This window comes from Peromyscus maniculatus, chromosome 12 (genome assembly GCF_049852395.1).
Source record: "Peromyscus maniculatus bairdii isolate BWxNUB_F1_BW_parent chromosome 12, HU_Pman_BW_mat_3.1, whole genome shotgun sequence".
Classification (NCBI taxonomy): domain Eukaryota; kingdom Metazoa; phylum Chordata; class Mammalia; order Rodentia; family Cricetidae; genus Peromyscus; species Peromyscus maniculatus.
This window is the reverse complement of record NC_134863.1, coordinates 1557747-1629835: the sequence shown is the minus strand read 5'-3', so window position 1 is coordinate 1629835 and position 72089 is coordinate 1557747. Positions and strand designations below refer to the sequence as shown.

The 72089-nt window shown below is 39.7% G+C and overlaps 1 long non-coding RNA gene across 1 annotated transcript; it reads right to left on the bottom strand.

The window, feature by feature from the left end:
• Window positions 1-24591: 24591 nt before the first annotated feature.
• On the bottom strand, window positions 24592-61295 carry LOC121821549 (uncharacterized). The gene is made up of 3 exons (XR_013043621.1): window positions 61004-61295; window positions 55282-55347; window positions 24592-24632 (listed from the first exon to the last, which is right to left on the bottom strand). It is a non-coding gene; the product is annotated as an uncharacterized LOC121821549 (long non-coding RNA).
• Between the last annotated feature and the right edge of the window lie 10794 nt (window positions 61296-72089).

Here is a 72089-nt window from a genome sequence, read left to right as displayed (position 1 = left end):
CTCTTGCAATCGGTTGGTTATGCTTGTTTCTGTAGTTCCTGTTCGTTTTGTCAGGATTTCTATTTCCAGCATTCCCTCAGCATGTGTTTTCTTTATTGTCTCAAATTCATTTTTCAGATCTTGGAATGTTTCTTTCATCTGTTTAATTGCTTTTTCTTGGCTTTCTTTAATTTCTTCCCATTTTTTGTTCGTTTTTTCTTCCATTTCTTTAAGGGAGTTTTTTATTTCCTCTTTAATGGAGTTTTTCATTTCCTCTTTAAGGGAAGTTTTTATTTCCTCTTTAAGGGAGTTTTTTATTTCCTCTTTAAGGAAAGTTTTTATTTCCTCTTTAAGGTAGTTTTTCATTTCCTCTTTAAGGAAAGTTTTTATTTCCTCATTGAGGGTATGTTTTATTTCTTCTTTAAGGGCCTCTATCATCTTCTTAATGTCATTTTTAGGGTTGATTTCTTCTGTTTCTTCTGTCATGGTATGTTTAGGTCTTGCAGGTGTAGAATCACTAGGTTCTGATGTTGCCATATAGGTCTTTATGTTGTTGCCTGTATTTTTGCACTGGCGCCTACTCATCTCTTCCTCTGTGAGGTGCAGGTGGTGTCTGTGTCTGAGAGTGCCTCTCTTGTTCTAATTTTTAGTCTTGGTTTAGTAGGGGTTCTTGGTTAAATTGGTGCTTTTGGGCTATTTCTTCAGGGGCAGCTGATTTCGATCGGTGAATTATATACTTATGATTCTGGTGATCTGGTTTGGTGTCTGGGTAGCGCCTTCTTCTGTGTTCTCAGGTCATTTTTTGTTCATTTGTCAACTCCTCAGCTGATCTTGTTTCTTCAGACTTTAAACTGTAGGCATCTGAATCCTCTCCCAGATGGGTTTCAGCTGAGCAGGGTAGTCTCACCAACACCTCCAAGTTGTTGGGTTTCACAGGATCAGCAGCTGGGCCCTGGGTTGTCCTCAGACGGAGTGTTCAGATTCGTTCTGGTTCTGACCCACGGAGATAGCTTCTTCCCCAGATGTTGGGGTTAGGGGCGTCCCTGTTCCAAGCTGTGTCTGCTTGTCTCCGTCCCTGGGCCTGTTTACCTCTGCGGTCCGCCGCCGGGCCTGTATGTCCCTGTCAGCTGCCGCTGGGTCTGTCTGCCTCTGGGGGCCACCACCGGGCCTGAATGTCCCTGTCGCCGCTGCACGTCTACCTCAGCGGGCTGCCGCTGGGCCCGTCTTCCTCCACAGGCCGCCACCACAGGCCTACCTGCGTCTGCTTGTCTTTGCCGCCGGGCCTGTCTACCTCTGTGGACCGCCGATGGGCCTGAATGTCTCTGCCGGCTGCCGCCGGGCCTGAATATCTCTGTCGGCTGCCGCCGCTGGGCCCGTCTACCTCAGCGGGCTGCTGCTGGGCCCCCTTTTCCTTCCTCCTGCTGTCCCAGCTTCGCGAAAAGAGGTCTTTTCGGCGTCTTCACATGCTGCTGGTCATGGCGGCGGCTGCAGTGTCTCTCTCTAGGCTCATTTCTAACCACAAGTCTATGAGTTTGATTAAGGGTCCATTTCTGGAAGCGTTTTGCTTATCATGATCAGCGGATAAGAAATAATTTCAAATTTTAACTTAAAAATTTTTCATCCAATATACTTTAGTCATATTCTTTCCCCTCCTGCAAATTCCTCCCAGGTGCCCCTGCCATCAACTTCATTTTATTTTTCAACAGAACAAAGCAAAGCAAAACAAAACCGAGCAAACAATAAAAACACACTCAAAAACAAAACAAAAGAAAAAAAAACATGTGGTCTACTTTGTGTGAACCAGTTATCTTTATTTTTGCTGCCTCCCCTAGAGTATGGTTGATAAACCCAGTGTCACTCCATTGAAGAAAACTAATTTTCCATTCCTCACAACTTCATAGTTAAGAGTGGGAATTTGCATACATTTCCCCTTCTCCATGCTGGGGTTTTGTGTGCCTTGAACTTGTTTAGGTCTTGTGCATGATTTGAGCCTGCACAATTCTCTGTGAGTTCAGCCTTCTAGTTTGTGGAGTCAACCACCACTTCTAGTTTTTACAATCTTTCTGCTTCCTTGTCCGCATAGATCCTTTAGTCTTGAGGAAAGTGATGGTATACAGACATCCCATTTAGGGTTGAGTGTTCCAAAGACTCACTCTCTGCACCTAGTACTGTTGTGGGTCTGTGTTAATTACTATCTACTGCAAGAAGAAGCTTCCCCAAAGAGGTTTCAGTGATGCACTGACTTAAGGGTATAGCAGTATATTGCTAAGAGTTGTTTTATTGCTATGTTCATTTATCAGAATAGCAGTCATAGGTCTTTCTATATAGTCCAGTCCCAATCTAGTCTCAAGTTCTTTGCCTCATCAACATTGTCAGGTGTGGGTTCATCTCATAGAGTGGGCTTTAAATATAAACAAAGAGTTGGTCACTCCCCTCACATTCATACCACTATTTCACCAGTGGCAAGCTTATAGTGTTATAAGATTCTATACATGCTACCAGAGGAGAAAAATAATTATGAGTCTCACCCAGATATGAACCTTGTGATCTATATTAATAACCTGCCTACAAGATATGACACTCACCACCATGTATGTGTTTAATATAACCTTCTTAATGATAATCTGCTTTTTTAGAAGGTGACTTCATATCTTCACTCATATTAAGTTATTAATGAGTTTTATCATTCCACCTTAAGAAGATAAAGACACAGTTGGGCAGTGGTGGTGGTGCACACCTTTAATCCCAGTGATAGGGAGGCAGAGGTAGGCAGATCTCAACCTGGGTTTTAGAGTGAGTTCCAGAAAAGGCACAAAGCTACACAGAGAAACCCTGTGGATAGCATTAACGAATCCCTGAAAAACCAAAGGAAAAAAAAAGATAAAGACACAAAAATTATCTAACTTTGTTTTCAGGGTGTGTTTTGAAGTCTTTCTTTCCTTCAGGACAGGACTACAAAGGAGTAAGCCTTCTGTGTATAGTGTTTTGCTTTGCTCTGATGATGATGATGCAACAGAGTGTAGCATGCCACCATATGGTTCAGTATAGGACCACAAGTGCAGTGTGGTCAGTGCACCGTGTCACTGTGCAATTCTCCAATTCATTTCAACAAAGAATAGTACAGTTATTACAGTGTATTCTTATACAGATAGTAAGGTGTAGTTACTATACCACAGCATGGTACATTTGATGGAATGCAGCATAGTACAATATTCTGGCATAAATTCCACTCAGCATAATGTGGTGTAGTACAAACATATATGGTTGTTGTAATTTTGAGCAAAGAGTGGCAAGTAACATTTGGTTCCTTTTCATTTTAGATTTACTTATTTTTATTTTATATGTTTGGGTGTTTTGCCTGTATATATATATCATGTCAATGCTGTCCACAGAAGCTAGAAAGGGATATCAGATTCTCTGAAGGTGGAGTTATAGATGGTTGTGAGCCACCATGTGGGTGCTAAGAATCAAAACTAGGTCCCCTGGAAGAGCAACCAGTTCTCTTAACCACTAGGCCATATCTCCAGTTCCTCTTTTGTTGTTTCAAAATTTACTTATCTTTTAATGCTTTACATTTAAAAATTAACTCTTTGAAGTAGAGAGATGACTTAGTCGTTAAGAGGACTTGCTACTTTTGCAGAGGATCTAGGTTTTGTTCCCAGCAGACAGGTCAGGTGGTTCACAGCCATCTGTAATTTCAGTTCCAGAGGACCAGATCCCTATTTCTGTGCAGTGTTGGCACTGCACGCTTGTGGTGTGCTTATAGGCAGGCATGGCATATCCATACAGTTTTTAGAAATCAGTACATTTTTAAAAAGAGCTCTACTAGTAAATAATTGAACTACCACAAAGTAGAACAGTATAGTTGTCACCATAGTGAATTTTAGAATGTCTTCAGTGCACCAATGGGAAACTCTGTACCTCTAAAGCAGTCATAACCTTTCCATTTTTCTATCTGTCCTTTGTAAAAAACAAATCTATTTGTTACTTCTTGGGATTCACCTATATTTGTCATTTCATGTAACTGGAGCATGTAATATGTGACCTTTGGTGCCCGGCTTCTTTCGCTTCCATACATTTTCAGGCCCTTCTGTTGGCAATCAGGACCTCATTGTTTTTATTCCTGAATTGTAGCAGTGCATGCACACACTACATTTTGCTTACCTACTAACCTTCAGTGGATGGCCATTTGTGTTGTTTCTTCTTGTTTGCTTTTAGGAACAGTGTTGCAGTGTCTGTTACTTGCAAGTTTTTCTGTACACATGTGCTTTCATTTTTCTGGGGTATATGCCTAGAGAAGCATTTCTAGATCTGATGACAACTCTAAGAGAATGGCCAGGCTGTTTTCTAAAGTGGATTCACCAATTTTAATTCTTACTACAAGTGGATAAGGGTTCCAATTTCTCTACATTCCTGCTTACCACCATTATGACCCATCTATTATGATTCATAGCCAATCTAGAGGGATTTTCCTGTTTCTATATGATATATTTTCTGTAATTATACACACAATTTTAAATCTAATAGTAAAAATCAGTATGAAAATAATGAATAAGCCTCCAGATTTTTTTAAGTGTGTGAGGCATGAGCATGTATTTGCTTGAATGTGCACATAAATGCATGTGCACATATGTGTATGTGCTTGTGGAGGCTAGACATAGATTTTTTTCCCTAGTCACTTTCTACCTTTGTTAATTTATATTTGAGACGGGGTCTCACTATATAGTACTGGCTGGTCTGGAACTCACTGCATAGGCAAGGCTCGTGTCAGACTCACATACTCACCTGCTTTTATCTCCTACGTGCTGAGATTAAAGGTGTACAACACAATGCCTGGTCCCCCTTCTTGTATTTTGAGACAAAGTCTCTCACTGAACCCTGAGCACACTGATTTGGCCAGATGTGCTGGCCAGTACACTCTGACAAACCACCTATCTCTTATCTCCATTCAGTACCACCATGCTCACTTTTATGTGTGTGCTGAGAATAGAAACTCAGGTCCTCAGACAGCAAGCATTTTACCAACTGAGTGATTTTCCTAACTCTCAAGCCTCCAGATTTTAGCTTTGTGGTTCCTAGTATTTCTCCCTCAAGATCACTTGACAATTGCTTGAGAAATTCTGGAAATATCTTAATATAAGCAAGTACAAATGTTCTTAAAGAACACAGATGGAGGATATTTTCCCATTTAACCTCCTGTTTGTTTCATATAAGACAGGTGGAAACTATCAGTACATAACTCATGTCACACACTATTTCACAGTTGTGTGGTCTGTTGCAGTTTGGATGTATCACTGGCTTACAAATTCTTTATATATGAATGTGTAGGTAGTTTTTGAACTTTTGTACATATAAACAACACTGTTGTGTACATCATTGTACATCTGTACCATTGCGTCTTTGCGTGTTAATTTCCTTACCATTCCTTCTGTGAATGAGAATTAGGTCCTTAGGTCAGAAGGCCTGCTGTAAGTGCCCTGTGATGGAATACAGTTGTCAGAATCCATTCAGCCACTTGGGCTTCAGATGGCAGACTTCTGCAGATGCCTTGGGGCTGAGGCTTGCTCTTTGGACTACAGAGTGTGGGGCAGAATCTTTGCCTGGCCTTCTAGTAGATGTAGCATGGTACACAATGCAGCCCAGATCTGTGGGATCAGCAACTCTTCATCAATCTGCTGAGACCAAAGCCAACTCTCCAAACAAAAATTTCCTGCATGAACATTGTGTTTGTTATATTTCCCTCATTTGTTTATGATGACTGTGTCAGCCACACTGATTTACATAAACACTGCCAGTTTCGGGATGTTACACTCTCAACAAAAGTAGCTGAGTACAAACAGCATTCCTCAGTTTTAATTCATATTGTCTAAACACAGCAGATGTTGATAGAGTGAGCCAATAAGAAAGTACAACAAAGGCAGCCATTTCAGGGGTGGGTGGCCTGTGATTAAAATGCATTCCAGATTGACACAATGATACAACATTAATGGAATGGATTGTTTAAATGTTATATTTGGCTCCTATAGAATCATAAAGCAAGCTTGAGCCCCACTTCGGCAGTTTCCAGACCGTAACTGTAGAGGATGGTTATGTTTCTGCAGTTGAGCCAGTTTTGTCTTTGCCCCTCATCTCTACTTTGGTGAAACACATTTGCACATACGCTGCAGCTTCAATCTTGGGTGTGTCAGAATGCATAATCCCCTCAGTGTGTGGTTTCTGCTCTTCCCATGGACCATGTTTTCTATAGATAGTGGGGCCTAACATGGGACAGTACTTGTCCTACTGGCCTAAGTGTCTAATTTGGTGCAACTTCTTCCCAATCATGTACAGAAACATAAAGTCCCCTTTTAAAGGAAACAGATGCAGCCAGGCCTTGTTTCATTATTCCTATAATTTGTTCACATACTTAAAGAAACTATCAGCATGGCTCTGGGAATTGGATCACATTGCAAATAAGGATTATCAGAGCTATTTTTGCATGGTGAGAAGACAGCGTTTTATTTCACTGAGTATTCCTGTGAGTTTATGAAAAATGTAGAATATTTTAAACCTGTTTTATTTTAAATCAGTTGTAGAAGTAATTCATCCCTCTGTAGGTCAAGTGTCCTATGGCATAAATCACAAATAATTCCACAACAGGATAGATTAAACCTTTGCTATAGTTTTAGTAGGAACTCAAGTTGGTTCTTGTTCTTCAATAGTATCACATCACCCATATAGATTACCTAATTGACTTTTTCTCCATCTAGAGTTCTGCAACTATTATTGTATTAAAAGAATAAGCTTTAAAATAACTGGAGTACTTCATCAATGAAAATTCAGAACACACAAAGCGTCATATTGGTAGTTGTGTATGTGTGTGTGTAAAACTAGCAGTTGGCAGGTAGAGTACGGAGAATCAAGAGTTCAAGGCCAGTCTCTGCATAGTGAGTTAGAGCCAGCCTAGGAGCATAATATCTTATATCAAATGAACAAACAAACAAACAAACAAAACTGAGAGAGAGAAAGCAAAAAATATCAGTATAGTTCTGAGATATAATATTTAAATATAGTCGAGTATCATAGTTCAAGGCCTTAATGTCTTATAGCAGATTACATTGGTAGTCAGCCTTTCAAACTGAACTTTTTCCAAATTTAATCAAATTTTGGATGAAATTTACATACATTTTTCTAATTTTCAATTGTATATTCCTTTTTACATACATTTTGCCTCGTGTCGAAAATGAACTGTTTTCTCACACAATATATCCTGATTATGGTTCCCCTCCCTCTGCTCCTCCCAGTTTCTCCTCACCTCCCATCCCATCCAGATCTATTCCTTTTCTGTATCTCAGAACAGAATAGGCTTCTAGGAGATAGTAATAAAATATAACAAAACAAAATAAGAAAATAAAATTATCACATCAAAGTTGGACAGGATGAACAAATAGAAGGAAAAGAACCCAGGAGAAGTCACAAGAATCAGAGACCCACTTGTTTGCACACTCAGGAACCCCATAAAATGACTAAATTGGAACATATAATATATACACATAGGACCTGATGTCTACCTATGTAGGCCCTTTGCATGCTGATTCAGTCTCTGTGAGTTCATATGAGCTTCAATCATCTTGTTTTCTTGGTGTCCTCTATCCCCTCAGGCTCCTACACTCTTTCTAGCTCTTTTAGCTTTGAGGAGAGAGATTTTATGAGACAAGCCATTTAATGCTGAGTGTTGCAAGGTCTCTCATTCTCTGCATAATATCTGACTCTGGGTCTCTGTGTTTATTCCCATCTTCTTCAGGAGGAAGTTTCTCTGATGATGACTGAACAAGGCACTGATTGGTAAGCATAGCATAATATCATTAGGAGTCATTTTATTGCCAGTAGTATTTGGTTTTACACTAATAGTGCTGGGTATGGGTTCAATCTCAGGGAGTGGGCCTGAAGTCAAATCAGATATCAGTTGGTTACTCCCACCAGCTTTGTGTCACCATTGCCCTAGTATACCCTTTATGCAGGAAACCATTGTAGATATATTTAGATATGTAGGTTTGTGGCTGGCTTGGTGTTTACATTTCTCTTTTGATAGGATGGAGAGTACCTTCTTGAATCTAAGACACTAGAAAGTAGGGGTGAAGGCTCCTGTATGCACCAGCCTGACATCTCCATGTTTAGTGGGTCATGTATGCGGCTTTGCTATCAGTTTGTGGACAGCAACCTAATGTCTTAGAAACAGCCTTGGTTTTGGGGGATTCCCGTTGGATCCCTTTGGCCAACAACTCAATTAAACGTAACCCAATCCTGGTACTAGAATTATTTGGTGACTAGAGATGGTCATTTGGGACTCTGTCTCCCCCATTATTTGGTGAATTTTTTTTATTTAGATCCCCTTCATATATGTATATATTTTAGGAAGCTTCTACATTAGGTTTCCATGCTGCCCCTCAAATGCTCCCTAATTTCTTTTTTAAAAATTTTAAAATTCATTTTACATACCAACCACAGATCCCCCTCTTATTCCTCCTTCTGCTCCCCCACACCTTTTCCCCAACCCACCCTATCCCCTCCTCTAAAAGGGTAAGTCCTCCCTTAAGCAAAGCCTGCTACATTCATTTGAGGCAGGACTAAACCCCTCCTCTATGCATCAATGGTGAGCAAGGTGTCTGACCACAGGTAATGAGATCCAGAAAGCCAGCTCATGCACCAGGGATAGATCCTGATCACACTGCCAGGGTCCCTTAAACAGACCCAGCTACACAACTGTCTCCCATATGCAGAGGGTCTAGTCTGGTCCCAGGCAGGTTCCACAGCTGTTGGTCTAAAGTTCATGAGTTCCTATGAATTTGGTTCAGTTGTCTCTGTAGATTTCCCCATCATGATCTTGATGCCCCTTGCTCATATAATCCCTCTTCCCCCTCTTTGACTGGACTCCTGAGCTCGGCCTGGTGCTTAGTTGTGGATCTCTACATATGCTTCCATCAGTTACTGGATGAAGGCTCTATGATGACAGTTAGGGTATTCACCAATCTGATTACCGGGGTAGGCCAGTTCAGGTACCCTCACCACTATTGCTAGTAATCTAATCTGGGGTCATCCTTGTGTTCCTGGGAATTTCCCTAGCACTGGGTTCCTCCCTTACCCCATAATGTCTCCCTCTATCAAGACATCTCTTTCATTGCTCTCCCACTATGTCCTTCCCCAGCTCAACCACCCCATTCCCTCATGTTCTCATCCACTATCTCCTCCCCTTTATTGCCCCCCCCACCCCCAGTTTACTCTTGGAGATCTCCTGTGTTTACCCTTCTCAAGGTAATTCATGTATTACTCTTGGGGTCCTCCTTGTCTCCTAGCTTCTCTGGAGTTGTGGGTTTTAGTCTGATTATCCTTTGCTTTATATCTAGTATCCACTTATGAGTGAGTACATACTATGTTTGTCCTTCTGAGTCTGGGTTACCTTACTCAGGATGATATTTTCTAGTTCCATCCATTTCCCTGAAAATTTTATGATGTCATTTTTTAACGGCTGAATAATACTTTGTTGTGTAAATGTACCACATTTTCTTTATCCATTCTTCAGTTGAGGGGCATCTAGGATGCTTTCAGGTTCTGGCTATTATGAATAATGCTGCTATGAACATAGTTGAGCAAATGTCCTTGTGGTATGATTGAGCATCCATTGGGCATATGCTCAAGAGTGGTATCCTTGGGTCTTGAGGTAGATTGACCCCCAATTTTTTAAGAAGTCACCATACTGATTTCCAAAGTGGCTGTACAAGTTTACACTTCCACCAACAGTGGAGGAGTATTCCCCTTGCTCTACATCATCTCCAATATAAGCTGTCATCAGTGTTTTTGATCTTAACTATTTTGACAGGATTAAGATGGTATCTCATAGTTGTTTTGATTTACATTTCCCTGATGACTTATGATGTTGAGCAATTCCTTAAATGACTTTCAGACATTTGAGATTCTTCTGTTGAGAATTCTGTTTAACTCTGTAGTCCACTTTTTAATTGAATTGTTTGGTATTTTACTTACTAGTTTCTTGAGTTCTTTATGTGTTTTGAAGATCAGCCCTCTGTCAGATGTGGTGTTGGTGAAGATCTTTTACCATTCTGTAGGCTGTCATTTTGTTTTATTTACTGTGTCCTTTGACTTACAGAGCTTCTCAGTTTCAGAAGGTCCCATATATTAATTGTTGTTCTCAATGTTTGTGCTACTGGTGTTGTATTTAGGAGGTGGTCTCCTGTGCCAATGCATTCTAAGCTACTTCATACTTTCTCCTCTATCAGGTTCAGTATAGCTAGATTTATGTTGAAGTCTTTGATAGACTCTGATTTGAGTTTTGTGCATGGTAATAGATATAGATGTATTTGCAATTTTTTTTACATGTTGACATCCAGTTATGCCAGCCCCATTTGTTAAAGAAATGTTCTTTTTCCTATTGTACAGTTTTGGCTTCTTTGTCAAAAATTGAATGTTTATAGGTGTGCGGATTAATGTCAGGATCTTCAATTCCATTGGTCAAATGCTCCTTAATTTTATTTGTCTCTCCTCTATTCCCTTCCTCAACCCTGTTTCCCCTCTCTCTCCCAACTGGATCCTCCCATTTTAGACCCCAGCCATCCATAATTATCTATTCTCTTTTCCTTTCCTAATGAGAGCTATCTGTTCCATCTAGTCACTTATTCTATATCTACTCTTTGTAGTTCTATGGATTGTAGCTTATCACTGACTTAACAGCAAATATCCACATACAAGTGAACACATACCGTATTTATCTTTCTGGGTCTGTTACCTCACTCAGGATGAATTTTTTCTCTAGTTCCACACATTTCCCTGAGAATTTTATCATGTCATTTTTTTAACGTCTGAATAATACTTTGTGTGTAAATGTACCACATGTTTTTAACCATTCTTCAGTTGAGGGACATCTAGGTTGCTTCCATTTCTGGCTATTATGAATAGAACAGTAAAGAATATAAGTGAGCAAGTGTCTTTGTGGGAGGACAAAGTGTCCTGGTATATACTCAAGAGTTGTATAGCTGAATCTTGAGATAGATAGATTCCTATCTTTCTGAGGAACCACCACACTGATTTTCATAGTGGGTGAATGAGTGTCCACTTCCACAAGCAATGGATGAGTGTTCCTCTTATTCTCCATCCTCACCCGCATGAGCTGTTGTTTGTTTTGTTGTTCTTAGCCATTCTAATTGGCATAAAATGAAACCTCAAAGCAGTTTTGATTTGCATTTCCTTGATGGCTAAGGATGTTGAATATTTGCTTAAGTGTTTCTCAGCCATTTGAGTTTCCTCTATTGAGAACTCTGTTTAGATCAGTGCACTATTTTTATTAAATAATTTTCTCTTGATATCTAGTTGTTTTGAGTTCTTTATATATTTGGATATTAACCCTCTATCAGATGTGTAGTTGACAAATATGTTTTCCCACTTTGAAGGCTGCCATTTTGTCCAAATTATGGTGTATTTTTCTGTGCAGACACTTCTCGGTTTATTAATTGTTGCACTTAGCGCTTGTGCTAACAGAAAATATCTTCCTTTGCCAATTAATTCAAGGCTACTCTTCAATTTCTCTTCTATCAGGTTTAGTGTGTTTGGTTTTCTGTTGAGGTCCTTGATCCATTTAGAGCTATGTTTTGTTCAGGGTGCTAAGTATGTATCTATTTGCATCCTTCTACATGCAGATATCCAGTTTGACCAGCATCATTTGTTATAGATGATATCTTGTCTTCCAGTGTGCATTTTTTGGCTTTTTTTTTTTAACCAGAAATCACCTATGTGGATTTATGTCTGGGTCTTCAGTTTGATTCCATTGTTCAATGTGTCTTTTTGTGCTAATACCATGCTGTTTTTACTACTGTAGTTTTATAGTAGAACTTGAAATCAGGGATGGTGATACTTCCATCAGTTCTTTTATTATTCAGAATTTTTTTAAACTGTCTTGGGTTTTGTTTTGTTTTGTTTTGTTTTTATTAGAAGCTAAAAGTTGTCCTTTCAAGACCTGTGAAGAATTTCGTTGGAATTTTCATGGGGATTGTATTGAATCTACAGACTCTTTTTGGTAGGCAGGTCATTTTCACTATGCTAATTCTACTGATCCATGAGCCCCAGAGATTTTTCCATCTTTTGATATTTTCTTCAATTTCTTTCTTTGGTGACCTGAAGTTTTTATCATACAGGCTTTTACTTGCTTACTTAGAATCACTCAAAGATAATTTAAATTATTTGAGGCAGTTCTGAAAGGTATTATTTCCCTTATTTCTTGCTCAGTCTATTTGCCATTTGTGTATAGGAGGGCTACTGATTTTTTGGTGTTAATTTTGTAAATCCTGCTACTTTGCTGAAAGTATTTATCAGCTGTAGGAGTTTGTTGTTAAAAATCTTCAGGTCACTAATGTATACTGTTCCATCATCTGCAAATAAATATACTTTGACTTTTTCCAATTTGTACCCCTTTGATCTTTTTCAGTTGTGTTATTACTCTAGCTAAGATTTCAAGTACTATATTGAATAGGTATGGAGAGAGTGGACAGCCTTGACTTGTTTCTGAGTTTAGTAAAATTGCTTTGAGTTTCTCTCCATTTAAATTGATGTTGGCTATGGGCTTCCTATAACTCACCTTTATTACATTTAGGTATGTACCTTTTATCTCTAATCTCTCCAGGACTTTTATCATGAAGTGGTACTGGATTTTGTCAAAGGCCTTTTCTGAACCTAATGAGATGATTATGTAATTTTTGTCTTTCAGTTTGTTTATATGGTGGATTATATTTATTAATTTACATATGCTGAATCATCCCTTAATTTTCTTGGATGAAGCCTACTTGACATATTAGATGATCTTTTTATGTATTCTGGGATTCAGTTTGTACATATTTTACTGAGAATTTTCGTAGCTGTGTTCATAAAGGTAATTGGTCTGTGATTCTCTTTCTTTGTTGGGTTTTTGTGTAGTTTGAGTTTCAGGGTAATTGTGGTCTCTCATAATTGAGCAATATTTCTTCTCTTTCTATTGTGGGGAATAATTTGAGGAGGATTGGCCTTAACCTTTCTTTGAAAGGATGGTAGAAATCTGTGCTAAAACCATCTGGCCCTGGCCTATTTTTGGTTGGGACTTTTAATGACTGCTTCTATTTCACTAGGGGGCTATAGGTCTGTTTCAGTTGCTTATCAGATCTTAATTTAACTTTGCTAAGTGGTGTATGGAAAACATTATCCATTGCTTTTATATTTTTCAATTTGGTGGAATATAGGTTTTTACAGTATATCCTTTTGATCTCTGGATTTCAGTGGTATTTGTTGGAGAATTCAGGGGAACAAGAAGGCAGAGTGAAGGGAGACACCACCAGACGCTGCCATGAGAAGATGTTAAGATACTGGTAAGCCACGAGCCACGTGGCAACTCAAAGACTAATAGATATGGGTTAATTTAAGATATAAAACTAGGTAACAAGAAGCCTGCTGCGGCCATACAGTTTGTAAATAGTATAAATGTCTGTGTGTTTATTTTATAAGTGGGTTGTCGGACTGCCGGGGCTTGGAGGGACTGGAGAGGAAACTACACTGTTGTTATGTTCCCCCTTTTTATTTCTTATTTTTTAATTCAGATATTTTCTGTATGCTTTTAGGTAATTTGAATAAATGTTTGTCAATCTTATTAATTTCCTCATAGAACCAACTCTTTGTTTCATTGATTCTTTTAATTATTTTTGTGTGTGTCTATTTTATTGATTTCAGCCCTGAGTTTGATTATTTCTTGCTGTCTACTCCATTTTGGGTATTATTTCTTCTTTTTTTTGCTAGAGTTTTCAGCTATGATGGTAAGAACTCTCTCTATTTCTTTTACATAGGTTCTTAGTCTTATGAACTTGTATCTTGGAACTGCCTTCACTGTGTCCCATAAGTGTGTATTCATTTTCCAATCAGTTTTATAAATGTTTTAATTTCTTTCATAGTTTATGTCTTAACTCATTTTTCATTTAGTTTGGAGTTATTAAGTTTCCATGTGTGCATGGAATATGGGAATATGTGCAGGAGTTGGAGGCTGGGATAGAGCAAGGATTTGGGGGATGGAAGTTGAGAAAAGAAAAGTTTGTTGTTTCTATTGTTGTTGAAATCCAGCTTTAACCAATGGTGGTCTGACAGGATGCAGGGGGTTATTTCAGTTTTTTTTCTATACCTGTTAAGACTTGCTTTGTGACTGAGCATGTATTCAATTTTAGAGAAAGTTCCACAAAGTGCTGAAAAGAAGGTATATTCTTTTATATTTGGGTGAAATATTCTATAAATATCTTTCAGGTCAATTTGGTTTATAATATTTGTTAGCTACAGCATTCCTCTGTTTAGTTTTTGTCTAGATGACCTGTCCATTGGTGAGTGAGTTATTAAAGACTCCCACTATCAGTGTGTATGGGTCAATATGTAATTTAAGCTCTAGTATTTCTTTTAAAAATCTTAGTACACTTTTGTTTGGTCCAAAAATGTTAAGAAGTGCAATGTCCTCTTCATAGATTTTTACTTTAATGAGTATGTAGTATCCTGTGACACTTCCAATTAGTTTTGGTATGAAGTCTATTTTGTTGGATTTTAAAATGTCTATAACAGTTTGTTTCTTAGGTCTATTTGCTTGAAATATTTTTCCTCAAACCTTTGCCCTGATGGAATGTCTATCTGTGTTGTAAGGTGTGTTTCTTGAATGTAGCAGAAAGATGGATCCTGTTTTTGCATCCACTCTGTTAGTCTGTCTTTTTATTAGGCAATTGAGACCATTGGTATTAAGAAATACTAATGACTGTTGATTACAGATTTTCATTATTTTGTAGTCGTAGTAGTCGGTGGTGGTGGTGGTGGTGATTGTGTGTGTGTGTTCCCTCTTAATTTTACTGGCCTGGGACTATTTATTCCTTATTATTTCTTGGGTGTAGTTAGGCTCTATAGGTTGGAGTTTTCCTTCTAGCACCTCTTGTAGGGCTGGATTTGTAGACAGATATTGCTTAAATTTGGGTTTTATCATTGAATGCCTTATTTTCTCCATCTAGAGTGATTGAAAGTTTTGTTGGGTATAGTAGTCTGGTTTGGCATCTGTGGTCTCTTAGAGTCTGCAAGACATCTGTCTAAGACCTTCTACCTTTTAAGTGTCCATTGAGAAGTCAGGTGTAATTTTAATAGTTCTTCCTTTATATGTTACTTGGTCTTTTTCCTTTGCAGTTTTTCATATTCTTTTTTATTGTTGTTGTTTTGTATATTTTTGTGTTTGTTATAATGTGCAGATGGGAATTTCCTTTCTGGTCAAGTCTATTTTATGTTCTGTATGCTTTTTCTACCTTGATAGGCTTCTCTTGCTTTAGGTTAGGGAAATTTTTTTTTTGATGATTTTTTGAAAATATTTTCTGAGCTTTTCACCTGGGTTTCTTCTCCTTCCTCTATTCCTATTATTTTTAGATTTGATCTTTTCATAATGCCCCAGATTTCCTACATGGTTTTTATTTTTTTCAATTTAAGATTTTATTTGACCAATGTATCTGTTTCTTCTACCATGTTTTCAATGCCTGAGATTCTCTCAACTATCTTTTGTATTCTGTTGGTGAAGCTTGCCTTTGTGGTTCCCATTTGAGTTCCTAAATTTTTCAGTTCTAGATTTTACTCAGTTTGAATGTTACGTATTGATTCTATTTCCACTTTTAGGTCTTGAACAGTTTTATTCATTTCCTTCTATTTTTTGCTTGTGTTTTCATAGATTTCTTAAAGGGATTTGCTCATTTTCTCTTTAAGAGAAAGATTTAATAGAAAGAATATTTATCAGTCATACAGGCAATTTTAAGGTCTTTGTCTTAGGCTTTAGCTATGTTGGAATACTTAGAGCCTGCTGTGGTAGGATTGTTGAACTCTAGTGGAGATATATTGTTCTCACTGTTTTTAGTTGTGTTTTATGCTGGCATCTAGGCCTCTGAGATTTGAAGACTGTAATTATAGGTGCTGATATCTGGTTTTGTTGGGTGAGTATTTTGTTCCTCTCTGGTTTTACGGAGAGTGTTGTGGCTGTGTTGCTTGTAGGAAAATATTTTGGGGTCCTGATAGATGTGACTACTGGGAGTTCCAGGTAAAATATGGTTCTGGATATTGGAACCTGAGATTTAGGAATGGGGATGGGTTGGGAGGAGATGTTAATGGGGTCCACCAGAGAGAGGAAAACAGAGAGTTTCACCAAGATCTACTTAGTCCCCTGAGAATGAAGACAGAAAGTAAAAATAGGCTACTCCAGAGCTGGGGATGAGACCTAAGGAATTGGACTTGGAGGAATAAAGGGAGAGGTAAAGACTCACACCTGGTCTTAGTGGCCTGTGGCTTCCTTGGGAATATGTGCAGGAGTTGGAGGCTGGGATAGAGCAAGGATTTGGGGGATGGAAGTTGAGAAAAGAAAATCTATGTGGTCTACTGGGGATGAGGGTTGGGGTAGAGGGGCCTCAGCAGGTTGTCTGCTACAGAGCTGGGAATGAAACTGGCAAATTTAGAGGAGCCGAGGGAGAGGTGAAGATCTGGAGTTAGCCACCTGTTTTCTTGGTCAGAGTAGCATGTGAGTTCCCAGGAGAGGGCCTGCTGCCATCTCTAAGTTTTAAATTTGTTTCTCTTTCTCTTGGCTAGTTTTGTTATTAGTTTGTTACTATTGTTTATTTAGTCAAGGAACCAACTCTGTTTTGTGTAGTGTTTCCGGATGTTTCCTTGTCCTGCCCATCCTCTGGAAAAGGTTTTATTATATATATGATGTAGTCCTAACCTCTGAGTGAGTGCTTTGAAGATTTGGAAAGCTATTACAGAGACATATAGAGGTACCTAAAGAAACAAGAATGGGAGATCAGTCTGCACAAGGTGCAAGGACCTAGACACAGCTGTAAAATTCTTGTGGTATTATGGTCTGGTAAAATGTGTATGATTCATGACAGTGTATTGACAAAATCCTACAACAGCATGTGTAGGATTACCTGTAAATATAAAGGAGCTACAGGCATTTGGGAGACTCAGGATATGGGCAGATTTTCACACCCCATCTTGCCTACACTGTCCTTCTGTATAAGTTGATAAACAGTGTTATATGTGGTTGGGATAGAATGGCTCACAAGGGTTTTGAGCAGTCTAAGATCCTGTAGGACAGGCTAAACAGCTGTGTGCCTCACTACCCCAGGGTCCCTTCCTGTTACAAGTCACCAGAGGTTCAGAAGGCTACAGATGGTGGCTATGGCAAAAGCAGCCTGAGCAGTGGTTCCAACAGGGTTTGGTCTCAGTTAATGGAAGGACCAGGGGCTTGGTGCACAGCTCCAGAACAGCAACTGTGAGAGGTATATAAGGCATTGCAACAGGCAAAATCTATAGCCAGTTCTACCCCAGTGACTGTAAAACAGCTTAACCAATAAAGGGTTAGATTGAAGGCCTCATGGCCAAACTACTTTCTGGTAGTAGAAATCAAACTCTACAGAATCAGACTCTACAAAAGTGGCATGCATACTTAAAGCAGTGAGGCATGGTGTATCACTAATGATATGCAGGCTGTCCTAGGACCAGTGTCCTTTAAAGTCACTGAGCATCCTTTACTATTTGAACCAGCAGCTAAGAAGTTTAAATCCAAACGCACCTGATATGAGTGGAAAAGAACACTCCTGAAGACCATAGTCTATAAATCCTTAAAATCCCTATAAATCCTATAAAATCACAGTGCTAAGGGTAGGCTACCTCCCTATGATTTATTGGCCTGGGCAGCTCCTCAGGCCTCTTAAATCATGAAGACTATTGATATTATTGCTGATTGTATACCAGAACTAGATGGTAAGAGTCTGTTGCTGAAGATACCACATGTGCAAGCTTTGACTGTAGGACATAGATAAGTTAAGCTGGGACTGAACTGGAAACCTCTACTCAGTTGGCTGACTTTCATAGTGCCAGAAGGGGCCACGAAGGCTGCTTGTGTGGAACTGTCACCAGCATTCCTGCTTGGCTGTTTGCTAGATCACCAACATTCCAGGTAGGACATCTCTGCTTGTATAATATGTCTTGGGTACCATGAGTAAGACCAGAAGCCTTCCAGTTGGATTTAAGGTCCACTCTACAACAGAGAGTTCAAGCTTGGTACTGTAAGCCAGAACAAAAATCTTGGGAAGTCATAGGTCCCAATGGAGATATAAGTTCTATGTTTTTTTTTTTTTAATACGGATATGATGTGCCTGTCAAATTGCCTTCTAAACATGTGTGCTCACATTCATACATCACTGTTGTTTTTAGCCTCAACTAATATAATTTCACCACTGGTGAAATTCCTGAGATCAAGTGACTTACTCTATGGTGGTCTATTTCTTAGCCACAGGTGGACATCTGTAATCACCCCCCACAAGGCTCAGGGATCATAGCAAAAGAGGGGGTGGAAAGAATGTAAGAGCTGGAGGAAGGGGTGGAGTGTTGTGTAACGGTTTCCACTGAGATTGAAATAGTCCATCTTGAAGGGAAGCTCCTTAACAGGAAGGCAAACAACTCAAAATAGCTTTAGGAAGTCCCTGAAATTGACCAGATTCACAGGTACCTCCCTGCCAGAGTAAGCAATCAACACTGCAGAGAAGACTCAGACAAGCCAAGGTGCAAAGAAGACGCTGAGACTAGACCTGTTGTAGAATATTAAGGTGGGATACTTTTGTTTATGATGTGAAATATTTGTTTAATGATGCAAAGATGTGTTGCATTATTTTAAGTTGCATTTGTTTATCTCTGTGGAGCTGTGATACTTCGCCTGTCTAAAACACCTGATGGTCTAATAAAGAGCTGAACTGCCAGCTGAACATCAATGCAGGAGAAAGGATAGGTGGGGCTGGCAGGCAGAGAGAATAAACAGAAGGAGAAATCTGGGAGGAGAAGAAGAAAGAGCAGGAGAACAAGAAGAGGGGGACACTAGGGGCCAAATACCCCAGCTACACAGCCAGCCATGGAATAAGAATGAAAGTAAGATATACAGAAGTAAGAGAAAGGTAAAAGCCCAGAGACAAAAGGTAGATGGGATAGTTTAAGTTAAGAAAATATGGCAAGAAACAAGCCAAACTAAGGCAGGGCAATTATAATTAAGAATAAGCCTCTGTGTGTGATTTATTTGGGAGCTGGGTGGCAGGTCCCCCAAAAGAACAAAAGTGCAAAACAAACAATATTTTGGTGCCCAAAATGGGGCTAGAGTAAAAGAAAACAACATAGACTAGCTGACTGGAAAAGGAGAAACCAGCCAAGCTACCTAGAAGAGGTTTAGATCAGTCATTTGGAAAGGACACTCTCCAATCTGTTGAGCTGCCTGCAGGGTATGTGATGTGCTACATGTTGCCAGCTTTATTAGCTGTCATCCATGCTGGGGTGAGCTTTGGTGATACAGCTGTCTTTGGGTCACTTTTCTTCCTGTAAGTAACCCCACACCCACATTCCCATAAGTAACTTCAATAAAACTCATTGGTTCACCAAGGTAGACTTTGGTGATACTCATATTTGGCCTGTTGTGGGGTCCTTATCTAGGATGAGTAGATATTGTATGTTGCCTCTCCCCAGGAAAAGTTTTGCCACAGAACACTAACATATCCCATGTCACTATTCACATGTGACTTTTCCTGAAAAGATATGAGCAAATGTCTATTTGCCACAGGATCAAGGAAATATTCCACATCAATCTAGAGCTTAGTGAGCCTAAGAGTTCATTGTAGTGGCCTACATGCACACTGGTGACTCAACAGCTGCATCTCTGCAAAGCCACCCAAAGCCTGGGTGACATCTCTGGAGTACCCTGCTCAACTTGCAGGCAGCAGGACTGGCCAATGAGTTTCCTCTCCCCAGCAACTGCTACTTCTTATATAATGTAGTCAATTTTGTAACATTCTGAGATTACAGAGCATGGTAAATTGTGCAAGTCATACTTCGGAGGAAGTGGATGTACAACTTCATGATATGGATGTAACATAGTTCATTTACCCCTTCATCCAGTGGAGGACATGTGAGTTCACAATAAAACAGTTTATAAAGTTGAAAATATAATTACAATTTCCAAAATTACTGTCTTGGAGAGTAATTGCTCAGTTGTCTCTTAACTCTAAATGTGTTTAGCAGATTAACTGTATCATCATTTTGTGTTCCTACTGACAACAGATGGGATTCAACTTCTGGGCATCCTTTAATGTTATCACTGTTTTAGTTAGCAACATTTTTATTCTTTGAATGTTTCATACATTTATACAGTAATATATATTGATCATATCTATCTACAACAAACTCCTCCAATTCCCTCTTCTGCCTTCATCAATTTCCCTCCAAATTTTATGTCCTCCTTTTTATTGTTACAATGTCCAGTGTCCAGGTAATGCTACCCATATTCCCAAGGGCATGTGACAATTTACTGGGACATGAGAAACTTACCAGTAGTCACATCCCCAAAAGAAAGTAACTCTTCTTTATTAGCCTTCAGCAGCCACTAACTAGCCCCTCCAAGAGTGGTAGGACCTCAGAAACCCTTCTCCCATTCATGCTAGAATTTTTAATAGCTTGGTCTTATGCAGAAAACCACAGCTGCTATCAGTTGATGTATGCAAGAGCAGTGTGATGTCCAAAACTCAGCATTTCAAAGTTCTCTTCCCCATCTGCCAGCACTTAAACAATATTTCTGCCTGCCTCTTCCATGGAGTTCTCTGAGCCTTGGATGGTGGGAGGTTGACAGCAATGATCTATCCCCAGATAAGAACTCTGTGTCATTTGTACTAAACACTTTGACCAATTGTGAGTCTTCATTAACCACTGTCCATTGCAAAAAGAAACGTTTTGAGAACAGCATATATCCATGGATATAAACATAAATATTTCTTTCTTTTTTGTGGTTTTTCTAGACAGGGTTTCTCTGTGTAGTTTTGGTGCCTGTCCTGGATCTTGCTCTGTAGACCAGGCTGGCCTCGAACTCCAGACATCTGCCTGGCTCTGCCTCCCGAGTGCTGGGATTAAAGGCATGCGCCACCACCGCCCGGCACATAAATATTTCTATTGTAGCTTAACAGCATGACCATTTAGCAAAATGACAACAGTAGACTCCTCCATAGGGATTCTGAGCTCATGGCCTTTTGACTAGGTTTATAGTAATGGTTTTGACTAGGTTTATAGTAATGGTTTTGACTAGATTTATAGTAATGTCTCCTATGGAGCAGATCTATATCTGGTCAAAAAGCTATTGATTATTCCCATAACCATCATATCACTATTGAACTAGTTATCACATCTTACCAAACAGGTCAGTATTGTAGTATGCAGGACCCACTGCTAGAAAAGAATATTGGTATCTTTTCTCCCCTAGCAGCTTATATGACACCTGGTGTGATAATAGTTAACCATCAAGGAAGGAGTTTTCTGGCTAGTCTGAGATTGATTTATCTGTGTGCATCCAATGTAACCAATATCTTTAGCTACAGGATCTTACCATTTGAATTATGGTCAGCAACCAAGAGCAATGGCAATAGACTGTGTTGTTTTGGATGCTTCTGGGGACTGTTGGAAGACATGGCTGGCTGGTCAGAGGTCGCAACCTCCCCGGTGCGTAGCAGCTTATCTCAATAAGCTCTGCAACACGGAGCTCCCTCCCTCCAGCAAAGCTTCCAGCTCTCTACCTGCCCTTATCTGGAGGATGTCCCTGGGCCTGGAGGACTGACCTTATCTGAATGCTAACTCTAAACCAGATGCCTGTCTCTAAACCAGATGCCTGATTCATCTTTAGCTTGACCCTTGGCACAGATCCCTGCTGAGAAGACTTGTGCTAGGAGCTCTGCTATAGGATCCTACTGCCACAGACTAAGTCTTGTGATAGTATTGTGCCACTTAATGAATGAGTTAGGGTTTGTCCTCAGGCTCCTCAATCCTATATATTCCTTATACTTTGGAATAAAATAAAGCTGATTCACCAAAATCTGTCTCCTGGAGGACTGTCTCCATTCATGTTCATAGGCTGCCAAAGCTTTCTCTGGCTCCATCTGCCTCTTTCCCCTCTTGACCTGGTGGCTAACAGGCTAAGGAGGAAAAAGAACTCCCATAGAACTTCTTGATCAGTAACTCATAAGAGAGGTATCTTAAGCCCTTCACTGAGATTTTCATTTAATAACCCATATTTTCTGGGAATTTTCTTTTGATTCTTATTCTTAACTGAGTTTTTCCTTTTCTTTTTCCCTGCTTTATATATTTTTATTTTGTTTACAATCTTTAAATTATAATTAAGATTTAATTACATCACTTTCTCCCTATTTCCTCCCTCCAACTCATCCTGTATCTTCCTCTCCCTCTCAAACTGATGGTCTCTTTTTCTTTGATTATTGTTGTTACATACAGAAGTTGTACATATATCTGAATAAATATATAAGTCCAACCTGCTGAGTCCCTTTGGTGTTGTTTGTATGTATACTATTTCAGGGCTGACCACTTTGTGTTAGATAACTGGTAAGGGAGCTCATCCCTGGGAGATACTAATGTTCCCTCTCTGAGGAGTCATTCGTTGACTGTAGTTCTTTGTCTTGGGGTGGGATACCATGAAATTTCTCCTTTTACGTTAGAAGGTCCACCAGTGTTGTTGTTATTCATGTCTTACTTAGGCAGCTATTTTGTTGAGTATCATGGGTGAAGCTTCCCTGTCATTTCTAAGGAGACTCAATCTCCCCACACCTTTCCTGGTCCTCTGGCTTGTACAGTCTTTCTCCCCTCTCTTCAATGATGCTCCCTAAGCCCTAGGTGCAGGGTTATGTTGCATATTTATCTGTTGCAGCTGGATTTTCACAGTCACATGTTTGTACCATGGCCAGTTGTTGTTTTCTGTATCCTATGTGTTTTCTACAAAGAGAAAATTCTTTGATCTGGGAAGAGACCTACATTATCTGTGAGTATAAGGCTAAGTTTTAGAGTGCAGTTAGGAATTATGCTGGTCTAAGAAGTGGCAGTAGTAGGCTTTCCTATAAGATCCACTAGCCTTGGACAGTTAGCTAGATTTCTAGTACCAAGAATGGTTTTCCTTCTATTGAGCTGACTTTTGAGTCCGATTAGACATTTATTAGTTACTGTTCAGTTATGAGTAACACTATTGCACTTTTAGGGACATCTTGCCATGCTGATCATTGTGATTCATAGGCATTACAGTTAAATAGAAATATTACTTTCTTCCCTCCCTTGACAGCTTGCATAATAACTCCGGTATTAATTTTCCAAGTCCTGTGTCTTGTCTTCAGCAATAGGAACTTACGCTCACTTCCAAATGGCAAGCAAGGGCATCAGTAACAGCTTATTTTGTTCAGGAAGTCAGTTGGACTACTTGGACCAACAACTAGAATGAAGCTTTCCTGTGCTGGGTACTGGGAGTTTTGATACTCTGTGGCTCTTAAGGGGAGCATTGCTGTATGGACCTCCCTTTCCTCTCCCCTACTAAGTCCCCCCTCCCACTTTCTTCCATGTTCCCTTTAGTCCTGTATCCTGATACTTTCCTCCCTAGTTCCACATCCCCAGGGTCCCTTTGTAGTTTCCTGGGTTTGCAGTTACTCCAAGTTATATACTCCCATCTAAAGGTTTGGAGCTGGGAACAGCAGATAAGAGAGAAGATGAGACATTTGTCTTTCTAAGTCTGTAATATAATTTTTTTCTATTTCCATCCATTTATCTATAAATATGATGATTTCATTTTTTCTTAAAGCTGAATAGTATTCACCTGTGTATATGTACCATGTTTTCATTATGCATTCATCTGTTGAAGTACATTTAGGTTGTTTCCTTTTCCTGGCTATTGTGAATAGGGCACTAATGAACATTACTTGAGCAAGTATCTGCGGAGGATGATATTGAGTCCTTTCATCGGATACTAAGGAGTGTAATTGCTGGGTCATATGTGGATTTATTTTCAGCTTTTTGGGACTTTGCCACACTAATTACCAGAGTGACTGCACCAATCTATATTCCCACTAAAAGCGAATGAGGGTTCTTCCTTCCCTACATCCTCTCCAGCATTTGTTGTCAGTTATTTTGTTGATCTTAGCATTTTAACTGGGGTGAAAACAAAATCTGAAAGCTGTTTGTTTGTTTGTTTTTTTTTTTTTTGGTTTTTCGAGACAGGGTTTCTTTGTGTAGCTTTGCGCCTTTCCTGGATCTCACTCTGTAACCCAGGCTGGCCTCGAACTCAAAAAGATCCGCCTGCCTCTGCCTCCCAAGTACTGGGATTAAAGGTGTGCACCACCACCGCCCGGCCCATGAAAGCTGTTTTAACTCACATTTCCCTAACTGCTAAGGATGCTGACATTTTTTTGAGATACTTATTAACTATTTTTATTTCTTCTATTGAGAAATTTCTGTTCAAATCCATAGTCTTACATTTATTGATGATGAAGCTATTCTCCGGTAAGTCGCTTTTGTTACGTATTTGGAAATGTATGCAACCATGTCCAGCCCTTTTTTATCATAATTGTTGTGATGTAGCTTGACACAATGTAGAATCACCTGGGAAGGAGTCTAAATGAGGAATTATCTAGATTAGGCTATCTGATGGGCATGCCTATGAGGGCTTTTAAAATTAGGTTGTTTGAAGTGAAAGAAACTTACCTTGAGTGTGGGTGGCTTTGTTTCATGGGTTAGGCCCAGTACTAAAGGAAAAGAAAAGAGAACCAAGTATTAGATGCACGAGTTAAGTTGCTCCCTGCTCTTAGCTGAGGATGTAATATGACTGATGGCTTCAAATTCCTGCTTCCTTGACTTCCTCACAATGACAAACTAACTGTATTAAGAATTAAAAAAGATTTATGTGGGCCTCTTTAGCTCTTTGTTTCTTCCTTTTCTCATATGGTCTTCATTTACCATGGTCTCCTATTCCTTGTTCTCCCCCTCTTTTCCTGATCCAGGTAGGATCTCCCGTTCTCTTTCCCTCGACCCTTGCCCTTCATTGCTCCCACTCATGTCCAGGCTGTTCGTGTAGATCTTATCCATTTCTCCGTGTCTTTCTTGGGGTCCTGTTTTCCAGGTAGCCTCACTGGTGATGTGAGTAGCAGTCCAGTCATCCTCGTTCCACATCGAGTATCCTCCTATGAGTGAATACATACCATGTTTATCTTTCTGAGTCTGGGTTACCTCACTCAGGATGATTTTTTCTAGATTCATCCATTTGCCTGCAAACTTCATGATGTCATTGTTTTTCTCTGCTGAGTAGTACTCCATTGTGTATATGTACCACAATTTATTTATCCATTCTTCAGTTGAAGGGCATCTAGGTTGTTTCCAGGTTTTGGCTATTACAAACAATGCTGATATAAACATAGCTGAGCAAGTGCTCTTGTGGTATGACAGAAATCCACAAAGATACCCCCACAAAAGACTGCTGGCAATGGTCTAGAGACAGCCCAAACTGACCTACTCTGGTGATGGGATGGCCAAACACCCTAATAGTTGTGCCAGAAACCCATCCACGGACTGAGGAATCTGGATGCAGACATCCACGCCTAGGCCCTGGGTGGAGCGCTGGGAGTCTAATTAGTGAGAAAGAGGAGGGTTTATATGATCGAGAATTGTTGAAACCAAGGTTGGATAAAGCACAGGGACAAATAACCAAACAAATGGAAACACATGAACTATGAACCAAAGGCTGAGGGGCCCCCAACTGGATCAGGCCCTCTGAATAGGTGAGACAGTCGATTGGCTTGATCTGTTTGGGAGGCATCTAGGCAGTGGTACCAGGTCCTGGGCTCGTTGCATGAGTTAGCTGTTTGAAACCTGGGACTTATGCAGGGATGTAGATGTAACCAATCGTATTATTAAAATAAGAAACACAGAGCCAAGGTAAAAGAGAAAAGCCGAGAGGTCAGAGCTCAGAGATAAAATCTTACCTCCTGCAGTGCTCCTAGCTTCCCCGAGAGAGGGAGGTACTTCCTGTGTCCCTGTTTAAATAATCTTTCTGTTCTGCCTTCTCATTGGTTGTAAACCCAACCACATGACTGCCTCATCACTGCCTGTAAGTACCGCCCTCCAGGTCTTAAAGGCGTATGTCTCCAATACTGGCTGTATCCCTGAACACACAGAAATCTACCTAGCTCTTCTAACCACCACGCTCTCACTATGGCTCTAATAGCTCTGACCCCAGGGCAACTTTATTTATTAACATAAAATTAAAATAACATTTCAGTACAAATAAAATATCACCACATTTCCCCTTTTCTATTTTAATAAAAAGAAAAAAGGCAAAAGGTTATAACTAACAAAAGAAAAACTATATACAAAAGTACAATAACTATATACAATATATACAAGTAACAAATACCTAAACGATGTCTAGTCCATTTGTATTTGACAAATCAGAGAAAATAATTCCCTTATCTATCCTATTTTAGTAAGTCCAAAATGTATCTAATTCACTTTCTATCCTAATTAATCTTCAACTATAACTAACTAATCTTCAACTCCCTCAGAGACCCAAGAAGGAAATAATATTAGCTAACAAAAATAAAAACAGGAAGTGCACAAAAGCAACTTCCAAAAATTTTGTGAGTTGACAGAAACAGCCAGCTGCCTGGACAGTCACCTGAGGTTTCTCCACAGTGTTGGGGCATCATCTTCAGCCTATAGGCTTATGGTATCTGACAGACTCATTTGTGAAGTAGGTTGTACACAAGGTCAACAGTTCAACCTCACACTGGGTGAGAGCAGTCCATGTACCAGAAACACCTGAATTCCACTAGTGTCATGTCATGATTCAGGATTTTAAATTCTGGAAATTGTTGATGGTTTTTGAATTCAGCTGTCCATTCTTCTTGGCTGTGTATATATGGCTTCATCTAAGCATGCCCTTCTCCACATCCCTCTATTAAATGCCAGTCTACTATTGAGAGGCGTGAGCTTTCAGTTGCTGTTCCATTGCACAACAGAAGCCATCGGCCCACTGCCTGTTCAGCTGCCTTCAAAGAAAAGGGCACTGTACCTTTTCCAGATTGTGAAGGCCACTTCAGGGATGGTGCCATATTGTCCTGGCCTCAGAAGATGCCTTCTGATAAAGCCATAACCATACTTGTTTTGGCAGGAATCGGTAGTCCTTTGTTTCGTGTTCTGTCTGTCCATTTTGTCCTGTTGATTTGAGGATACTTTGTTGTCCAGTGGCTAACTTTTGCCACAATGAAAATTAACTCCATATGCAGTTTCTTCAATGCCCATATTTTCTCTGAAGTAGATTGGTACTGCCAGGAGCTGACATGTCTCAAAAAAGAAAAATTTCTAAGTTATTAAAATATTTTAAATGCCATATTCGTTAGATCTCTGAAGGGTTTGAAGATGACCTGTCTAAAATATATCTGCTCAATTTTTAAAACATATCTAATATGACTACAATTTCTATTGTAATGTCTAACTACTAACTTTCATTTCTTTATATCCTAATAGTTGGTAATAATGTAAAGTATTTAAAACTAGTAATTGTCTTTTTCTTTTCTTTCTTTCTTTTTTTTTTTTTTTTTTTTTTTTTTTTTTTTTTTTTTTTTTTTTTTTTTTTATAAACAAGAACCTTAAATCTAATCTCCTTTGCTTATCCTTTTTCCTAACCCTTGACAACAACTTGTAACCAACCCCCCTAAACAATGAAAATTATCCCAGACCCAAAACCCATTAAAAGAACCAAAAAACCACCCGCCCCACACCACTTCTTTGGCAATGTGGGTGTCATATTCTTAAAATTGCTTCCTGCTGGGTATGGGTGAAGTTATCTTTATCCTGAAAGAAAAATTTAGGTTAATTGTCAAATTCTAGGAAAGGTAACTATATCCTTCATTATTATCCAGTCTGTGTATAAAGCCAAAGTTCAGGGTTTATCTCAAGTCCTTATTCAAGTAGTCTTTGAGACTGGATCATCTCAGCTAGTCATCTCAAAATTGCTCTGAGCACCTTGTAGTTCAAAGCTGATCTGTAGATGATGTTTGTCAGTTTAGTGATATTATTATTCTCCACGTGGAATTGTTGTTGTTGTTGTTGTTGTGGGGCCCCATCTTCTTCCTGGAGATTTCAGTTGATGTTAGGCCTGGCCGTGATTTCCTGCAGAAAACTGATAAGAGACTCGAACACAAAGACATATATATGCAGCTAACTGAAGCCTTTTTTCTAGAATTAGTTAGTACTCTATATGACCATTCATATCTTAACAAAGTTTAAAATGTATATATATATTAATCTTGTAAATTTTGATATAAAATTTATACTTTAAGAAAAGTTTAAAGAATCAGAATAGAATCAAAGAGTTGAGATTAGTAATAGAATAGTCCCTTAATTAATTTGGCTTTTGTCCTGTCCCATAGCAGAAAATGGCTCTTTTATTCTGTCATGATACAGGGAGTTTGTATTTTCATTTTAACAACATGCTTGAGTTTAAAGAAGGAGAGAGCCATTCTCCAACTCCAAAGTCAGCTTTAAATTTTAATTGAACTGGGACTATTAGAAAACCAATAGTGTTAAATCTTTAGAGAAAAGCAGAAACAAACATTTAAGAAGACATAAATTTTTTTAGATAATATATACCCATATGCCATATACTCCCATATACTCTGTTTCCTGGGATAGATGATTTGTCCCTTTTCTTCAGTTGTCTCATTTGTCTTGTGTCCTTCAGATTCCTTAACCTTCATTCTCCTAAAAGACAAAAACAAAAACCTTCCCCCAAGACTAATTTTGGGGATGTTCCTTTTTGGCAAGTTATTATCTGATTAAATGAAAAGACATGTGTTACAGGTACAAGTTAGTTTAAATTGGATGTTCATGCTGGTTGATAAACTATCACCTCCTCTAATTAAGAGGTTTCTCTTGTTCAAATCGAACCTTTATCAATTTTGATGGTACCCACAGCTTATCTTCTCCTATAGAAACAAAAGCAAAACCTCGTCCCCAACGTAATACATACCCTGGCTTCCATTCTGAGGTCAGCACATCCTTAAAGTATATAGGTTGATTTAATTCTGTAGTTTTTTCTATTACCCAATGTCTCTCTGCAGCTGTTGTTCCTTTCTCATTGGCATTCAGAAAATTCAAAGTTAATAGAGCATTATGCAGTCTATTTCTGGGGGTTTTTGTTACTCCTTTCTGTTTATTTAGCATATCCTTTAGAGTTCTGTTTGATCTTTCTATAACTGCTTGACCTGTAGGATTATGTGGTATACCTGTAATATGCTTTATATTGTAATAAGCAAAAAACTGTTTCATTTTAACAGAGACATATGATGGAGCATTGTCAGTTTTGATTTGTGCAGGTATACCCATAATGGCCATAACTTCTAGCAAATGAGTGATTACAGAATCAGCTTTTTCAGAACTCAGAGCAGTTGCCCATTGAAATCCTGAATAAGTATCGATAGTGTGGTGTACATATTTCAGTTTTCCAAATTCTGCAAAGTGAAACACGTCCATCTGCCAGATTTCATTCCTCTGAGTACCCTTTGGGTTACATCCTGCTGGTAATGGTGTTTGATTATAGAAGGAACAAGTAGGACATTTCTTTACTATTTCTTTGGCTTGTTGCCAGGTTATGGGAAAATCCTTTTTTAAACCTTTACTATTGACATGATGTTTTTTATGAAATTCTGAGGCCTCCAGCACATTTCCTATCAATAATTTATCAATCTCATCATTGCCTTGTGCTAGAGGGCCTGGCAGACCAGTATGAGATCGGATGTGAGTTATATATAAAGGATGACTCCTTTTCCTGATTGTATCTTGTAATTGAATAAATAGTGAAGTTAATTCTGAAGCATCAGGGATAAATTCTGCAGTCTCAATATGTAATACCACTCTTTCAGCATACTGAGAGTCAGTTACTATGTTGAGAGGTTCTGAAAAATCCATTAATACCAACAGAATAGCATACAATTCTGATTTTTGCACTGAATTATAAGGACTTTGTACCACTTTACTTAAATTTTCTGATTTGTAACCTGCCTTTCCTTGTTTGTTGGCATCTGTATAAAATGTACGAACTCCAGATATGGGTTTTTGCTGTACAATTCGAGGCAAGATCCAATCAGCTCTCTTTATAAAATCAATTCTGTTGCTTTTGGGATATTTGCTGTTAATTTCTCCCAAAAAATTACTGCAAGCTCTTTGCCAAGGTTCACTTTCTGTCCATAATTTTTCAATGTCCTCCTTAGTTAAAGGTACGACAATTTCTGCTGGGTCTATTCCTGCTAATTGACGAAGTCTCAATTTTCCTTTCCAAATCAAGTCAGAGATTTTTTCCCCATAAGTTTTTAATTTTTTATTTGGTTTATTTGGTAAAAATATCCATTCCAATATAATATCTTCCCTCTGCATTAATATTCCAGTAGGGGAATGCCTAGAGGGTAAAATAACCAAAATGCAATCCAGCTTTGGATCAATACGATCCACGTGCCCTTCATGTACTTTCTTTTCTACCAAGGCCAATTCTTTCTCAGCTTCAGGTGATAATTCTCTTGGACTATTTAAGTCCTTGTCACCTTCTAAGGTTTTGAACAAATTAGTCAGTTCATCATTTTTTACCCCAACAATAGTTCGTAGATGAGAAATATCTCCAAATAATCTTTGAAAGTCATTAAGAGTCTGTAGTCTATCTCTCCTAATTTGCACCTTTTGGGGTCTAATTTTTTGTAGCTCTATTTTATATCCTAAATAATTAATAGAATCTCCTCTTTGTATTTTTTCAGGAGCAATTTGTAATCCCCAGCAAGGCAAAATTTTCTTTACTTCTTCAAACATTCTTTCTAAAGTATCTGCATTTGAGTCAGCTAGTAAAATATCATCCATATAATGATAAATTATAGATTTAGGAAATTTTTTACGTATCACTTCCAATGGCTGTTGTACAAAATATTGGCACAGAGTTGGGCTATTTAACATTCCCTGTGGGAGGACCCTCCATTGAAATCTTTTAACCGGTTGAGAATTATTATAAGTAGGCACTGTGAAAGCAAATCTTTCTTTGTCCTTTTCTTGTAAGGGTATTGAAAAGAAACAGTCTTTTAAATCAATAACTATGAGAGGCCATCCTTTTGGTAACAGAGTAGGCAAAGGAATTCCAGATTGTAGAGAGCCCATCGGCTGAATTACTTTGTTAATTGCTCTAAGGTCTGTTACCATTCTCCATTTACCAGATTTCTTTTTAATAACAAATACAGGAGAATTCCAAGGGCTGGTTGACTGTTCAATATGCTGAGCATTTAACTGTTCTTCTACCAGCTCTTCTAAAGCCTGGAGTTTCTCTGTTGTTAAAGGCCATTGCTGAACCCATACAGGCTTGTCTGTTAACCATTTTAAAGGTAGAGCTGTTGGTATTTTTGGAAGATTATCAGTTGTTGTGCCCTGTTCCTGTATAATATGGATGGCTGGTGACCACTCAAAATAATGCCTTCTAATATTTCTCTCAGAAACATGTGCTAGTTTATGATTTGTTTCTGAGATTGGAGGGATTTTAATCTGAGTATTCCATTGTTGCAACAAGTCTCGACCCCACAGGTTCATAGCTATGTTAGCGACATATGGTTTTAATTTTCCTCTCTGTCCTTCTGGACCTATACATTCGAGCCATCTTGCACTCTGTTTCACTCCAGATAATGTCCCAATTCCTAACAGTTGAACGTTTACCTCCTGCAGAGGCCAAGCTGGATGCCAAAATTCTGGTGCAATTATGGTAATGTCCGCACCTGTGTCTACCAGACCAGACAACAAAACACCATTTATTTTTATCGTTAATTTTGGTCTCTGTTCATTAATAGAAGTTTGCCAAAAAATTTTCTTTATGTTTTCTCCTGAATTTTCTATTCTCTCTTTTTCATCATCCTGACCAGCCTGATTTATTCCAATAGTCATTTGGTTATTTAATCGCTCAGAGCAGGGATTTCCTCTACAGCTGCAGGAAAGGTTTGAACTGGTTTTGCTATGGGGGCCTGCATGAGGCCCCTCCGGGAGTTTCCCGAAAACTGAGGCAAAGGATTACCCTGTCTGTCCTTTGTTGATCTACATTCGTTGGTCCAGTGTTTTCCCTTACCACACCTTCTGCATACTCCAGAAGGAAGGGGCATTCTGTTGCCATTGTTCCTTGAAGAAACATTGCTTCTAGGATTGACCTGTTTACAGTCCCTTTTAAAATGTCCTTGCTTTCCACACCCAAAACATCTAACACTCCTCAAACCTTTTGAAATTACTTCTCCTACCCACGTATCATGCTCATCAACCTCAACATTAATTGTTTCTCTAATCCAATCTTCCAAAGGTGCAGATCTTGCCCTTAACGGCCTGATTATTCTTTTGCATGCTGCATTCGCATTCTCAAATGCCAAAGCTTCAATTATTGCCTTACTAGCTTCTGATCCTGAGACCATTCTGTTTACTGCTGAAGCCAGTCTTTCTAAAAAATCTGTGAAAGATTCTTTAGGGCCTTGCATAACCTTTGTGAATGACTCATGTTTTTTTCCTGGTTCATCAACTCTGTCCCATGCATTCAAGGCTGCCATTCGACATAAAATTACGGTTTGAACATCATATAAACATTGTGTTTGTATTGAAGCATATTGGCCTTCTCCAATAAGCTGATCCTGACAAACTTGTATTCCTTTATCCCTCCATTGTGTTTCTACGTTTCTAGCTTCCTCCTTAAACCAAGTCAGAAATTGAATTCTCTGGCTGGGTTCCAGAACAGCTTGTGCAAGGTCCCGCCAGTCCTGTGGTATAATCCTATTATATGTTGACCAAGAGTTTAACATTTGCTTTACATATGGGGAATGCATGCCATAAGATACTATTGCCTCCTTAAACCTTTTAAAATCCATCAGTTCAATTGGAGCCCAGATATTTTGTGTAGCCATTTGATCAGGCATCTGCTGTACGGTTACAGGATAAATTAAGGATGATTGTGTGAAAACAGGCTTTCTTTCTGTAACCTTATGATCCAAACTTGAACCAACTTCACTGTTAAAATTAACAGGTTTTTCTAAAGCTGTTATCCTGGCACTTAAATCGACTATCTTTTTAAATAGTAAAATGAGAATAAGCATGGTGATTAACTGCATAATTCCCATAATACTAATCTTTTCATATAGCTGTTCCATTGTCAGACTGCCTAAAATTTCAAACAAAACCCAATTTTCTTCCAATGTACACAGGAAACCCATTTTTTTAAATGTGGAAAAAATTTGTCTTTTAAATAGTTTCCTTTATGACTTACCAAATCTGCGTAGAACAGTAGAAATCCGAGCGAATTTCAAAACAGCCACCTAGAGTCCTAGGTGTAAATCCAGAGAGAGAGAGAGAGAGAGAGAGAGAGAGAGAGAGAGAGAGAGAGAGAACAGAGAGACAGAGAGAAAGCAAGAGAGAAAGCGAAAGCGAAAGTGAAAGTGAAAGTGAAAGTGAAAGCGAAGGGGTAGCCGGCTAAAGCTTAAAGCCAGCCACTTGTTCCCTCTTGAGCCGAGTCAAGGCTTGGCTTTACAGCCAGGGGCCCTGTTTAGCAGGGCAGGCCTGAGCTGTTTGTAGCACTGGCTTTAAGCAAGCAGCTCACAGTCCAGCCTGAGCCCAAGCAGACCTGGGCTGGGGCTAGGGAGCCGGCTGCTCCGGCTAGGGAGCCGGCCCCAAGCAGTTTTTAATGGATTCTTGTCACGTTGGGCGCCAGATGTAGATGTAACCAATCGTATTATTAAAATAAGAAACACAGAGCCAAGGTAAAAGAGAAAAGCCGAGAGGTCAGAGCTCAGAGATAAAATCTTACCTCCTGCAGTGCTCCTAGCTTCCCCGAGAGAGGGAGGTACTTCCTGTGTCCCTGTTTAAATAATCTTTCTGTTCTGCCTTCTCATTGGTTGTAAACCCAACCACATGACTGCCTCATCACTGCCTGTAAGTACCGCCCTCCAGGTCTTAAAGGCGTATGTCTCCAATACTGGCTGTATCCCTGAACACACAGAAATCTACCTAGCTCTTCTAACCACCACGCTCTCACTATGGCTCTAATAGCTCTGACCCCAGGGCAACTTTATTTATTAACATAAAATTAAAATAACATTTCAGTACAAATAAAATATCACCACACAGGGATGCTTGGCTCAATCTGGGAGGAGGGGATTGGACCTGCCTGGACTGAGTCTATCAGGTTGATCCCAGTCTTCGGGGGAGACATTGATCTGGAGGAGGTGGGAATGGGGGGTATGCTGGGGGGAAGGGGAGGGGGGCAGGAAGGGAGAGAACAAGGGAATCTGTGGCTGTTATGTAGAACTGAATAGTATTGTAAAATAAAATAAAAATAAATAAATTAAAAAAAAGAATTAAAAAAGAGATGATGAGACCTCCAGTAGTGATAACACAATTGTCTACTTCCTGCGTCCTTTTTTTTTTCTTTTTTCTTTTTCTTTTCTTTTTTTTTTCTTTTTTCTTTTTTTGGTTTTTCGAGACAGGGTTTCTCTGTGTAGTCTTGGTGCCTGTCCTGGATCTTGCTCTGTAGACCAGGCTGGCCTCAGACTCACTGAGATCCACCTGGCTCTGCCTCCCAAGTGCTGGGATTGAAGGCATGTGCCACCACTGTCTATGCGTTCTTACTGAGCATAATGACCTGGCTCTGTGGCTTGATGTACATATGTAAATTGCTCCATCTGATTTTGCTGGATTGACTCTTTGTTACATGTCCTTTTATGTCTGGCAATCTTCATGGTCTTAAGCTATTTTATTAGGTACTAATATAGCCATCTTTATATTGACTGCTTTCATGTTATATATTTTTTATCCTTTTACTTTTCTGTATTTGAAGTTTCTTATAGATAGCATACAGTTGAATATTAACATTGAATTGAGGTGAAACATTTGCCTTTATTTATTGATATGTTAGAAGCTAATTCTGTTATTTTATATTTTGAGTTTCTGCTTGTTCTCTGTATTTCTTTCTTAGGTTTACTATTGTTGTGATGAAACATCATGACCAAAGCAACTTAGGATGGAAAGGGTTTATTTGGCTTACATTTCCACATCATAGTTTACTACCAAAGGAAGTCAGAACAGGAACTCAAGCAGGGCAGGAACCTCGATGTAGGAACTGATACAAAGGCCATAGAGGGGTGCTGCTTACTGGCTTGCTCCCTATAGTTTGCTCAGTCTGCTTTCTTATAGAACCCAGGACCACCAGCCCAGGGATGGCACCACTCACAATGGTCTGGGTCTTTCTATATCAATCACTAATTAAGAAAATGCCCTGACAGAATGACAAGGACATATTATCTGACTGTCCAGTAGACCTCCCCTCTCAGTAAGTAAGCTGGTGGAAGAAGGGATACTTTATTAGTGCCAAGTTCCTGATCATCCCACTACAGCCTTCACTGCTGCTCTTATGCTGGTCCCTTCTTACAGCCCTGGGAGGGTGATGTCTAGACTCCCACCAGCCTTGGTTGTCATGTTAATATTTCCTGGAAGTGGACTCTAGAAGCTTTTATAAACTGATGTTATAGTGGGTGATTCTGGGACTGAATTTCCTAAGGCGAGCAACGATGGACAAGTCTGAAAGGTGCTTATCAAAGTCACTAGAAAGTAAAACTTGGTGCTTAGCAGGTGTCAACAGTGATCATTGAGACTCTTGGGGGGAGGTGGGACCAGACAGCTGACCCCTGAGAATTCATGGCTCCTATCACATGTTGATAGATTTAAGGGACTTTTTCTGGACAAGATCATCGGCAGATGTCCTACAGTGTCACATTGAGTAGTTGCTTTTAGCACATATGAGAAAGAAATCCCTGCTGGCTTAGAAGTTCAAGTTTCAGGGAGTCACTAGAGTGACAAGCTGTTGTAAAGTATGCACAGGAAAGTATTGTCACATGCCATTGGTGATAACATGCTGCCAGCGTTCCTATGGACAGAAGTTCTGTGAAGACCAGGCCATCTGTTGATGTCTCATACAATTGCTGATTAATGTGCTTTTGCACCCAACTTTTCCATTTTGATGCTATTTCTAACTAAGTAGGAGTGGAAACTACTTTTTTTTTTAAATCCAAATCATAGCACAAACATTTAGTGCTTCAAAATTTATAAAAGAAAGAATAAGACCTTCTTAAAGGAACCTTAGAAAAGCAGATTGTTGCAGAAGGTATTGACTCTTCCGGCCCAGGACTAACACTGTTTCAAATCACAAGACAACATGGGCACAGTAGACAGTTCCCACCGCTGCCTCCACCATTGTGCTTAACAATGAAGAACCACTTCTTGGCAAATAAAGATCTTAGTACTCTGTCCAGGTCATACTTGCCCGTGATGTGGATTAAGTTTGCTGACATCCCAGATCTGGCCTAGCAGCTTGGTCTTGGTGAAGTGCTTGACAAATAGTTTCAGAGTGAATGGCCAGGAGAGATCTGTATGTTTCATGTTGTCAAACAAAGAGGAAGATTGGACTTATTTCAATGTGGCCCTTAAAATCAGGTTGTATTTCCAATGAGTAATGATTTATTTAAATTTAGGTTTACTTTCCCAGTAAGATCATAGCTTTGAAAATAGCCATTTATTACTGTGTGATCTTAAGGCACAGTATAAACAGGACATTATGCCATCAACAATATCACACACACACACACACACACACACACACACACACACACACACACAGACACACACACACATAAGCACATGCACATGCACATACATGCACACAGAGAGGGAGGAGGAGAAAGAGATATATACACACACACCTCTGTACTTGAGGATTACACCTCCTTGGACACAAACAAGCGTTGATGGAAAATACTAGAACAAATTGTGCTTATACTGATCATGTGCACACTTTTTATTATTATTATTTAAATAATACAAAATAACTATTATTTATATAAAATTTACATTGTTGGAGTGTAGTGAGCACCTGGAATCCTAGTCAGGAGGATCATGATTTCAAGGCTAACCTGGGCTTAAAACACAAACAAAGTCGGGTGTGGTGGCGCACGCCTTTAATCTCAGCACTCAGGAGGAAGAGCCAGGTGGGTCTCTGGGAGTTCGAGGCCAGCCTGGCCTACAGAATGAGTTTCAGGATAGGCTCCAAAGCTACACAGAGAAACCCTGTCTCGAAAAACCAAAAAATAAAAAAACCCAAAACCCAAAAACCAAAACCAAACCAAAACAAAACAAAAACCACACACAAACAAATGAAATATCCAGAGATAAAATATATGGGAAGATGTACATAGATTATACATAAATATATGCCAGTTTATATAAAAGCATGAGTATCTGTGGATTTGGGTATTTGTGTTTACACTGTATCAGATATTGTAAATAATCTAAAAACTATTTATAGTGACCACCTTGGATACTGAAAAATATCTCTGTGAATATCTATGTACACATAACCTTTATCAATCATGTATTTCATTTAGTTTTTATGTGTGTGTATATGTGTTCATGTGTATGTGTGTATGTGTGTGTGCATTTCTGCAGATCCTCATGGAGGCAGAGAAAGGTTTTGGGTTCCTTTGGAGCCAGAGCTGCAGGCTGTTATCAGTTACTCTACATTGGTGCCAGAAACAGAACTCTGGTCTGAAAGAATATTGTGGTGGTTTGAATGAGATCTCTCCTCAAATCTTAGGCCTTTGAATGCTTGTTCCAGTTGGTAGTGCTATTTGGTTAGGTGTAACCTTGCTAGAGTAAGTATGCTATTAGAAGAGGGCTTTGGGAATTTAAAGACTAGCACCATTTTTAGTTCATTCTATGCTTCCTGTTTGCAGTTCAAAATGTGAGCTCTCCACTTCCTGCTTCTGGTACCACACTTCTGCTCTCACCTCTGGAACAATAAGCCCAAATAAACTCTTTTATTAGTTACCTTGGTCATGGTATTTTATCACAGCAATAAAAAAGTAACTAATACAAACAGTAAGCACCCTTAAGCACTGAGCCATTGTTGTGGGAATTGTTCCCCCAATAGCTTTGGGAAACAAGCCTTGGGGCATGACTTCTTGTCAACTAACATGACCTTAAGAGGAGAGGGAATTCTCATAACAAGCCATCTCTCTAGCTCCTATTCACACACAAAGAATATGCATGTACTAGCTTCCTTCTTAGTTTCTGTGTATCACCATTTGTGGTGTCCCATTGGAGTGTGTACCATGGAAACCTTGGCATTTCCTTGAAGAGCTTTCTTCTGGTGATGGAGAAATATGATGCTGTGCAAACATCCATCTGGGCTGTGTCTGTTAGGACTGAGCACAATGTCATATAAGAGAGGGCACAATCTGAAAGGTGTTTGCTGTGAAGTGGCACAAGTTTATTCCTGTCTAGAAACCAGGTAGGAGAAAGTATGTTGTTAACTGTGCACATTGCTGCTCAGACAAAAGCTAAGGGTCTGTTGCTAGAAAATAAAGGAAAGAGAAAGGACACCTGGTTGACAATCAACATGTTCTGTCCCCACTCCTGATGTGTGCATTTCTTTACTCACCTTATTAGAATCACAACACAGTGAAATTCTCGAATGCTTTGTTGTTCTTTGTTTGCTTGGTGCAGGAGTGGATTTGGATGCACATGAACTTGCTTTTATGGCATTATAATTTGACCAAAGTGGGAACATTAATTAATTATTTGTTTGAAAAACTGTATGCTCATATCAGATTGAAAAATTACCATGATACATATTCTTGGAGAAACAGTAAATGCCACATTAAATGGGAAGAAATGGATGGAGGAGAAGACAGGATGTCCTGCTATGGCCTGTCCCTGAAGTTCTTGACAACCACAGAACCCAGGATTGTGAAAGATCCTTGTAGATTCTCACTGCAGGACAACATTGAAAATAAGCTACCCAAATCATTACATGTGGTGAGCCTGTGAACTTCTGATCTATCCACTAAAGATTTTATTCAGGTCTTGGATGTTTTTGGTCTCTCCCCTCTCCCTGCTTTCCATTAATCTTTTAGTCTTTCCATATTTCAGACTTCATCCTACTATAGACGAAAGGATCAAGATTTTTCCTCAGAGATTTCTCTGAAAGTTCTATTGCTACCATTGACCTCTAACCCCGTGCCTTCACAAGTAAAAAGAATGAAGCTTTTCCATTGTTCACTAACTTATTCTTCCTCATCAACCATTTTCCATATGGAAAAAAAATGGCTCAAGAGATCTGTCACATCTAAAACCATGAACAATGAATAAATTAGAAACATTTGCTGAGGTTGCTTGTGTTTAAAGATGATACATTTTTCTCTTCAGGGTATAAAGTATGGAAGACAAGGCCACTATTATTTCATAGATTTTAGATTTGTATATTAGATGAGAAAGTTTCAAACTGCTATGAAGAACAATAATACTTTGATGTACTTATTGAGAACTTACTTTTGCCAGTGGAAGTGCTCCTATGTGGTAATAATTAGTATTTGTTCTTCAGTAAACAAACTACTTCAAGACATGGTGGCTGGTGTAAACTGAATGTTTGGGTCTCTCTTTGTCCCAATTCATATGCTGAATATGACAGTAGTAGGAAGTGGAGTTTGGGGGAGGTGATTGGGTTTAGATGAGGTTACCAGAGTAGAAGCCGCAGATGGGGTTAGTGGCTTATAAGCAGCAACAATAGCTGGAGTCTCTCCTCCTGGCAACCTGGGAAGTGAGTTCTCACTAAGAACCAGGTCAGCTACATCTTGGACTTCTGAAAAGTCATGATGGAGAAACACTCATTGATTCATTCAGTTTGTGTTATATTGTTGCAGAAGCCTGAGATAACAAAGACGAAACCTTAAGCCAAAAATCTTCCATTACCCAGCAATATCTAGGTGAGAAGGCTCAGCATGGTTGAACTTGGCATAGCAGACTCATCCATATGAGGTCACCTGTTGGGTGAATGAGGTTGGCTGGCCTCAGAGAATGTCACTCAGATATATAGCAGCTGGGTGACAGAGGACAAAATAGTAACTGATACCAACAAACCAGTTCCATTGTGTTCACAAGGAACAGGGCTCTTAGAGGGAAGGTGAGAGAATATTCAGCGTCTAAGGATCAGCATCATGGCACTTCTACCACATTTTATTGGCCAAAAAGTCACAGGGCTGGCCAAGGTTCAATGGGAAACCTTTAATTCCTGATGATAAGAGATGTTGATAGAAGGAAGAACAGAGAACTTGGTGTTTTTGCAGTCTACCTCACATACACTGACTTTGAATGTAGTGATCCTGTGAGGCAATGTGTCTCTTATCCCCATATTCTTTAAGGAAATGGAGGCTTGGAGCATTCAAGTAACTGTTCCAAACCACACCAACTCAAAATGACAAACCTAGGACACTTTCCTAGGACCTGTTTTCTTATCTATTTCTGTAGCAGGAATCTTAAAAGTTCTTATTAATAAAATCAAACCTGAGGCGAGTTATTGGGGTCCATGCTGGTAGATCAGAGAGACAGAACAAGCCACAGCTATCTCACCTCGCCGGATCCTCAGCTGGTCTTGTCTCCTCAGACTGGAGGCCTCTGAGTCCTCATCCGGAATGGGTCTCAGCTGAATTACTGCTCCAAAGCCTGAAGCTTAACCAGCCAAATGCTTAACCAGCCAAAATGCTTCTAGTTTCTGGTCCTCACGCCTTATATATCTTTCTGCTTTCTACCACCACTTCCTGGGATTAAAGGCTTGCTTCCTGGGATTAAAGGCGTGTGTCACCATGCTTGGCTATTTCCAATGTGGCCTTGAACTCACAGAGATCCAGAGGGATTTCTATCTCTGGAATGCTAGGATTAAAGGTGTGTGCTATCACTGCCTAACTAGTGGCTTTTCTGTTCTCTGACCCCAGATAAGTTTATTAAGGTACACGATATTTTGGGGAACACAATACCACCGCATATTTCCTCAAGAACTTAGACACTGTGACAAGGTTAATCTTATCTCAGAGGTGGTCTTGACTGTCACATAGAAAAATTCTAGGTATCAATAGCAATAAAGAAACAAAGAAAATGTCATTACTTAAAAGATTTTGAGGAAGCTGATATCTTCAGTAAACTGAGGCTGGCTTATTCAGAGACACAGGTTGGGTGAATTAACAGCTGTTCCATTTCCCTTCCCATGCCTTCTTCAGAGGCTATCCTGAATACACCTGTACATGCAGAGGCAGGAAAACATCATACACTCTAAAGGACCGTGAACATGGCCTTCTCCTAGTCAAACTGTTCCAGATTGTTCCAGATGTTGGTAGTTCGATTATGGTGAGCCCTGTGGACAGAACTTCTAGGAGCTAATTCCCAATTGTAACCAGTTAGATTCCTAGGGGAAAAAGCAGAGACTCCATAGAAAAGGTGGTAAACAAGTGTGAATTTGTGAGAGCATATGTGCCACCATATATGATAGCTCACTAGTGCTGAGGCCCCTGGCAACAGTTTTGTTCTGAAAACATCACCAGCCTTCGGGCCTTGATATTTACAGAAATATAAGGATATAAAATTTGGTGGTAGCTTCAGAATTTGAAATTTTTAGGATGGCTGTGAAGCCAAAAGATCTTAAAGTAACTTTTAAATTTCTACTCCATGCTTTGGAGTAGAAGGAAGCCACCACCATGATTCTCTAAGGGTCCTCAAATGCAAAGAAGAAATGTTAGGACTCATTCCCCCAAATTTCTCTTCTCTAGCTACAGGGTTGGCATCCCAGGATCAGAATATGTTCGTGATACTGAGAAGTAATTACAGGAGAAATAGTGAGGCTTCATTGTCATGGAGAAGAGTGTATGTGTTCTTCCAGTGGTGAAATGAGAGAGAAGAGAATTGGGCACAAGTAATTCCAGCTGATGGACCCTTGTCTAGAGTGACCAGAGTAATCTGAGATATCATGAAAAGACATTTTCACTGTAACAAATAATCACCTTCCCAGAACAGTAATGAATTCTACTTCTCCACACCACAGGGAGATAGAGGACTACCTGTTCAGTGACCACAATTGTTGATGAACAATATGTTTAGACTTTCTACACTTAAAAGCTAGAAGAAGACTGACACTTGAAGTGCATCTCTTAGACAGAAATCATTGACAGGCAAACTCAGCAATATTGAGAATGATAGTGCTTGTGGTAAAGAATATGATGCTGACCTTGGAGGGGAGTAGAGAAACCATGACTAGCAACACATTCCACATCCCCAGTCAGAAATCACACAGAAAGTAACACTTTTATATCTCTTTGGACTCAAATGGCAACAAACTTCCCCCAAGTTGTGTGCTTTAAGAAATGAGCAGTCTGGGAACTTTACTAGGGCATCAAATGAATAGGAAAGCCAACAAGTAATTGGCTGAAGATCGTCTGTCTAGACAAGACACATTTACAAAATATAAGGGACAGAAGACAGACTGTACTTGAGTCAGATTCTCAAGTTAGAAGCGTAGTGGGAGAGGGCTCTGATCTGCATACTTCACAGCAACAGAACCTGTAGCTGCCTAATCACTAGTTTCTACATATTATCTGCAAGGATGAAGTATTCTCTAAATATTCTCTAAATTACTGGGTAATGCTAGAAATCCACAGAGTCTGCATAAAGGGTAAAGGAATGTAGTGGGTAGCCATTCCAGCTTTGATCTGGAAGTTCCAACCCCCATTGAGACTCTGGCAACTGTCATAGGGTCCTGGAAGGCCGAGTTACAGTCCCATGCTGTTCTTCTGCCTGGTCCGTCTCAGCATCCAAACCCACAAGGGAGAGAAGAGAGCAGCCTACATGCATCTCAGGTCTTAAGGGTAGCCCTGCACCACACCCCAGGGGGAGGTACCTCAAGGTCATAGGTAGGTAGGACCGTTACCTGCAACATCTGGAGGGGCAGTGCTTCAAGGTCATAGATAGAACAGCTATCTACTACAACTGGGGGCTAAGTGAGCACTCTTTCACAATTCTTTTTTTCTTTATACAATTAATTTTTTTGGTATTGTAATTACATCATTTCCCCTTTCCTTTTCCTCCCTTCAGCTCCTCCCATGTACTGCCCCCCACACACACTCTCATTCAAATTCATGGCTTTTAAAAATGTATACTTGTGTCTGTATATGTGTATGATATATGTGTATGTGCATATATGTAGGGAGCTGCCATTCTAAGATGGCGCCGACTTCCTGGTAGCCTAGCTGTAAACAACTCCATATTTGGTTATGCTCCTAGGACTACGTGTCCTAAGGTCCGCGCATGCGTGAGTATGGTAATTGACTCCATGTCCTCAGCCTATCCCGTGGCTCCCTGTGCTTGCATTCTGGCGGGATCCAATCACAGACTGACACGTTTGCTTGAATCCCCATATAAGCAGCTGCATTTTTAGTCCTCGGGGGCCCCTCACCTCCAGCTCTCCCTTAATCAAGAGGCGCTCCAATAAAGTGTGGTCTGAGAAGAATCCTCAAGTGGTGGTCATTCTTCCTTGCTGGCCGAGGAGCTCGCCGCACATATATTCCTAAGTATATAAATATAACCTGCTTAGTCTGTATGATGTTACTTGTATACATATTTTCAGGGCTGATCATTTGGTATTGGATAAACTATTAGTGTGCTTTTCCCTGGGTAAGACAATTACTCCTGCTCTCAGTATTCTCTAGTTAACCTGTGTTTCTTTGTGTAGAGTGAAGGCCTTGTGAGATTTCTTCTGTTCACTTTAGCATGTCTTTTGTGTCATCCGTATACAGGTCATGTTTAGGCAGCCATGTTGGGAAGATGTCATGGATGTGGCTTCTCAGTAATTTCAAGGAGATACAGTATCACAACAAACATCCTGTTCCTCTAGCTCTCACAGTCTTTCTGCCTCCACATTTAGAGTACCTGAGCCTTAGGTGTGGGAGTTATCTTGTGGATGTATCAGGTGTGACTGGGCTCTACCACTTTGTATTTTGATCAGTTGTGGTTTTCTGTAATGGTCTCTGTTGCACAGAAAAGTTTCCTTGATGAGGAGTATGAATTGTACTCATCTGTAGGCATAAAAATATTTAGAATATAGTTAGGGATTATTCTGGTTAAGTGAAATAGCCCGGTAGGTTCTTAAGTGAAATAGCCCTGTGGGTTCTCCGCCAAGATCCACAATTTCACTAGTCCTGTGTATTTGGCTAGGTTTCCAGTACAACGTATGATTTTTCCTCTTGTTGAGTAAGATTTACGTCCACTTAGATATCTGCAAGCCACTATTGTCCACTTAGGAGTAGTCTGTCATGTTGGTCATTGTTGTGATTCATAAGCCGAGTATGACTATTGGTTGCTTCTCTCCTTTGGAAGCATGCATGGAACCTTCTGGTACAATGAAATCTACTCCTCTTTGAAGAGGCCTTCCAGTAAGATCCACTTACAGGGCCTCTGGGCTCTATGTCTGAAGTATATAACATATTCAGCGGTAGGGACTTCATTTTTACCTATGAGGCAAAGACAACAGCAATAGTCTATGATGCTTTAGTAGTTCTTTGGACAACCCTAACCAACATCTCAAAAGAGGGCTTCTTGTGAATGGCATTGAGTTTTTTGTTAGGTGGTCTATGGTTCTTGGGGGAAGCACTGCCAACCCAGATGGGGAATTTTCATTTAAACTCTATGTGTATATTATAGGTAGATAGTACTATGATTCCTTATGACTTTTTTCAGACATCTTTATTTTATCTTCCTCACCTCCTTTTTTTGTATTTATCTCCCCAATCAAAGTTCCCCCTCTCAATTTTCCCCCTTTTTCATCAGATTATTTGTCCCCTCCCCTGAACCCACAATTGTGCCTTTACTTTACTGTTTTCTGTAGTTATTCCAGTTATATACTCACACCTGAAGATTAGGAGCAAGGAACCTCAGATGAGAGAGAACATGTGACATTTGCTTTTTGCCATTGGGTTAACCCTCTCAGTATTATCTTTTCTAGTTCTATCCATTTACATGAAAATTCTATTTTTTTTTTACAGCTGAATAGTATTCTATAGTCTACATGTGCTATGTTTTCATTATGCCTTCATGTAGGGAAGAATGTTTAGGTGGTTTGCATTTCTTAGCCATTGTGAATAGAGCAGCAATGGACACTGCTGTGCAAGTATCTGTGGAGTAGAATGTCCAGTTCTTTGGGCATGTGCCAAGGAGTTGTATTGGTGAGTCATATGGAAGATTTATTGTTAATGTTTTGAGGATTCTGCATTCTGATTTCTAGAGTGACTAGATCACTTTGCAGTCCTACCAACAGTGAATGAGGGTCCCTTTCCCCAACCTCTTGTACTTGTCGTCAGGTATTCTGTTGATTTTTGCCATTCTGACTGGGGTAAGATGGAATCTCAAAGTTGTTTTGATTTATATTTCCCTAATTTCTTGGAATGATGAACATTTTTTGAGATACTTATTAAACATTTTTTTTATTTCTTTTCTTGAGAACTCTCTGTTCAGATCCCAAACAATTTTATGAATGGATTTTTCATTCTTTTGACTATTTTTTGAGTTCTTTATATATCCCAAATAGTAAGCCTCTGTCAGATGTATAGTTGGCTAATACTCTCTCATTCTGTGGGCTTCCTCTTCACCTGACTGATTATTGCTTTTTTAAAAGTTGAATTTATTTATTTATTTTACATCCTAGCCACAGTTTCTTCTCCCTCCTCTCCTCCCATTCCTTCCCCTCACCTCTCCTCTGCTCCACCCACACCTCTTAATCTACCCCTCCTCTGTTACTGTTCAGAAAGGGGCAGGCCTCCTATGGGTATCAATAAAGTGTGGTATATCAAGTTGTAGTAAGACTAAGCTCCTCCCCTTGTATTAAGGCTGAGCAAGGCAACCCAGTATGAGGAATAGGGTCCCAGGAGCCAGTCAAAGCATTAAGGAAAGCACCTGCTTCCATTGTTAGGAGTCCCACATGTAAACCAAGCTACACAACTGTCACATACATGTAGGGGGCCTAGATCAGTCCCATGCAGGCTCCTTGGTTGTCAGTTCAGACTCTGTGGGTTTCTATGAGGCCAAGTTAGTTGAATTTTGTGGGTTTTCTTGTGATGTCCTTGTCCCTTCTGGCTCATACAATCCTTCCTTTTTCTCTCCAGCAGAGTTCTTTGAGCTTGGTCTAGTGTTTGGCTGTTGGTCTCTATATCTTTTTCCATTGGTTATTGGATGAAGCCTCTTTGATGACAATTGGGGTAGTACCCAATCTATGAATATAGCAGAATATCAGGTATCGTTACATTGACACTTTTTTTTCTCCAATCATATTTGGTTCTATTCTAGATCTCTGGGCCATCCAGCCTCTGGGTCCTGGCACTCTAGGTAGTATCAGGGGTGGGCTTAATCTCATGGCATGGGTCTGAGGCAAGGACTGAGACAAGTCCTTGGTTGGCCCCTCTCACAATTTCTGTACCATCCTTACCCCCGCTCCCAACTCATACACATCCCATAGGCAGCACAGACTATAGGTCAATGGTTATATGGCTGGGTTGGTGTCCCAATCCCTCCACTGGAAAGCCTTGCATGATAGCAGGAGATGACCAGTTTAGGCTACATATTGCCAGAAGTCTTAGCCTTGCTAGGAGCTTTCCAATTTTTTTGCAGTGGTTTACATATTAGTTTTTGTGTTGGTTACCATGTTGTTTTTATTGTTCTGTTTCTGTAATACATCTTAAGATCTGGAATTGTAATTTCACCAGCTTTTATTTATTTGTTTACTTGTTTGCTTTGCTCAGGATTGGATTAGCCACCCAGGGTCTTTTGTAGTTCATCTGAGTTTTGGGATAGTTTTTTTTTTTTCTATTTCTGCTAATAATGGGATGGGGATTTTGATTTGGATTGCATTGCATCTGTAAATGGATTTGGGAAGGCATGTCATTTTCATATTAATTGTACAAATCCCTGAGCATGGTATATGTTGCCATTTTCTAGTTTCTTTTTCTCTTTCTTCAAAGAGCTTAAAGATTCATTGTAGAGTTCCTTTACCTCCTTGCATAGGCTTATTCCTAGATTCTTTATTTTCTTTAATGCTGTTCTGAATGAGACTATGGCCATTATTGCTTTTTATGTATGTCAGCTACTGGTGTCTAGAAGAGCTGTTAGTTTGTGCAAATTGATTGTATATCCTACAACATTCCTGAATTGGTTAATCATTTCTAGAAGTTTTCTGTTAGAAATTTTGCGATCTCTTATTTATAATACTATATTGACCAGTAATAGGGATATCCTTTGTTTTCTTTCTCTTGCCTTATTACCCCAGTTAGTGTTTGCAGCACAATATTGAAAAGAAGTGGGGATAGTGAGCAGCCCTGTATCATTTCCTGATTTCAGTGGGATTGCTTCAAGCTTTTCTCCATTTATGATGATGTTGGCTGTGGGGTTCTCACATATAGCTTTTACTGTTCCCTCTTAATCCTACTGTTCCTGGGATTTTTATCATGAAATCCTACTGAATTTTATCAAAGTCTTTCTCTGTATCTATCTAGATGATCATGTGGATTATATATATATTTGCCTTGTAGTGCTGCTTTTTAAACCATTGTCTCAAATGTTTATTATCTTTTTGGGTTAAGACATTAAATATCCTAGCTATATATATATATATATATATATATAATATATATATATTATAATATATATTATATATAATATATATATATAAATAATATATATATTATTGTTGCAAGAGAAGAAATATATTAGTGTTGCAATACACATATACATATTTATAGTAAATTGACTTAGTTACAAAACTGTATATTAGAAGTCATTTCTTATGCCTGTTAATCATCCTGTCTTTAGCCCACATCACCCCTCCACACTCTGTAACCACTCTTCTTTTTATACTTAAGCCTTCGTATTATTTGTATTTTGAGAAATATCTATTGTTATTGCATCTCATAGACTGACCTTCATTGTAAAACTAGAAACTCCCACCAATGTGTAATTTACAAGACTAAAGCTTGATATATTGTTCACTTGATTTGTAGAGATGCTTTTAATGTGTTCAGAGATTTTGGTGTGTTGTATTTTCATCTTCATTTAGTCCCAGAAACTTGTAATTTGTTTCTCAATTTCTTCTTTGATCCATTAATCATTCAGTGATGAGTTATTTAATCTCCATTGTTAGTGTATTTATTGGAGTTTGCTGCTGATTTTAAGCTTTATTGAATGGCTGACAGGATAGGATACATGTAGTTACTTTAATTTTTCTGATTTTGTAAGGATTTGTTTTATGTACCAGGATGTGGTCTATTTTAGAGAAGCATTCATGTGATGAAGAGTAGAATGTATTTTCTTTGGTGTTTGGGTACAATAGTTTGTGGATATATTTTAAGTACATTTGATGTACTATGTCAATTAATTCTGGCATTTCTCTGCTTATTTAACATCCAGATGAACTGTCTATTAGAGAAAGAGTGGCACTGAATCACATACTATAAGTAGATTGATGTTAATATGTGTTTGCAATTCTAGTAGTATATATATATATATTTTTTTTTATGAAATTGGTTACCCCAGAATTTGGCAGAAGAATCATTAGGATGTCTTCTTGGTTAACTATTTCCTTGACTATATTGAAGTGTCCCTCTTTATCTCTTTGAATCACTTTTACTTTGAAGTCTATTTTGTCAGATATTAAGCTAGCAATGACTACTTGCTTTTGCTTCTTGGTCCTGTTTGATTGATGTACTTTTGTCCTTCCTTTCACTCTAGGACAGTGCCTATCTTTAAAGCTAAGATGAGTATCTAGTAAACAACAGTAGATGCATTTTGTTTCTTTTCTCTTTCTTTTATTTTTTTTTCTTGAAACATGATCTCACTATGCAAAACAGGTTGACATCTAACTCACAGAGATCTGCCTGCCTCTGCCTACCAAGTACTGGGATTAAAGGTGTGCCACTACACTTGGCTGGATTTTCTTTCTTGATCCTTTCAACAAACCTAAGTCTTTTGACTAGAGAATTAAAGCTGTTAATGATTTGAAATAGGTGTGTTTGTTGCAGGCATCATGTTGCTGATTTGGGGTGTTGTTTGTGTTCTCAATGGTACTATGAGTTGCAGTAATTATAGCTTTGTATTCATTTCTGTAATCTCTTAGCTATGCTCACTCCTCTCTTCAGTTAGAAATATTGCCTCTTGTATTTTTTTTTTTAGATTTCTTATCTTAGACATAAAATTTTTAGGCTGCTTATTCCATGGAAGTTTTTCTTTTCCTTCTTTAACTAAGGTAGATAGTTTTTGTGGATATATTACTTCTGGTTGGATTTTGTTGTCTTCTGGGACAATGCATTGCTTCAGGCTCTTCTCTCTTTCAAAATTTCTTTTGGAAATCAGTTGTTATTCTGATGTAGTTTCCCTTATATATGTCTTTCCCTCCCTCTGGCAGCTTTCAAAACACTTTGTTCTGTATACTTAATGATTTAACTATGTTATGAAACAGGTATTTTCATTTTTGGTCTTGTCTATCTTGTGTTTTGTGTGCTTCTTATATTGATGTGTATATTGATGTCTTTCCTTAGTTGGTAAAATTTTCTTCAATGATCTTGTTGAAGACCTTGTCTATGCCTTGGAACTGGGATTCTTCTCCCTCGTCTCTTCCTGTAATTTGAAAGTTTGTTCTTATGATATTCCATATTTCTTATAGGTTACTTTTCTAGTTTTTTTTAATTTAAAATTTTATAATTTTTGTTTATTTCATCTAAATCCTCTTTTTTTTTTTAAAGTTTTTTTTTTTTTTTTTTTAGAGACAGGATTTCTCTGTGTAGCTTTGGAGCCTGTCCTGGATCTTGCTCTGTAGACCAGGCTAGCCTCGAACTCACAGATCCATCTACCTCTGCCTCCCGAGTGCTGGGATTAAAGGTGTGTGCCACCACTGTCTGGCATGAAACATATTTTTAAATGGAACAAAAAAATTGAGATTATAATATAATTACAATATTTCTCCCTTATCTTTCCTCCATCCAAACACTCCCATATCTCTCTCTCCACTCCCCTTCAAATTTATTGCTTCTTTTTTAACCAATTGTTAGTGCATGTTTGTATATATACAAATAAATATTCTTTTTTTTTTTTTTTTTTTTTTGGTTTTTTCGAGACAGGGTTTCTCTGTGTAGCTTTGCGCCTTTCCTGGAGCTCACTTGGTAGCCCAGGCTAGCCTCGAACTCACAGAGATCCGCCTGCCTCTGCCTCCCGAGTGCTGGGATTAAAGGCGTGCGCCACCACGCCCGGCTATGCAAATAAATATTCTTAAACATAACTTATTTAGTCTATATAATGTTATTTTCATTTCATTTTAGTCTATATATGTAAATTTCCAGAGCTGACTGGCATTGGACAACCAATTTGTATCCTTTTCCCTGGAGAAGGCCACCTCTACCTTTCTCAGCATTTTTCAGTTATGTATAGTTCTTTAGGTAGGGTTGAGCATTTGTAGGCTTCTCCTGCCACAAGAAGTTGGTATGTTCATTGGTGTCCTCTGTGTTAAGCTTATGTTTGAGCAGTCATGTTGATGAGATTTTATGGGTATAGCATCTGATATTACTAGGAAACACAGTCTCACAGCAAAATCTACAATGCTCTGGCCCTTGCAATCTTTCTGCCCTCTCTTCTACAATATTTCCTGTGCCTTGGGTGTGGGAGTTTTTTGTAAATCTATTCATTAGGCATTCTCTTGGACTCTACAACTCCATATTTTGATTGGTTGTGGTTTTCTGTAGTGTTTTCCATTCATTGCAAAGAGAAGTTTCCTTGTTAAGTGATAAATACTACACTTATTGGTTGGTATAAGGAAAAATGTTTGTGGATTGTTGTTAGGGATTATGCAGGTTTAGTAAGTTAATGATTGTGTATTCTTCTCTAATAATGACAATTTCACTAACACTGAGTTTCAAGTACCAGGTGTGGTCTCCTTCTTATTGAGAGGGTCTTAAGTCTAATTTGTGAGCAGTTGGTTACTACCAAGGCATGTGTACCACTACTTCACCCTTAGGATTATTATGCCATGCTGGTCCTTGATGTAGTTCATGAGTGTCATAGCTGGGAGGGACTCTTGGTTGTGTCCTTCCTTTGGAACCTTTCATAGCACCTTCTGGTACTATGAAAGCTAGCCTTTAGGGAGAAGGTGCAACAAAACTTTTCACTTCATCACCAAGAAGCAAAAATGGGAGAATGGGACTAGAGTCCAACAAGCCCTTTTGAGGCTACCTTCAATGATCCAAGAACATCATTGTAAAATTCTATAGATAAAGGGTTTCAGCTCCTCCCCAAAACAACCCCTTAGGGAATCAAACTTTCACCCTTTGGATTTTTGGGTGAAATTTATGATCCAAACTCTAGTGCAAGTAACTTACTATCTTATAAAGAGGATGAAGATCTTAATCTGTAAAGGCCATCATGTGGTGGTATTGTGTTCCCCAAAATATTGTGCACCTTAATAAACTTATCTGGGCTTAGAGAACAGAAAAGCCACTAGGTACTTAAGATAGGCAGTGATAGCACATGCCTTTAATCCTAGCATTCCAGAGGCAGAAATCCATGTGTTCAAGGATACAGCCAAGCATGGTGACTCATGCCTTTAATCCCAGAAAGCGAGCCTTTAATCCCAGGGAGTGGTGGTAGAAAGCAGAAAGGTATATAAGGCATGAGGATCAGAAACTAAAAGCATTTGGCTGGTTAAACTTATAGCTGGTTAAGCTTTCAGGCTTCTAGCAGCACAGTTCAGCTGAGAGCCATTCTGGATGAGGACTCAGAAGCCTCCAGTCTGAGGAAACAAGACCAGCTGAGGATCCAGAAAGGTGAGATAACTGTGGCTTGTTCTGTCTCTCTGATCTTCTAGCATTTCGCCCCAATACTTGGCTCCGGGTTTGATTTTATTAATAAGAACTTTTAAGATTCATGCTACACCTTCATGCTTTATTGGTTTTGTATTTGATGTGTTGTCATGAAAAATTCCCTTGCTTGGTGCTTTTGTTTTGCTCTTGGCATATTGACTCACCAGCAGAGGGAGCCCATGGTAATTAACTTGATAGCTTCCCTAGTCATATTATTCTGCTAACAGTATGAAGGGAAACATGGAAGATAACTGAGTAACATCATTTACTTTGGTTTTAGGACATGAAAGGTGAAAACATGACATTTTCCAAGGAGAGCTTCCAGGTAGGATGAAGTTAGAGGGTATGCATTACCAATCTCTTCCAATCCCTAACATAATTTTGTTTTGTTGTTCTTGGGTTTTTTTTTTGGGGGGGGGGTTGTTTTTGAGACAGGGTTTCTCTGTGTATCCCTGGCTGTCCTGGAACTCACTCTGTAGACCAGGCTGGTCTCAGAATCAGACTCACAGAGATCCACCTGCCTCTGCCTCTCAAGTGCTGGGATTAAAGGTGTGCACCACTACCACCTGGCAAAATATATATATATATATATGCTGGGCAGACAGTTTAGTGGGCAGACAGTTTAGTGGGTAAATTGTTTTCTTCACAAGTATGAGCACTGGAATTTGAACCCCAGCACTTATGTAAAAGCTGGGTGGGTATGGCAGCCCACCTGTAAACTAGGTAGATGGCAACAGGAGATCCTTAGGGAAAGCTAGATGGATAAACTAGATGAATCATAGATCTTTGGGTTCAGTGAGAGGTCCTGCCTTTGAGAGGGATCGAAGAAAATGCCTGATGTCAACTTCTAGCTTCCACATATACATGCATACATGTACACATGCACTACTATTCATGTCTCCCCACTACACTAAAGAGCATGCAAACTTACCCACATGTGAAGTATGTGCACCCATGCATCCACCCACCCACAACCACACACACACACATATTCACATGGATTATCCAAAGTTAAGATAGCCAAAGCATTAGATCTTTTGAAAGGCGAGGTCCTGAATATAATAATATACTTACTTTAGGAACTCTTAACAAACATGTGTTTCCTTTGTTTTCTGTATGCTTGAAGAGATGGGATCCTAACTTAGAAATTATCAGGCATTTATTATGTTTAAACACTATTTGTTTAATAAGTACACATACAGGGCTCATGTGTACTTAGTGTCCTTAGTGTCTTAGTGTCCTTAGTAGGACTAGTGTCCTTAGTGTCTCTATGTTTGGACTTCACTCATCAGTGTGTAACACTGCTTACCATTTGCTTAAAGCAAGGCTGATTTCTATGAATAAGATTCACCAGAACTTAAACAGTCTCAGAACTTCTTGTTTGCTTATAAAATAAAGATCCTCTCAATCATTTTGTCTCTGAGTAGAAGGACAAAATAAACATACTTGTTAAAATACAGTAAAAAAATCATAATAATTTGAAATTTGTTTCAAGAATTGGCACACAGAAGAAAACCATACTGAATAATATTTATAAGGTTGATGATAATGAAAATATTTGCATAATGTCACTTGGATCTTATTCTGAACTTAGGACTTTGCCTTTGTTGTATAATCATGTTTTCCATCTTAAACTCTGGCTTTTTATTTCTCCCTTATAATGGATGTATTGGCAACTACCTGAGTAATTTTCACTTCATCGGTAGTTTCAAATTTTCATAAATTTGCTTCTCATAATAGCTATCTTTCTTAGCTATACTTTGGAGAAGATAAGTCATAGAAGAATGACAATGTTTGTTTTTTAAATATATTCAGTTCTTGAATCTGGCCATGCTTTTACAAAAAGTCTTGGCAAAGGAAGGGATTTAAGTCAGATGGAATTTCCCTCTACAATGTTACCATTAATGATTATTTTCTTAAAGATTTAGTGTCTCTGAATAAAAAGAATACTTTGTATACCACTTAGGTTAAACTATAGATATCTGCTACACAGTTTTTTTATATATGAAAATTTTAAGGACTCTGTAGTGCTTTTTATTCAGTAAATACAAGAGAACTTTGGAAATGGAGCAGATAGATTGGATGACCTCAATACAAGGAGTTTGGGAAACTTGAGGTGAGGCTGACAGCCAAGTTGACAGTATGGCAATCCAAGAATAATGGGGTTTCATGAACTCTAGGCTGCTGAGCCATAAGCATAATTAAAGATGGAGCATGGGAGAGGGGTAATATTTATGCCAGATGGTGAACAATGGGATGTTCATGTATATAACCCCACAGCAAAATGATAGTCACTTACAAAAGTATTTTGTGGAAACTTTAAGATTCAGGTAGAAAGATGCAGAATTGTGGAGCCTAAGACTGAGTTGTGAGAGTTAGTGTTAACTGTTAACTTCATAGAATCTATAATCATCTAGGAGAAAAGCCTGTAGGCATACCTCTAAGGAATTTTCTAGGTTAAGGTTAGTCTCTGGTAATGTCTATAAGAGATTATCCCAATAACATTGATATAGGAAGATCTGTCTTAACCATGGTGAGACTTTCTTTGGGTGGGGAATCCTGGATACTATACAATAGAAAAAAATCACACTGAGCACTAACATGCAAACATTCTGTTTCTTAGCTGTGAATGCAACGAGGCAATCTGCTTCTAGCACATTCCTTGCTGTTACAGGCTGTACTTTGAACAGTTATAGTCATAATAGCATCTTTCTTTCTTAAGTTTCTTTTGTCAGGGCATTTTACCATAACAGGAAAAGAAACTAACCTAGAGGAACCATTTTTGAGAAGGAGGAACTGCACCTGGGCTGTAGGCTTCCAATTGTGTGCTCTAAATGTAGAAGCAGACCCATTTAAACCCAAGTGTTCTTGGCTACAAAAGTGTTCAGCCTTGATCTTGCTACAGGCACCTTCTTACAAGCTGAGACATGGGAGGATCCATGCCCATACATACCTTAAAGGTTGACCAATCTTCTTGAGTTGTTGGCCAAAGGGGTCCAATAGACTTCTCCCAAATATCACAGATTGTTACCAAGGCTATTGGTTATCCTCCACAACCTGATGGTAAGGCCCTACTGCTGAAGATACCACTTACTTCTGTCATTAAATATACAGAAATTGAGAACTGGTACCAAACTTGAAGCTTCACCCCTACTGACTAGCATTTATGGTGCTGCAGAGGTTACTTTTTAACCAGAGGTTAAAAGTAATCAGTAATCTCACTCAGATACCAACTCTGACCTAATCTCACCCAGATACCAATTCTTCAATATTCAATGGTGACCTGTCTACAAAACACACTGGCGCAATAGTGGCACAAGTGTTATGGGAGTAAACAACCACTTTTTGACTGACTTTTTTTTAGGCCCATTCCATGAAATGGAACCTATACACGACACTGCTAAAGTGTTCAAAAACTTGAGGTTACATAAGTCATGGACCCAGGGGAAATCTGCTATTATTATTTTGTTAAATGAACCTAGTAATAAAATGACTCCTAATGAAATATTGCTATATCCATAGATCCATGCATCATACAACTGTTATCAGAAGCTTTTTCTTATAGTAGATGGTAATTATCACAGAGACTCACAACTGGGCAACGTGCAGAGAATGAGAAATTTTGAAGCACCCAGTCCTTCCCTTAAGGTTCAGGGATCTACATGGAAGAGAAGACAGAATGATTATAAGAGTCAGACCAGAAACTCTTTGAAATGAACACTTGCAAATAAAGATATATGGACAAAAAGATTTACTGTATGGCTCACTGTGTCACACTACAACTTCCATGACAAGACTTGTTTTCCTTTTTTTTTCTTTTTTACTTAAATTTTATTGGTAGGGGGATGCTGCAAGGGCATAAGGTAGATATGAATGAGAGGAAATGAATGGGATTGAGATGCATGATGTGAAAGACACAAAAATAAATAAAATGAAAGTTAGAAAAAAGTCAGATGTGGAGGATGATTCCATGGAAATAGTGTCTTTTAGACACAACAAGGTTGATGCACATATAAACTTATAGAGACTATGAAAGCAAGCACAAAATCTGCACAGGTTCAACTCAGACAAAATCCTAGCATTGAGAAGGGAAAGTAGATAAAGTCCCACCCTGAACAAGAAGCTATTTGTGATTGATACCTGTTGGGAAAGGTTAAAATAGTTTTCTCCCTATCCCCATGATGTCTCCCTCTATCATTGCTCTCCCACTCCATCCCTGTTTCAGGTTGACCATCCCATTCCCTTCTGTTCTCATCCCCCATCCCCTATCCTCTATTGCCCACCCCTCATCCCCAGTTTACTCTTAGAGATCTCATCTATTTCCCCTTCCCAGGGTGATCCATGCATCCCTCTTTGGATCCTCCTTGTTAACTAGCTTCTCTGGAGCTGTGGGTTGTAGGGAAGTTTCCTGGAATCTACAAGGATGACTCCAGCTTAGACTACTAGCAATAGTGGAGAGGGTACCTGAACTGGCTTATCCCAGTAATCAGATCAGTGAATATCCAAACTGTCATGATAGAGCCTTTCTCCAGAAACTGATAGAAGCAGCTGTGGAGATTCACAGCCAAACACCAGGCTGAGCTCCAGGAGTCCAGTTGAAGAGAGAGAAGAGGGATTCTATAAGCAAAGGACATCAAGATCATGATGGGGAAACATATAGAGACAACCAAACCAAACTAGTGGGAACTCATGAAATTTAGACGAACACCTGTGAAGTCTCCACAGGACTGGACTTATCCCTATTCATAAGTGAGACAGTTGTGTAGCTTGATCTGCTTAAGGGACTCCCTGAAAGTAGGATCAGGATCCATCTGTGGTGCATGAGCTGGCTTTTTGGAGCCCACTACCTTGCACAGCCTTGAGGCAGGGGAGGGGTTTGGACCTGCCTCTACTGAATCTACCAGGCTCTACTGACTCCCCATGGGAGGCCTTACCTTCTTATAGGAGAATGGGGGGTGAGTTGAGGGGGGAGGCTGGAGGGACAGGAGGAGGGAAGAGGGGGATCTGTGATTGGTATGTAAAATGAATAAAAAAAATTTCTTACTAAAAATTAGTTTCCTTCAATGGACTGACACTGGACAAATCAACCACAGACATAAGGGCAGACTTCATGACTGTAGGTATATGACATTATGCCTAGGTCTTCAACTGTGTTCCATTGATTAACATGTATGTTAGTATGCCAATACCCTGCTTTTTTTTTAACCATATCTGTGTAATACTGTTGTAGTCCTGCCCTGATCTGTTGAATGATCCTTGAATGGAGGATTGAGGATTGAGAAATGATAGATATAAAATATAGAGAGATATAGATGAAGAAAAAGGCAGACACAGGATTACTTCAGGACAGCTTTGGGTCAATGCCACAAATGCCTGAGTTTATTACTCACAGCCTATTTATACACAAATTAAGGGGAACAAAAAGACCTCACCCTTGCAAGGACATCACAGTTCAAGGTACAAAGTACAGACAAGTGTAAACACCTCCTTAGTACTCAAGACATCTGGAAACCACGCCTTATGGCAAAGCATCCTGTAATTAGGCCTTGAAGTACAAGACACCTGGTAACCATGCCTTTGGCCAAAACATTCTATTATGCAGCCTCGTGGGGGGGAGGTGAAACAAGCTCAGACTCCCTGACCTTGAGTCAAGATAGAATAAGGTTTTACTATGAAATCTTTGTGGGCCCCTACAAATACAACTTGAAATATGGGATGATGATATTTCTAGGAGTTCTTTCATTATTCAGGATTATTTTAGTCATTATTTGGCTTTTGTATGTCCATATGAAATTTAAGATTATTATTTTCTATTTATGTGAAGAAATGTGTTGGAATTGTTATAGGGATTGCATCGAATCTTTAGGTTGCTTTTTGTAGGATGGCCATTTTCACAATACTAATTCTACTAATTGATGAGCATGGGAGATTTTTCCATTTTTCAATTTCTTCAATTTTTTCCTTCAATGTCTTAAAAAGTTCAGTTACACAAATCTTTGTTTTTTGTGTGCTGATTTTGTATCCTGCTGCTTTGCTGAAAGTGTTTATCAGTGTAGGAGTTTCCTGGTTGAGTCTTTACTGTATAGAATTATATCATTATCAAATAAGGATAATTTTGTGTCTTTTTTTCCTATTTGTATCCTCTTGATCTCCTTCAGTTTTCTTAATACTCTAGCTTTCAAGTACTATACTGAGTAGGTATGGAGAAAATAGACATCCATGTCTTGGTCCTGATTTTAGTGGGAATGCTTTGAGTTTCTTTTCATTTAGGATGATGTTGATTGTGGGCTTCCTGTAAACTGCCTTTGTCATGTTGAAATATGTCCTTTGTATTACTGGTCTCTTCAGGATTTTTATCATGATGGGATATTGGACTTTTATCAAAAGCCATCTAATGAGATGATCATCTTTTTTTCCCTTCTTTTAGACTGTTTATATGTTAGATTATTTTGGTAGTTTGAATATAATTGGCCCCCATAATCTCATAGGGAGTGGCACTATTAGGAGGTGTGACTTTGGTAGAGTGGGTATGGCCTTGTTAGAGGAAGTGTGTCACTGTTGGGGCAGGCTTGAGGTTTTCTCTGCTCAGGATACCGAACAGTGTCTCAGTCAATTTCCTGTTGCCTACAAGATAAAGGACTCTATGCCTGCCTGCATGCTGCCATGCTCCCAGGGTGATGATAATGGTCTGAACCTCTGACTGTAAGCGAGCTACCCCAATTAAATGTTTTTCCTTACAAGAGTTGCTGTGGCCATGGTGTTTCTTCACAGCCCCCCAAAATCCTAACTAAGTTATGTTTATTTATTTATTTATTCCTTTATTTATTTATTTGTTTGTTTATACTGAAACAGCCCTGAATCACTCAGATGGAGCTATCTTGATCATGTTGCACAGACTTTTTTGGTGTGTTCTTAAATTTGATTTGCAAGAATTCTTTTTTGCAACTATTGAGTTTTTGCATCAATGATCATAAAAAACCATTGGTCTATACTTTTCTTTTTTTTTTGACTCTCAGTGTGGTATTATCAGGGTAATAGTGGTTTATAAAAAGTGTTGAGAATGTCCCCCATTTCTATCTGTAGAAGGATTTGAAGGTACTGGTGTTAGTTCTACTTTGAAGGGCTGGGAGAATTATAAGCTAAATCCATGTCACCTTTTTAGTTTGGAGAGTTTTAATTACTACTTCTGTTTCACTGGAGGTTTGTTTAAATTATTTATTTCATTACACATACAATGTACGTGTGTGTGTGTGTGTGTGTGTGTGTGTGTGTGTGTGTGTGTGTTTAAATATACTGAAACAGAGATCCCAGAAATAAATTCAGATTAGTCATCAATCTTTAATAAGGGCATCAAGTACACAAAGTAGACTAAGAACAGAATACTCTATAAATTTCAGTGGGAATACTGGTTATCAACTGGAGAAAGAATGGAATTAACTCTTATGCTATCAACAAAACAATTTTTAACTAACAAAAACTTAAATTTGAGATCTGAAATTGAAGAACTAGAAGACGTAATACCCCAAAAACCTCATTGGTAATGATTGTTTTTGGATATGTGATCAAAAGTAATAAAGATAAAAGTAGGCAAGTAGGACCAACTTAAACTCCAAAAGTTTACAGCAAGGAAATAGTAAAATGAGAAGATAGCCTATAGAGTATTATTCAAGCAAGAGGTTAGTGTGTAAAATACATGATACTCATACAATAAAGCCATTTTTTAAGGTGCATAGAATATGATGGACGTTGTTCCAAAGAAGGCATACAAATGTCAACAAGTGTGCTATGTCAATAATTGTTAGAGAAACACAAGTCCGAGCCACAGTGAAATATCACCTCATCTCTATTGGAGTGAAAACACAAGTGACTGGTAGGGACCAATGTGGAAAAAAAGAAGCCTGCATACTGTTGGTATGCATGGAAATTTGTATAACCATTGTGTAAATGGTATTCATTTCCTCAAAAAACAAAGATAGTGTTACTATATGACCCAGTAACCCCTCTACTTGTTACCTATACAAAGGAAACAGGATCAATATGACTAACAGACATCAGCATGCCCTTCTTCAAGCAGCATTAGTCACAATAACCCCAACAGGAATAATCCAAGTATGTGTCAGTTGAATGACCAGATTCACAATACTGGTGTACACACACAATGATGTATTACTCAGTGTTGGAAAAAAACAGGAATTTCTATATTTGAAACAGCATGTATGAACTTGAAGTAAGCCAAAAATAGAAAGAAATGCTGAATGAGTTCACTTATGCATAAAATCCAAAGAGTAGAAGAGTAGTTAGTAGGAGTTAGGAAATATGAGGAATGGAGAGGTGTTGGCCCAAGGGTCTGAACATTCTGATATGAATATATCACGGATCTAATATTTGTTACAGTGACTGTAGTCATCAAAACTATGTCATATACTTGAGATTTATGCAGATATCAAATCTTAGATAATCTTTCTACATACACAAAAGGAAGTTAAGCTCATTGCGGTAATAATGTTAAGATGTATATGTGTTTATAATAAATAAGGTGCTTATGTTTAACATTTAAAATGGGATGAATGCCTCATTGGAAGAAATAGGGAGCTTGAGTTCTCAAATAAGATAGTAAGTCACTGGTCCATTGGGGTCTACATAACCTTAAAAGTGTTCCTGCTTCTCTCCTCTCCTCTCTCATAAGATTCTTCCTCTTCCTCCTCACTGCTTAGTGGGAATGGTACAGCCCCTGTGCATGCTGTGTGAGCACTCTTATCAGTGAGTTCTTGGGTTTTTGAAACAGAGTCTCTTTATTAGCTTAGGCTGGCCTTGAACACACTCTGTGGCCCAGACCTCAAATTCATGATCCTTCTGCTTCTCTCATCCAAGTTCTGAGATTATAGACATGTGTCACAAGGCCCAGCCACAGCCCCTCAAAAAGACTCTTGGGTGGTTGGGGAAAATCAAAAAGCATTCTTTAAGCACATGCTAAGGACCTGGCCCATTTCCAACACTATTGGTTGTTCCTCCGTTTGAGGAAATAGGGAGGTTATGGCTGTTTCTTGGATTTTTAATACAACATGCAGCTAAACCAAAGTGATCTATTCCCCTTGATCTGATTTTTTTTCTCTTGGTTAGTAGTAATGACTCAGTTTGTGCTTTTGTGTTTTTACCTCTCTACCCCATTTCTTAACAGTTTTCAACATTTCTTATACTCTTCTTTTATTTTTGTGAAGCCCCCAAAATGGCTGTGGAACACATCCATATGATACCACCATGATCAGAAAACTGGAGGCCAGAGAAATAGCAAGATTTTAGGTTATTCCACATACCTGTGTCTCTGCTACATTCCATACATTCTAGTAGACTTTGGAGTTGTTCTCTCTGGATGTCCTGGTGCTGATTAATGAACTAACTGTAGTAGTCCGAGTTTTGATTTTGCACTGTGAAATCTGATGTACATTAGTGAAATGGCAGGAGAGCCAATGGGCTGGCTATAACAAGCCACACAAAAAGGTCTTGTAAAGCCCCTTTTTCAGGCTCAGTTCTCACAACTATACTGACTCAGCAACAACATGTCAGCCACCACAGAGTCCTATTCATAAACGCATGTTTTTGAAAGGAAGGTCCACAGGCTCTAAAAGTGAGTATGGAGACAGTGACATCATAATGGTCTTTATTATTTCAGGTTAGGCTGACACCCCCTAAATCATAGAGGCAGCAGGTAGATTTTTCCACATGGGGGAAGTCTTTCTTTTCTTTCCAAAGCTGGATGACTGGGAGGTGTGAAGAATGCACATTCCTCAGAGTGACAGTGTGGGTGGAATAAAGGTCCACACAACTCCCATTTCATTTTATTTTGTACAGTTGCCACTTCAGAAGTTGAGTGCATTAATTTTTATAAGGCACAGCTAGGCCTAAGCTTGCACACAGGCTTTTCTTTCTGTGGCCAGGCTGAAGAATATCTGAAGAATACCTGAAGAATATCTCAGGACATACTTCTTTAAGGCCTCCTTTTGAATAAGAAATTCCCATTTTTGGTGGCATTTACATGGAAGTCAAGGGTCACATCAACAAATATCAGTTTCCTAAGAATGTAGAACATTTTATTATAGCTTAGTGAAGGACATGAATTTTTCCTGTGAAAATTTTATGGATGGGACTGATAAATTCAGTTTGAGAAGGAGATAGAAAAGAGCAAGTGATAGGGACTTGTTAGGAAGTGCTTAAAACACTAATGCATGGAGATGTGAGTACACATGCACATGTGTGTACATGTGTCCATCTTGTGATTGCATAGATGTGCATGTATATGTGGGTATTGTATACCTATACATGCTTATGCATATATATGTGCATAGATGCAGAATAATTGAGGTGGAGTGGGTCAGAGTGGGATGTGGAAGTTGTATAAGAGTACCTTTCAAAATGTTTAGATGCATGTTAGGGCTTGAGTAATTAAAATTATTTGTATATATAAACTGTACTTCATTTTACTTTATTTGTATATATAATACATACACACATTCACTCACTCACTCCATCATAAGCAAACTCCAAAAAGTAGGGGAATAGTAGTTAGAGCATTCTTAACGATAACCACATCAGCCAAGTTGCCCCCTTTTCTCTCACTTTTATATGAGGCAGTATTTACCTATGTGGCTTTTGATTCTCCTCATTTATCCTTTCAAGTTCTGGGATTCCAAGCATGCACCACCACACTCAGCTTCAAGCCAAGCTTTAGGTATGGACAATTTCCACAGGATTTGGTTGTTGTTGTTGTTTTTTAACATGAGGTGGGGGGCAGTGTTGGCTAGGGGAGACTAGAAAAACAACTTGCTGAGCATGGGAGTTGGCTTAGGCCTTCCAGGCTTTCTTTTCTACTGGCTGTGGTTTTCTGCATTTATAGTTTCCTTTCTGTCCTGAAGCAGCTGCATTATTGCAAACCCGATGTGGTGCTAAAGAGAAAGATAAATCCATGTTGAGAGTAATGATGATGCACTTACACTTACATAACACTCCCAATCTAGAAGGATCCCAAAGTGCAATGTAAACCTCCTAGAAGGGCTACAGCAATGTCTTTTGAAACTGCAGAGAACTGGACAGGTGGAACAGCAAGGTGACTTGACATTTGTTTACTGACAGTATCTGCAGCAGCGTGTCTTTGGATTGTATGGTCAGGGACAAAAAGCTTTACTCTGTGTGTGTGTGTGTGTGTGTGTGTGTGTGCGTGCGCACGCGTGCGCACACGCACACATGCATGTACGACTGGTAAAACTTATATAATATTCTAGCTCAGGAACTTAGCAAAGATTAATTTCCTTCTGTTTCACAGATAAGAATTAGAAATACATGTTGATGCATGTCCTGTACAGTGTAATATGCTTGGTTGATGGGTGAGCAGCTGGGCACACCTTGCAGGCCCTTCTGGGCTGTTGTATGGCTACAGGAAAGAAGAGATCTTGCTGGACTCCACCTTTGCCTTTCTCTTGCTCAGGCATATTTCTCTACTTATCCAACTCAGCAAATTCCTTCCACCTTTGGGTGTACTACTGCTATAACATCTGCCTGCTTTTGTTTAAGAACTTGCCCTTTCAGATCATTGACTAAATGCTAGTGTGAAAAAATGTGCTTATTTTCATGATGGTATATCCCAATCTGAAATTATGTTTTGTTTCTCTCTATATGCTGACTTTTGAGTTACTCTTCAACTGGCATATGAGTTCTCAAGTCAGGTTGCTTCATTCCCTGTGACAGCCTTGGTCTGCTACTTCCAAAGATCACTCAACCAGAAGATTGCTCCAGAGAAGACAACAGCAAGAAGTGTCTTGCTGAGGGTCAGTATGACCACCCCTACAGCCCCAGACCTATGAGCCTTGGGCTGGCCCTAGAACCTGGCCTGAGGCCCAGAAAATTCTCTGTAACGAGGGGCAGATAGTTAGCTGTGTGTGAAATGTCTAGATGTCCCTACCTCTCCTATTGCAGCGGCTCTGTGAGTGGGTCAGAGAATTCCTTTCTGTGTTTATGTTACCAGAATTTATTTAGAATGTTCTCTGACCCATACGGTAGAAGGCCCAGGGGCTTACATAGAAAAGACATTTTTCTGAATTAAATGGAACTTGCCTTTAAGAGAGACTTCTGCTTAGGTCGGGCATTTTGATGTTTTGGGCTTAGGAAAATTGAAACTTTTCTTTCCCTTTTCCTGTTCAGACAGAGTTTGATGTGAGCTAGGACTTTCAAACAGCACTGAAACTGTTTTGTCTTTTTTTTTTCCACTTCAAGAGTCAACAGGATGAGGGCAGTTCCTTCAAATGGAGGTAGAACTAGAGAACCATCCTTCAAGGACCTTACAACCTAGGCAACAGACACAGTAAGAAAAAGCCACAAAACTTGGACAGGGTTTCCCTGGTAGAGGGAGAAGGGATTCTGGGCAGAGGAAATAGCAAGGGCTGTCAATACAGCCTGGATACTGGAACAGAAGATCCATTCCTGCTTCAGACAGAGCCTAAGGAGCCTATCCAGACCCTTCCCAGGGAGATGATCTCATTAGCCACAGGGTGAAAGCTTGGGCCATCCTTCCTAAGGAAGACCTCCCAGGAAAAGCTGAGCTCTGCTGGGATTCATTGAGTAGCACATCTTTCTTCTGAGTCATTCCCACAATAATGTTCCAGAATGCTGTTTGCATGTTTGCGTGCCTGTGTGTGTGTGTGTGTGTGTGTGTGTGTGTGTGTGTGTGTGTGTTAGGAGTGTGGATTTGGTATGTGAAGGAGGACTGCTCTATCTTCTTTGTAAGGGGAAACTTGATACCTCACAGCCCTGGGGCTTCTGTGGGTGCTGATCTTTGAGGTATGAGTTATGGAATTTACTTCTGTTCAGTTCTCTATTTCCCTGAAATGATCTGCGGTCTATGTTCTGTTTTTACATCCAGGAGAAAAAGCACAAGCAGGAATTTCTCAGCCCTAGGGGCTTCATCAGGGTAAGGCTAAGTGCAGTGGTTTTTGCACACTGCTATACAAATACAACTCTTCTTAGCAACATGATAATGCCCTAGCTCCACAAGATGAGGACAATTCTTTCTGGCTGCTGGCAGTGGGAGGAGAGTGCTCAGGGCTACCAATTCAAGCTCTTGTAGATAGGGCAGGCAATGGAATGGCCCACTGAAGTGATTTCTATGTGACTCCCAGCCTACAGCGTTCTTTGTGTTCTGTTAGGCCAATCTCACACCTGAGCAGAACATAGTAATGACACACTTTTCCTCTGCTTAATAAATGCTTTTTTAATTACTTTGGCCAAAATGCTAATGGTTAGGAAGTCTTAACCAAGCCACCCTCTCCTCTGGGTTTAGCTACTGTGCTTACTTATTCGATAATTCTGAGGCCTTGCTGAGTACAAGGCATGCTCTGCGTTTGGGAGTCAGTGTATGGGCACACTTGACCCACAGGGCCAACAGCTAACCTACTAGGTAGTTATAAGCAACCAACTGGATGAGAATGCAGGGAACTGACCTGAGGGTGAAACTAGCAACCTTAAAGTGTGTTCCATGTTGGAAGCATCAAAACAGGAATCCTATATTGGTCTTTTCTTTATTCAGACAGGGTTTCCAAGTTTTGTCTTTTTTTTTCTCCCTTAAATAAAAGTAGATTCTCATCATACTTTAGTAAATAGTGTGAAGTGCTCCTTGCTATTAAGCTTGTGACTAAGATTTACAGTTTCAGAACATGGGACAGAATGACAGTCCCTTCACCTGCTCTCATACTTGTAACACCAACATCCCTCAAAACCAAAATCCAAAAACTTGATATCAAAACACTTTATATTCAAGCATAGGGGTAGGTAAGCCTTCCCTGTGGCATTAACCTGTGGTAAGTGTGGGGATTTCATAGTATGCTGAATCAATTTTGCTGGTTCTACTATGCCAAACACATATAAGCCCAATTAGTGAGTTGGTACTTAAAAAACTCATTTTCAGTGTTTCTTGATGCTTATGTGTTTGAGTTTTAAGCTATCTAGTGACTTTCATCCACATGGAGACAGAGGAGTAATTCTCCACACAGTAACTGCACAAATAAAACTTAACCCAAATTTTCAGTCTCCTTGGGAACAGGTTCTGAGAAGCTGTGCATATAAGGTTCCAAGTTGATTCCTGAATGTTAATTCAGTGCTGTGACTTTTTTGAGCCTGGAGGTACACATACTCCTTATCTCAGCCAGATTCCTGACACTGCAATTGCTTTGGGAGCACTGGCCAGTGTAGGAGGGAGTCTTCTAAATTACAAACTGCAGCACTTGTCTCTGAGAATAATGGAGCACCCACTGCGGATGACTGAGGACTACTCGGTCATCCGCAGTGTAAGTAAGAGTGCTTCCTTAACAACGAATTCCTTCTTCTGTTCTGTCCACGTGCCTGTATGGTGACTGCTCCCTTCTGAGTTCTGTCCTCATGGGGAGCAAATGAAAATGCTGATGGGACCAGTCAGGGTCTTTCAAAAAACAGTCTTGGACACATCTCCTTGTCCGAGGCCACGCCTAGGGTGCTTTCTAAATTTCTGATCCCTGCCCAGAGTTGCGGGGAAGCAGGGAATACATTTGTTAATTTTAGATACCGTTTGGAGCCACTAGATGTCACTGCTGCCAGTCGGCCCACCACCTGTCCAGCTGACAGCGCAGAGCCTGAAGGCATTTCCATGAGCTAGGAGACCTCACAAGGAGCGCTGTGCAGGAGCATACAACACAAAAGAGACGCTGTGCCAAAGTGGTGGAGTAGTGGGTAGGGGTTCACGTTCGCGTGTTATGCCAACAAAGGGCACAGAGCGCTCTTAAGGCCCCAGGGCTCATCTTGGGCGCTCAGTCAAACGTGACACTTGCTATGCCGAGCTGTCTGTTTGCACTTTGCAGTCAAGAAAGAAGAGTGGAGAAGCACTAACAGGAACATGGATTCCGTGCCCACAGTGAGAACAGAGAGGCCGAGTGCAGTGGCCCTCGAAGACAAACCAAATTGATCCCTCTTCCTGGGTGGAGCTCCACGCAGGCTGCAGATCCGGAAACCAGCCAGGTTCCCAGGGACCAGTGCAGGGGTGGGGCCGGCAGAGAGGTCTCATAATCCATAGCTAATGCCGCACAACTGCCGGAGGCCTGTGGCCCACAAAGGCTTCTCAGAGGAATCACACCCAGGAGGACCCAATATTTAGAAATACTGTCCTCTGGAAGAGGTTTTTTTCCTAAGTAGCCACACAGTTGACATCACCGGGACTTGCTTTTATTTTTCTGACAATGATTCTGTATTTCTTCGTTAAATTACTCCTTTCTACAGTATCCCACAATTTTAATATCATTCCTATTTTGTGTAATGAAATTCATCTGCCGTTCATATTGAAAATGGTAATTTGAGTAGAAGGGACAACGACCTGGATGAATCAGTCTGTTAAAGTCCAGCTACATCAAGACTGGGAGCATAAAATGGCAGTAAGAGCAGAGAGTTCCAAGAGCGCCTGTGATTGAGGGAGACTCCTGGGGTCAAACAAGAGGCCTGTCGATGAATTCTGAATTCTGAATTGCAGGGGAAAAAAGCCTGTAAGCCTCCTACTGAGGGCTCCTGGCCGTTTCACTTTGAGCTAGTCTTTTTGGTAGAGAGTGGGTAGCTATTTTCTCCTACTGGCTGAGCTAGAATTAATAGGTTGAGTGAATGAATGGAAATTCTTTCTGCTATGGACACATTTGGACAGATCCCAATCTTTCTGCTTCCACTTGAAGAAATTAGCTGGATGACAGGATCCAAGTGCTATGCTACATCTAGTATATGCACCTTGTCTAAGATGGTTCTCAGTGTGCCAGAGAGAATATTGTGCTGTGGCAAAGGCTGGTGGATCTTTGTGAGTTTGAGGCCAGCCTTGCCTAAATAGCAAATTCCAAGCCAGCCAGAGCTACATAATGAGACCCTGTCTCATGAAACAAAACAAAACAAAGTAGGAAATACTTCAGTGGGAGAAAAGGCAGGCACCGCCACTACTCTGTACCACTTACTCAAACTAGCTCTGGGTTTTATTCACTCACTCAATGTGAGGCCTAACACTGCTTTAGGCTAGGGATATGTCAGTGAACATAGTAGATAAAAATCATAGGGTATAGGAAGCAAAACATTTAGTGTGAAGAGACACAAAATAATATCACTGATAGTGTAGCATGTGAATTCCGTAGGAGGGAGTGAAGAAAGGAGGCAAGATGGAACACTGGATAGGACACTCGTGGAGCTCTAACAGGAGGCTAAGTTGGGAGCCAATACATGAGGCTTAGGAGGAAGTATTAGTAGAGATGGCAGGTGACAGCTGCCATATTGTAGAACCAGAGGCAGGGACTTTGAGGAGGTAGCATGGTGACAGAGTGACCAAAGCAAATGCAGAGGTGGGTCAGATGGTGAGCCCATCCCCCAGTGAGCAGATGGTGAGCAGGCCCTCAGTGACAGTACTGTAGCTGTCACCCTAGAAGAGGTCATTGAGCCAAGGGTAGCCAGAATGGTTTGCGTAGGAGGCTGATGAGGAGGGAGTTGCAAGGATCTGGGTGAGAGATTATGGGGGTTAAGCCTGGGAGGCAGCAGGGGAGATGAGAAGTGAGAAGTGGTCAGTTGTTCAGTAAATTTGGGTTGAATATACAAGATATAGCCCAAAGCTGTGTCCACTGGATTTGGCTCAAGAGGGAAGTCACTTGTTAAGTAAACAGGAGCTCTGCCACCTGGTCATCAAAGCACTGCTAGCTCAACATCAACTATGATGGGAATATTTATCCCATGGAAATGAACAGTATTTCCTTTGCAGACAGGTCTTCTTAGGATGTCCTAGATGGGAAAGGCTGCCATTACTGATAGGCTAAGTCTGCACTAGCTTGTGGTTTTAGGGGCTTTTCTGCAGTTCTTGCCCATTGAAACATTTGCCATGTTCAGTCTATGAGGATGGCCCTTCTCTAAGCAGTGACCCTTTCCACCTAGTTGATAATACCTGTGTCATGCTTCTCCAGAGTAAAACAGACATGAAATGTACCATGTGATTAAAACGGCTATGTACTTCAGACCCATCTTCTAGTTCTCTAATCATAGTTCATGAATCTCTGACTACTCTGGCCCATCTGTGAGCAATTCTGGACAACAATACACCTTTGTAAACCTTTCCTCATCACATTCTCCACTTTCCTCTCGTTCTATCCCATTAATAATGTCAACATAGCGTGACTGTGGTGGCGCATGTCTTTAATCCCAGCACTCGGAAGGCAAAGGCAGGCAGATCTCTGTGAATTCAAGGCAAGCCTGGTCTACAGAGGGAGTTCCAGGACAGCCAGGGCTAAACAGAGAAACTCTGTCTTGAAAAACCATAAAAAGAAAAGAAAAAAAAAAGAATGTCAACAAATTAAATGCTATGATCTCAAACATTTTGGAAATCATCATACAATGCACTATGAAGTTCAAGAGTGATAATTTGGTTTTGTTCATAGGTTTTTTACTTGGATACATTTGGTTTACAATTTACCTTCCTTGTTAGCATGAACATTTGCGTGTAAATTTTAATGAGGACTTGGCCCTGTCCAGGTTATATGTGGCCAACACACTAGTGTCCAGGAAAATTTCCACCATCCTTTCAAATGGGCAGAGCTAGAGGAACTAGAATCTGCAGATTTTCCTATTTGGGATAACACAAATTTTACAAGAGTTGATATTTTTTGTGTGTGAAGATTGCAGAACTTTTACTTGCTGTATGTCTTGACATAAGCAGCCCATGTTGCGGTGGTGTTCTAGCTTGGGGAAGGAAGTGCAGACCCTTCAATTAAGGCTGAGGCATCCAAGCCCCCAGGCTCTGGAGCCAGGGAGTCTAGTACAGCCCCATCTGGCCTTAGTGTACTTCTTTGGCTGAGAAAAACCACCATTTTAAGTCAGCTTCACTGAGAATTCTTCAAGGAATAGCTGCTCTGGGCCCATATACTACCTGTGCAGTGGGGTTGTTGCTTTGGTTCTCCTTCCCAGAGAGTGAGCACCCAGTGGTCCATGACCTCGGCTGTAGCCTGCTCAGCAGGGAGGCACAGCTTTGGACATAAGCCAAGCTAGGTTTGTGTATCTCCCCATAGGTACCAGCTGTGTGGTTGGCTCATGGTTTGTTTTCTTCTCCTTAGAGCAGGATAACAGGGCTCTGGTGGCTGCTACTGAAAACTAAATCACAAAAGTGGTTGATGATTTGGGGTTCAAAACCAGGAGGGTATTTGGGAGTGTGTGTGTAGCATCATTGATGTGCCCATGCCTAGGAAATACTACCCTAATTAAGGGGAAGAGCTGGCACATGCTACTACTGTCAGCTGGAGTTAGGGCAACAGTGTGATGAAGTAAAAGAAACTAGTTAGTTTAGTAAACATGGCCCTTCCCATATAGATAGGAAAGCTGAGGAGGCCAGAACACACATAGGGTTAACAGGACTTCTTCACACCCAGAGGTTGATACAGATCACCAAAAGGCCTCCTACCTGGTGTGGACTCTAAGTAAATCCAGGACTGGTGACCCTTCCTAGAGGATATGTGGTGATATATTTGCTGAGGAACCAGCTGTAATTGAGGAATGTGCAGCGGGTGGCTGCAGAGAAGACTCTGCCTCCCAAGCCACAGGATCATGGAGGAGATGCTGGCTATGCCCGCAGTTGAGGCCCACAAGAGACTGGCCCTCAGATGGCCAGGGCTCATTTAGGAGGGAATTTGGGGCTGTGAGGAAGTGTGCTTATAGGCATCATTGGCCTAGACCAACAGTTTCAGGAGGGGCTTGGAAGGTGGACCCCACAAAGAAGAAAGGTTGCTTCTCTCTGAGCAGCATGTGTGCCATTGTGTACTGATTGATTTATATGTCAGGCTGTGAGGTGCCTCCACTTGTGACTAAATACCATTCTGGATATGTCTATAAGGGAGTTTGGAGTGAGATTAACATTGAAATCAGAAGACTGGGTAAAAAGGGTAGTCTTGTCTCGTGGAAGTTGCCTCATCTATTCAATTTAATGCCTAAATAGAACAAGAGGGATGTCCCTGTTTATAGTGAGTTTTCCTATCCGGAAATCTTTAAATCTTTCTTGTTTTGCTGTAGGTTTCAGCTTTCAGAATCAAACTGAGATGTCAGCTTTGCACATTTCAGCTTGCTAGCCTTTACAATCATGAGCCAGTTTTTTTTTATGATAAATCTCTCTACCTCAAGCTCTCTGCTTCTGTTTCCCTACACTAGCACACCACACACACACACACACACACACACACACACACACACACACACACACACACACCGCACATGCCCACACCATATGCACTCACACATTCTCTCATCTTCATCCACTCTGATGTTTCAGAATTAACATGTCCAGAGATGCTTCATGAGAAGTAAGCCAGTGCATGTGCACATGGGGCTGTAAAGCTCAATGCTAGGGAAGTATTTGATATTATTACCACAGTTGCTTCTTAGTTTAATTCTATGTATATTTTAAGAAAATCAGGACCAAGGCTCTATGAACCACAAAATTTGGCCAAAGAAAAGTTTAAAAATTCCCTCTGGCTCTTTCATAACTCTTAGGTCATACATATAAACAAGCTAGCATCTACTGATCTCAGAGCAGTGGATTCAGAAGCTTACACAGGAAAATGAAAAGGTTCATTTAGAATTGCTACACCTTGTAGCAATGCCTCACACTCAGTGAGACCTTCCATGCTGTAGAGTAGTGAAAAGCACTGCAGACATGGATAAATAGAAGCATCTTCTTCATACTAGGCAGCCATCTCTCAAATGTACTGTGGCTCAACAATTACCCTACAGTTGGTTAGCTAGAAGAGAAATTTCAGACTGTGTTCTCCATTGCAAACTGCAAAAGTTTTTTCTCCTGCTGATCAATTCTGGTATTTTGAAAACAACTCTGTGCCCAAAGATTCAATCTATATTCCCTCTTTCCACTTTCCTACTTGTCTTAAGTTAGGGTTTCAATTGCTGTGAAGAGACACCGTGACCACAGCAACACTTATAAGGAAAAATATTTAGTTGGGGCTTGCTTATAGTTTCAGAAGTTTAGTCCATTATCATGATGGTGGGAAACATGATGACATGCAGGCAGACATGATATTGGAGAACGAGTTAAGTGTTCCAGATCTTCATCTGCAGGCAACAGGAAGTGAACTGTGACACTGTGTGTACCTTGTGCATTGGAGACCTCAAAGCCCACCCCACAGTGACACACTTCCTCCAACAAGGCCACACCTCTTAATAGTGCCACTCTCTTTGGGGGCCATTTTCTTTCAATCCACCACACCACCAAATCTGTTTTTGCTTTCCTTCCTTATTATTACAACCACAACTCACTATGTAGTCTAGTGTTCTCCTGGCTTCTCTTCCCCTTCTCTCATCCTTTTCCTTCCTTTCCCTCCT